The sequence below is a fragment of the Saccostrea cucullata genome, unplaced genomic scaffold, assembly GCF_032062105.1.
Source record: "Saccostrea cucullata isolate Sc308-1 unplaced genomic scaffold, CSIRO_AGI_Scuc_v1 ctg3414, whole genome shotgun sequence".
Taxonomy (NCBI): Eukaryota; Metazoa; Mollusca; class Bivalvia; order Ostreida; family Ostreidae; genus Saccostrea; species Saccostrea cuccullata.
The window spans coordinates 15,417-87,505 of record NW_026930172.1 but is presented as its reverse complement, the minus strand read 5'-3'; the positions used below and the strand labels follow the sequence as shown (position 1 = coordinate 87,505).

The window sequence follows — 72,089 nt, the reverse complement described above, 5'->3', positions numbered from 1 at the left end:
CGTGGTATGCTCGGCTCTGATTGGGTGAGTTCAGACTTCTTTACAGACTCTATAGAGGTAATAGGGTCTGTCGCAATCTTGGCTTCTTTCACGATAAATTCCATGAAATTCTTGAATGGTGGAAATTCCATTCTTTCTTCTCTATACTGTGTGGCGATCCTACCCCATCTTGTCACAAGCCAGTCTGGAAGTTTGCTCAGCAGTTTTCTGTTCTCTCTGTCATCATTGAGAATGTTCAAGCTTCCAATACTCTGCATGGCCGTATAACACTGCTTGAGAAAATCACCAAATCGCTGCAGTCCAACACCATCTCTCGAGCTTATCTTTGTCCATTTATCCAGTTTGTCGCGGAACGCATTGGCAACAATGAATGGGTTACCATATCTTTGGTCTAGCAGTCCTTTAGCTTCTTCATATGCATCATCCGTCGATAACAGAAAATAGTTCTCTATGACATCTTTTACTGATCCACCCAGATACTTCTTCAAATAATGAATCCTTTCCGAAGCTGGAATCTGACGTTGTTCAATGAGTGTCTGAAATGATGCCTTCCAACTTGGGTACTTCAGCGGATCTCCTAGGAAAATGGTTGGATCAGGAGGGGGTAAACGACTAAGACTCACTTGCTTCGCTAGTGAAGTAGCCAGATCCAATAAGCCTTGCTCTATTTGTTTGTCATCTTTACTAGGCGGTGTAGGATTGCTAAGTGACTGCAAGTCTATGTTACTTAAGGGAACTCTTGAAGCGGTACATGTACTAGTGGCGACATATTCCTGTTGTGTGTGAGGAGTGAATACTGGAGGAATGGGGTTCCTATGCAAAATCGGTGGTACTTCCGATACTGTTTCTATCTTGACCTTCTCCGCTGATGGCCTGACCTGAGTATCAATGAATCTTTTAACACGCTCCTTGGAGTCAAGCTCTGGAATCGAATGTTTAAAGTCACTGTACAGGAATGGTTCATTACCTTCCAAAGTCTCAAGTGCTTCTAACTTAGCCTGCGCTATATCAAGCTCCTTCTGTGTTCTAATTCTTTCAAGGTCTGCCTTGTGTTTCGCCTCTGCATCAATGTACTTCAGCTTTGTCTTCAGCGCCGCTGCCTCCATGACTGTATCTACTGACTTCCTGGAACTTCTGGAGGTATTGGAAACCCTCGTTGACCTTGATGTACGACTGCTGTGCGATCTACCTGAAATCCTGGAGACAGAGTCAAACTCTAATTCTCTCAAGCAATTTGTAATGTCCCTCATCAATGTGTGATTATCTCCTAGAATAATCTCGATCCTTCCCTGGTATTGATCAACTAAATTTCTGTACTTCTCGTCTTCTTCATTTGTAAGTGTTTGTTTCAGTCTTTCAATGATTTCATTCAGACTAGTCGTAATACTAATAAGAACGTCTCTTTCTTGTCTGATAGCAGAGGTATCCTTCGAATCCGAAATAAGAACTTCAATAGAAGCTGCACACTTCCGCCATCCTGAAGCTTTGAGCTTAAAGTCTGAGCATATCTGATCAACTTGCCATTCCAAACCTTTCGTGGTCATCTTCCGCTCACGCATATTTAATGTATTGCTCTGGCTTGCTTGTCCGGAGTCCTTAGACATTTCCTCAGAAGTTGTTTTAGCATTTTCCTTGTTGTTACCTGTGTTCCTGTCTTCCTTTGTTTCAGGGGGGATAGATGAAAGTGCATCTGTATAGGACATCTCTTCGTTCGACATATTTGTAACACAGTTAGGGGGTCTAAACTTAGATACAATAAAATGTTACCTATTGACTATGTGATAAAATATTGCAATAAAATATCAGAACCTTCCCCTAGCACACAAGGTAAATACATGAACATGTATACATATTAAATACAAATCAACATTTGCAACAAGAGTCAATACAGTTCCAATCTAGAGCACAGTCTTGATAATAGTTCATATGCACAGATATAATACTGTAAACCAACTTTTATTTGCGACGACTTTATTTCGCGCACTAAAGATTAATTTTCGCGATCAAGCCATTTTGCATCTGTTTTTAATAGAAAAATATACTATAATGACGGTTTGCGGCAAGAAATATTCGCGATGAAGAGCTTCTCGCGAACTTCGCGAAAATTTCTCGCACGCGAATAAAAGTTGGTTTACAGTAAATACCTCACACTTATCAATGGCATTAATCAATTAAAAGCACACTGTTTACTAACACACAGTCACAAATATGTTATGTATTGTAATATTAAAATTGTCACTTTATAACGCGAATGTGCCACCATACAATTCTCAAACAGTTAATGTCATCAATATTAATCGCAAATGTTCCGTTCACAGTTGCACATCATCACAGAAAAATCATGTGTCGCAGATACTGTAAAGTCAATACAACGGTAATGGCGTCTCTAGGCTTCCATAGGTCACACTCACCGTTTTACGATCCTGGGAAGGAGTTTCACTGTTACGGCAGAGATGTGCGGTTATGGACCGGCCCTCTTGTAGATAAAATAAGGTTTACTTAGGTTTTAACTGATGAAGTTTAATTCAAAGCAAAATACGGGTATACCCGCCGCAGTGTCACAAGATACCAAACTTCACCGTGAAACTGTAACAATAACAATTACACAGATTCAATACAAAGAAAATTGATTACAGATTGAATATGCAAAAATACACATACAACATAAACTCGTTTACCTCCTTGTGCCTTATTCTCGCAAAGATGTGAGGGTTAAGTCGCACCATGTGCTTGCCGCCATGAACATAATCAAAGTACTGAAAGTACTGCTACGAGTTGATGGTATTATTTGTACGTTGTTTAACATCCCTCTCGAGAATTTTTACTCATATGACTAGGCATCACCACTTGCCAATGTAGAGCTGCAAATTTTGCCCTATACTCGGCACTTTACGGCCATTGATCAGTGATGGATCTTTTTTGTGCCAGTACATACTGCGACAAAGGACCTCGATTTATATGTTCTCATCTGAAGGACCGGTCGCCACGTCCCATAGTGGGATTCGAACGCACGATGTAAGGATCAACAATTTACTGTTAAAATGAGTTGAGGTCACTGATACATATTTGGGTGATATGTGTTATGTGCTCTGATGAAAAAAATAAATAAAGCAGCTTTTCACACAAATATTTCAAACTAAGAGAACCAACCTTCAACAATATTAAAGTAGGGAATTATAACTTACAAAGAGTGCAAATGAATAAAATCATTTATGCACAATAATATGCACATCAAATATTTTCACTATTTTCATAAATTGACAAATAATTTGACATTTTCAGTGCACATCAATATGTTTTATTTCTCGTGATTAAGCCACTCTTAAATTTCAAATCCTCTATTTTCATTGATATGCATATTACAAAATTCAAAATTTTGATTTGTTTAATATGGTTATTGAAATTCGGCTCCTCGTCTTTCAAAATTTGCATGTATATTTGATATTTTCTTGATTTAGCCACTCGTGAAATTCAACTCCTTGTCTTGTATGGTCTTTGATATGTAAAATGAATTCTCCAATTGACTCCCGATTTAGCTGCTCTTAAAATTCAACGCTTTTTGACTTTTAGTTGAAATGAACATTTTAATTTTATGTTGGTTTTTTTTTGTTTAGTTTAGAATTCTTGAAATATATCTACCTGACTTCAATTCATTGATTTGCACATGTAATATTTCATTTCTTTCAATTTAGCTCTTTTGTAATTCAACTACATGACTTTCATTGATAAATTCATTAAGGATAAATATTTCAATTCTTTTTGGCTTTTTGACTGAAAACTAAAACTTTATCACAATGGTATGGTATATTAATCGTTTACACAATCTCTTTACTATTGAATATATTTGATTTTTCAGTCTCTTGATCAACATTTATAAACAAACATTTCTCATTTTATTTATGAATAACACCCGATTTAATCTTTCTGTATTTTGTTTTTGGTTATCATTTTTTTTACCGTCTTCTGTACTTTAACTGTACTTTAAATTCACTGTATCACATTGCCAGCATCTGATAGTAAGACACAGCTGGATATAGTAAAGGAACTCTCTGTCCAGAGTAGCGCAGACAATAAGATAAAAATCACAGGCATGTTAAGTGACCTTTACTGTATTTAAAACTTGCTGTGGTGCAGATCTAAATTGTGGAAGACAGTTGTTCTTTTATTGTTTGCACAAGAAGTAATGGCATTTATATAAAAAATATTCTATCAACTGGTACAGCTCATTTCTTCCCTTTCAGATTAATATTTGATTTAACTAGGTGTTTCTCGCTTTGTTTACAAACATAAGTAGTGTTCTATATATAAACACTTCATCACTAGTTATCGCGGGAAAATTGCACTGGTCATTAGCATACTGGGTCAGCGCAAGGATTAGTTTATTTATATACCACTAACACGTCAGTCTTGTAAAAATAACCTGGTTTGTACTATATTTAATTGAGTAAATTTTCTTTCAAAATCTATTTTCAAATTACTTAAAATATGTTGAAATAGTTGAAAATACCAGTATTTATTGACTAAAAATTCAAAACTTTGTTTGCACGACATGTCACAATTTTTGACTGCATGCCCCTTGCACTATTTTCTCTCAAGAATTGACACAAATTCCAGAAAAATAAAATAATAAGTATTTAAGTTTATAAACACTTCAAATCATATCAGGAAACATATTCTTATTATGTAGATCATGAATGTTGTAAATAAGCCAATATTATACAATAATCTGTATGCAAAATACTCAAACGAAAATGTGATTAGTTTCGATACATGGGGAATCCCTTACCAGTAACATAACTTGAGTTGATGCCATCAACTCGTAAAAATAACGCAAATGATACAAGATTACCTCATTGTACAAAAGAGTTCCAACTATGGTAGCATGTGCGGGCGTAACAAGAAGCTCTGACCGAGTTTCCTTGTTGTTGTTCACCTGCATAGGAAACTATTCTAGTTTTAGATTTGTCGGATTTCAGAATGAAACAAAAAGAAAACTATTAATGTTGATAAACAACATTAGATCATTATAAAACAATACAAAGGTATAAATACACATTTTTGATATAACCGGATGCGCGTCGTGTGCCTCGTAAAATGTTTGAATCTAATCTCATCCGTCATAATTGATGAACATCAACAGTAATAAACAGTAATAAAAGCGTTAAAATGGTTGAGAACAATGCATAAATGGAAAATTATTTTTTTTTTTAAAAATTACAAAGCAACATTTCATGTACTTTTTGGAAGCAATTGTTATTCGTCTTTACCGTGCCTATGGTCTTTACCTTTGAAAGATTCAAGAGAAGGGAAGGTGTAGAACAAACCCAACCTTTTATATACAACACTTGATGTGTCAACCAAACCCGACTCTTAAAAGCCAATGTTCAAATAACAAATACTTGGGACCTATATACTAGTGAGTTTTCATATTTCTACAGATATTCTTATGGATGATCACAAACTAAGGTTAAACTTTTTTGGAAAACAAGAGAGGAAATTCTATCATTTAAGAAGAACTTGTGTGTTTCACAATATAAATCAATGGGGAAAGGAAAAGGCTTTTTGGTATTAATAATAATTAATTTTTTCTTCCTTAAAAATTCAATACGATACTTTTTGTTTGGCCAAAAGCGGGGGTAATTTACAGAAAAAAACCCAAAATTTATTCATTTTATCAACGCTTTATAATAACAAACTTTTAGGTGTTTACAAAGAAAAAACACTTTACCAGTTTTTTTTAATGTTTGATCTAACGTGACGTAAGCATATGCAAAGATTTCTTTCATATGCCACTATCGAAAGAGGTGTAATTAAGAGTACATGTATTCAACTTTTAATAAGGTACTTAAATAATAATAAAAAATGAACTCTTTTAGCTATCTTTCAGAAGAGTTTTATTTACAATGAACTAAATGAACTAAATGGGTGTAAAATATAGGAGAAAATTAAATTTCATTTTTTAGAAAAAAAAAAGCATTTTTACTTTGAACCTTGCAAAAATGACTTCTAGAAAGGAGGTATTTTCTTATAGCTAATCAAAGAATATTTTTTAAAAATGCTGTTTATTACTTCTATGGTCTATTTTAGATAAATTGTGAAGTAATTTTATGCAATGAAAAATCAGTGGAGTTCAAAGTGTAACAAATTATATCATTGTTAGTCAATTGAAACATAACGTTCAAATCAGATAGTATCAGGCTTTCTGAAAAGATTGTATTGGTATAATTATAATAAAAAAAATAAAAAGTCATTCCACTTTGTCGTTGATGGCATAACTAATGTAGTAATTTTGAAAAGGATTTCAATAAGCAAGATGTAAGATAAGTTTGGTTGGTATTTAAATCACATGTCCACATAGCAGGTCGAAATAAAGAAAAGAGGAAGATTGTTAATATCCTAAGCTTAATATTTATAACTAGATAGACACGTATTGCATTAACAGGTAAGACCACATTTCTAATTTAAAAGTTAATAATATCATTCTAAATTTTATTTTATTGCTTTCCGGACGAGAACAAATTCAGAAAAAAATTTACACATCAATACGTTTCTCAAACAGAAGGACTTTCTGATTCTAATTATTTATTGTAAAAAAAAAAATGAAAAAAAAAATTAAATAAGTCATAACTTCTAGTCTGTTTCAGATAAACAATTAGATAAACTTGAAATTAAATAAAGGCAAACTTTCTAAAACGACTACAAAGAGATTGCCATGTGGTCGATTATTAGGATCCAGCTTCAGCTATTTCATGAAAATTTATAAAGAATTGATTGATTCTTTTACGTTCCGTTCGAGAATGTTTCACTCAGAAATACAAGTCACGGAGTAGTGGCGTCTATATATGATGACCGTCAAGCAAAAACCATCCTTAAGGTCATACGCAACGTAGTTTTAACTTTTTTGGATTCTGCCTTGGAGTTGAAGAGTTCCACTAAATGAAGGACCTGTGTGCAATATTTTTAATGTCTATATATGGATTTGTACACCTCTTCTTAAACAGTTTTTGATGGAAAAAAATCTGGAATTCATGTTTTATAATTTTTGTACATTTTTATTTGAATAATGCAAAAATTTTCAAAATTCCATAACTTTTCAAAACCCCTGGTTACGCATGCTGATTTTTTGTCCAAGAACATTTAATGATATTATAAGTTTAAATTAAGAATATGTTGGAAAATTATCAGTAGGTAAGGTACGTTGTGTATGTCCTTAAGTCAAAAATTTAACATTTTGAGTTGTTAAGTGATCCTAATAGACAATTTTCTCCTCTTTCAAATGATATATAAGATGTCATTGTTCATGGAACAGAAATAGGTGAAAATTTTCAAATAAAAATAAAAAATTCTATGTGATGACGCTGTGAATTATCGGAAAACGTCATTTATTTTGTTCACATATTTCCATAGCTGTGTTGTAAAAACTGCACAAAAAATCGCCTCAGCTTACAAAACTGACATTACTTATATGATTTTTATTTAATTGTTTGTTATGGTCCCTTTTTAGGATTGATAATTTTAGCATATTGAAGAAAAAACAGGATTTTCTACCCCCCATTAAAAAAGAGACACGAGATGTTATTTTTGGGGAGGAGGGTTTATTGTGCCCTAAATGCCATTCATATAGACTTACTTCGTAAATTTTCAGCGGGAATTTATCTCAGATTTTTTTTAATACTAGAGTCTGTCATTCCCCTACCCCCCCCCCCCCCCCCCCTTCCAAAAAAAGTTCAGGTCAGATTGATGGCTTGTAAGCTTTTTATTTGTATCAGAAGATTAATTCACCATTTCATGATAGAAAATTAAACAATTTCATTATCTGAATATGTCAGGTCAACAAAATAAAAGTGACTAAACGTATCTGTTGGAGGTTTATTGATAATACATGTCGTCGACAAATCTAAATGTGCAAGGCCACAAAAGTGTTTTCTTTTTCTCAGGTTTACGATTTTGAATATACTTTCGTATGAATACGACACTAAAGTCTGCTAATAAGGGACATTCTGTAAACGGTCTCAGAGAGATCGAGAGAAGTTTATTATATTATTTCACATTTCATTTAAGCAAGCTTTTAAACCGTTCACCGAAAACACTTTCTGTCCTGGTGTGTGTTTGTTTGTTTGTTTTTTGTTGTTGCTTTTCTATGATATTGGTCCTGAATTTATTATTTTTGGAGCAGTTTGAGGAGCAGATTTGATTGCAATTTTCCATTAATCTCGTACATATGACCCGAATAGCTTCATAAAGAAATCCACCTCTTTAGCCGCCACTACACTGTGTAATCGGAAACAGATTCACAAGATACTTGTAAAACCTAAAAATAAATTTTTTACCCAGTGAAATTTTTGGCACTGAACTTTCCAGTAAACGGAAGGACCCCTCTCCTTACCTTCTGAAAATTTGCACTTTTCGCGAATAGCAAGCTTATAGCTTACTGAGTACCTATAAAAGGAAGTACAACATCCACAACCTTTTATCACGGTACAGAAATTAACCGACATTTTCAGTAAAAAAAAATTATAGGTATTAGGTTTTTTTAATTTACTGAAAATTTTGGTTCTGCCAAAGACTGAATGCAAGTCTCCACAATTAAGAAATGTATGTTTTAGTACAAGAGTTCGCGTACCTATCAATTTTACCAAAATTTTCAGTAAATTAAAAAAAACGTAATATCTATAAAATTTTTGTTATAATTACTGAAAAGTCGGTAAATTTCATATAGGTACGCGAACTCCTGTGGTTTTAGGAAAAGAATTAATTATTTGATAATAATTGACAATGTTTTCTTGCTTGCTTATTTCAGGAAGCATTTTTTTTTTGGGGGGGGGGGGGGGGGTATTCTTGACAAGCAATAGCAAAGCAAAACAAAACGAACATATCATTTGTTATATAGTATAAACTGCCAAAAATTGTACCGAGGATCCACAACTGTAAATTTGTTTTCCAAAATGAATTATATACTGACAAATTATATTTCTGTGACCCCCACCCCCATTTCCCTCTAGCTTGTTTTTAATTTTTGGTATTAATGCGGTTTAATACGCAAATAAAATACAACACATTTGTATAAAATCCAGCACCTTGGCTTTACACTTTGATTAGGTTATCTTTAAAATGATGATGCGTCTTCACACTCCATTTATTTCCAAAATACGGAAAATATTTATGATGTCAACTTTAGCGCTCGTTATCTGAGTTTTTAAAATCACCTTTTAAAAAGATGTAACCAAAATCCCATTTGATTTTGTTTAATAATAAATGAGTTATTGAAGCCCTTATGCCGATAACCCAAACTTGAAAATCGAAAACTCTCAATATCTTCAATGTCTCTCCCACGCATCTGTCACGAGCCTTATTTCTCCTTTGCATGGAATTTATCAGAGTGTTTATCTTTCAATCCCTGGCTATATTGGGCATGGGTAACCAAACCAAAAGATTAGTCATATGACGCGTGCATGCGCCAGTGAAAGGAACACAACAGTAAGTTGACCGGCTCAAAAAACCAAATTGCGGAATTATTTCCTTTCAATTTTCGTGTGAATGTAATGATTAGGATAGTCTACTGTATGAAAGGCGGTTTTGGGGGTAGTAAGGTGGCGATTTTAGGATGGCAGGACGAATAACCCGCTCATCACATGACTCTGTTTTGCGTTAACGTCATCGTCACGGTTGATTGAAAACCATTACAGGCCGTCTCTGACAACGGGTAACAAGTTTTATTGGAAAAAATTCACAAGAAACTGCTTAGCTACCCGTTGTTGCCTTTTTCATTAACTCGGCAATTCGAAAACAAGACCCCATGGAACTTCTCTAAACTGTACCAAGATTGCAATAAATTCATATTGTCTCTAAATATTGAAAAACAATGTGTATACCCCAGGTGCATTAAATGATGCAACAAAATTTGTTTACAAACTCGACGTCATCAAATTGCAAGTGTTGTGATCTTTTTAACGTTTTCCCTATGTGACGTCATAAATTTTACAGTGGAGTAATTCTAAACACTAATTTTGGTGCATAGTAACAAAATTTCTCATCTGACCAATTTTTGTAATTTTTGGTCATGTAGTCAATTTTTTCCGAATATTATTCTAAACTGCGTGTCTTTTTCCTCTCAGTATACTGAAACAATTCGAACCATTATACATGATCTTGTTTTCATTTTTGTACGAAATTATTTGACAAGACGGAGGCAAAATCAGATACATAAAATCAACTGTTTTATTATACATTAATAATTTTTATAACAATTCTTTTAATTATTAAACTAACCTTTAGTGATACAATAAAGAATAGTATGAAGTATACAAATTGAAAATAAAAAAAGTTATAATTATGGCCACGTAGTTTTATTCACTGTGAAGCTTTCATCAAATGATCAAGATACCAATTATGGACCCCCGTTACAGTGCCCAAGACATCCTCCTCTGTGACCTGTGTCAAATAGCTGCATTACAGAGTCATTGTGAACTTTGTCAGATTAACCTGTGTAAGGCCTGTGTAGGGGAGCATCTCTCCGATTCATCCAAAAGACACAAAGTTATTCCATACAAACACAGAACTTCTGCTCCTATGTACCCAAAATGTCCAAAACACAGCGAGAAAAATTGTGAGCTTTATTGTGAGAAATGTGACATTCCTGTCTGTTCTACATGCGCCTCCTCCGTTAAATACAAAGGACATATTTTATCAGACTCTATGCAAAAAATATGTTTTAAAAGAAAAATTCTAGAAGAGGATTTAAACGAATTAGAGAAAACAATCTATCCTGTTTATGAAGAATTCGAAATAGATTTAAAATCTAAAAAGGAAAGCTTTGAAGAAAATTATGAGAAACTGGCAACAGCTGTCACCAAACAAGAAGAAAATGTGCAGCAAAAAATCCACATCATTGTCAAAGAACACATATCTAATATTTATGAGATGAAAAATAAACACCGAGATGCTTTAAACAAACAAGAAAAAGAAATTAAACATATAACTTCTGATTTAAAACATAACATTCTTGAACTCAAAACAATACTGGACTCTGATGACGTGTCTCTAATTTCTGGATACAAATCAAGGAACCCTTAATTCAGATTTCTACCTCCAAAAATCAACCTTTTACCACCAAGTTTCTCTACTCATTGGATAAGCATGGGAAATCTCCGTCAAATGTTTGGTTCCCTGTCAGCATTATCGATTACAACAGAAGAGCATGGTTACACAATTGACACTCCAAAAACTATATTCTCTCCTCCAGTCAAACAATTGCTTGATGAACCAAAGCGCATCGCCACCATACATACTCGATTTGAAAGACTTAGTAGTATTATATGTCTCAATGATGAAGAATTTTGGACTTGCGGAGATGATAAATTCATAAAACTTTACAACCGTAAAGGTAAACTACTCAAATCAATTAAAGCCAAGTCAGGGAATCATCCAATAGATATTGCAGTAACTAGAAGAAGAAATCTGATCTATATTGATTATGAATCTGTATACGAAGTGAGGGATGAAAAGATTCATGAAATTATTAAAATAAATTGGAAATGGGAATTGTTTGATTCCTGGGACCTTAACTCTGTCTGCAGTACCTCCTCTGATGACCTTCTGGTTATCTTGCACAATGGTTATCGTAAACAAACAAAAGTTGTTCTTTTCTCAGACTATAAGGAAAAACAAACAATTCAGTTTGATAGTGAGGGCCAACCTCTCTATTCATCGGATTACAGCAGTAGAAACGTTTGCGAGAACAGGAACCTGGATATCTGTGTGGCTGACGGTGGAGCCAATGCAGTAATTGTGGTTAATCAGGCAGGGAAACTCAGATTTAGATACACTGGTACTACTTCCGCCACAAACAGATCATTTTATGTTTACGGCATCACATCAGACAGCCATAGTCATATTCTGATAGCAGACTATAACAACCACTGTATTCACATTCTAGATCAAGACGGACAGCTCCTCTGTTGCATTTATAACCATGACCTATATCGTCCCTGGGCTTTATGCCTTGACGCCAGAGACAACCTTTATATAAATGAGCGTTACAGCGGTATAATAAGGAAAATCAGATACATGTAGCGCTGTAAATATACTCTCTTAAGAACGTCTTTTTTATTTGAACATTTTATCTATGTATATTCATTTGTATATTCATATCATAATCATAATTAAGTTTTTAATAATCATCTGAACAGTAAATGATTGATTGATTGTATGTTGCTTAACATCGTTTTTGAGAATCTTTCACTCATATGGAGACGCCACCACTTGCCGGTTAAGAGCTACAAATTTCGTCCTATACTTGGCGCCCAGGGCCATTGAGTAATGAGGGATCTTTTTCGTGCCAGCATCTACTGCGACACTGGAATTTGGTCCATAGGTCTCATCCGAAGATCCAATCTCCACATCCCACAGTAGGATTCGAACCTGTGACGTTAGGAACGACTCTATACTTCGCAATTCTAAAGCAGACGTTCTTTCCACTGTGCTACGCAGGTCACTCTGTAGGTAAAATGGGCATTTAACTAAAATAAAATTTCATAAAAAGCAAATTGGACATAAATGGTGTGCAAATGAAGAAACTTAATGATTGGAATCGGGAAAAATATTTACTTTTAAAAACTGTGATTATGTCGGTAGAACAAATGGTAGAATAGTGTATATTATTTTGTAATTTTGTAATGGAATTAATAAGAATAGACAAATCAAACCATCGATACAAAGTCATGAAAAATACAGAGTTACATGTACTATCAAAAATCTTGAGTAAAAACAATAAAAATGCAAAGTTCGAAGATAAATAAAATCTAGAGATAGAATTCCTGTGGTGCACAGAGGGGGACTAAGCCCATAAATGATGCAATCAGTACTTTGCTTGGAGGGTTGTGCCATGTTGGGATTTATTGGGTAGAACTACTTTCAATCCAAGGTGGCAAGGCGATGACATTATGGCAGCGAATTAGTTGACATTTTTTACCGGGATCATGAATACCCTTAGTCAGCATGAAATAACGTTTTTGATGAAAAACTTACTTTTAGAACCTTTTAGAATTTTTACTGCTAAGATTGATTGATTGATTGTATACTGTTAAACGTCCCTCTCCAGAATATTTCACTGATATATAGACGTCACCATTGCCGGTGAAGGGCTGCAAAATTAAGCCTATGCTCGGCACTTACGGCCTTTGAGCAGGGAGGGATCTTTATCGTGTCACACCTGCTGTGACAGGGGGCCTCGGTTTATACGGTTTCATACGAAGGACCGCCCCATTTAGTCGCCCTTTACGACAAGCAAGGGGGTACTGAGGTTTACTGCTTAGAAATTCTGGACTATTTCTAGGCTTCTTGATTGACTCTTGTTTTTACCCTCCTTAGTTGCAGTTCTCAGCTCTTGAATATTTTGGAATTTTCGATTTCTCTCAAAACTGTGTGTACATACAAAAAGATGTAAGTATATTCTGGTGTTTGTGTTGTTCATAGTAAAAACTCTATATGATCACGGTACATTAATGATTTTTTTTAGAAAGATACAAGATCTTATTATTGGCTAACAAGTGCATAAAAAATGTGACAAATTCGTAGTACATTACATTTTAAAAATTTTCTAAATGTATTTTAAATGGCATTTTACCCAAAACACATGATGTATTATTTTTAGGGAAAAACGTTAAGAGACATACAAATTAATAAACAGAAGAACACTTGATACAGTGTTCCAGAACTTCCCAAACGTGATAGAATACTCTTACTTTTTACAAATTTGTACTCTGTTTCCCAAAGAGCTCAGCAGAAGATTATTTTCGGTAAAGATTGAATTCACCTCCAATGACACCATATTAAATGAACAACTTTTTAAAAGCAGACTTTTTTATCTGCCATTTACCAAGGAGCACTAAAGAAGATTTGTATCGAATTCTTACATTTTAACTACATAATCAATAGATCCCCAAGCTCAAAACTCCACATGGAGCCAAAAAAAAAAAAAACATTTTTTTTTAAAAGTACCAGTGACTCTTATCATTTTTCAACTGTACTTCATGGGGGGATTAATAAAGAATTTTTGTATTTCTCTATAAGATCGGTAACACACCACCCTAATCCTAGAAGCATTGACCCCAGGACTATGAATTTTATAATTTGTTGGGGACCTCATTGTCATTAAAACTATGCCAATAGTTAAACTGCTTTTGCACTGATGTAAAGGAGTAAAGATGATTTTTTTTCAAAGATTTCATCAAGTTTGATGACTCATCCTGGAAACCACAAAGGAAATTTTATCATTTCATAAATAATCAATATTTCCATTTACTCATGCAGATCAGTTTCACAGGATACTTGCATAAAGGGCGGAGCTCCTAATACATAAATTACCCAATGTTGATGCCCCCGAAAAACTCAATTAACCGTTTTTTTTATATTTACATTGATATGTTAAATAAGATTGCAAATATAAACTAGAAAATCTCCTTGCAAGTATATGTCACACCAAACTGAAACATAAAAATTTAGATTATTCCAGTCCTTAAGAAAGTAAGTGTTTCTAGAAGAAGTCCCCCTCCCCTTTTTACACAAGTTATCTAAAGTATTAACTAGAACATTCTTTTAAGAGATCTAATTTGTTGAAAAAAAAAACATTAGTTTATTTTTTTTCCAGAAATGGTGATTTGAAAATATTAGATGTAATTCGCACAACTACAACGATCGTTATCATTTCTATGAAGATTTATGACAATTGTCTAAGGGATCAGCTAGAACACTTCAAGATAAAATTTTAAACTTCTCGTACGTTTCCATGGTAAAAGTAGTCATGCATGTTGAAACTGAAAAAAAAATCCGCACAAATACAGCTGGTTTTCATCTTTGATGGAAAGTTTCAGCAGCAATGCCCAAGCCATGATTTTATGCCTACAGAAGAAATGTTTCGCTCGACCACGTTCGGGTGACAATATTTTTTAAATGCTGTCTAATGGAGTATAAAAACACGAGGCCTCACATGTTAATTTCATTAGTATCCACCTACTAACGTCAAACAAAAGCACAGCCGCACGAGTTCAACATATATAGGACTTCTGACCTTTCACCAGGCAAAATTACGTTCCTGTAGAATGATCAATTAATCAACTCAATTTTATGATTTGTAGCAGGAATGAATTTTGCCCTATATATTTATTAATTTAAAAAGAAATTGTTTGCCACTAATAAACATGTTAAAGTTTTCATGCATGTGTTTGAATACTGCTGCATTCCCCATTTGATCATTAGTTTATATTTACAAACCTTTTCAGATAATATAACTTGTTGCTTCCATCAAATCTTTTAGCTAATGTTTACGTTATTTCACGTTCATGATAAGGAGGGCACGGCAGGTAATGCTCACTCCTTCATGGCATCTGATCCCACCTCTGATGTTTTGGAGGTCTGTGTTTAATCTGCTTCTATTTTGCATTGTTTTATGAATTTTTGATTTTTGAGTACTGTTCGTTATCTCCAAATGTTACACATATTATGGACCCCGTAAGATTTCCCTTGACAAGCATCCTTCTCTTTGGCAGTGTCATACAGCAGCATAAGAAAGTCATAGCGAATTTTGTCAAAATACATGTGTGAGGCCTGTATAAGAAAACATCTCTCTGATTAATCTAAAGTGCACAATTCTTTGTTCGATACAAACACATAACTGTCCGATCTAAAGTACACAATTCTTTGTTCGATACAAACACATAACTTCTAACTATTCGATATACCCAAATCACACACATAAACATCGTGAACTTTATTGTGAGAAATACAGCATTATCGTCTGTTCTACATGCATCTGATATAGTAAACATAAAAGACATTATTAATTTGATTCTTCGCAAAATATTAGATCTTAACTATTTTTTTTTTAAAATATTTGAAAAAAAGACAAGAGAAACAATTCTTCCATTGATATGAAGACATTATATCAGACCTTAATTTTGAAAAAAAAATTAATACATGTAAAAAAAAAAACTACAACGTACAAAAACTTAAAACAGTTGCCATCATAAAAGATGAAATCTGGCAAAGTGAATTAATATCAGTGTCAACAAACAGAAATTTAAGATTGATGACAACTGAATACTCTAAATGACCAGGAAAATACAGTATAACATATAACTTTTCATTTGATTTCAATCAATTTATTTGTGATCTGTAGAAAATACTGGTTCTCCAATGATGCCTCTTTAAACTCTTTGTACAATCAAAGCTTGCTGAATACAGAAGTTTACCTCCAGAAGTCAAAATTACATAACCAAAGTTCTCATCAGATCAACACAGAACCTTTTTTGTTCTCTGTAAGCATTACCCACTATAATCAAGGAAAATACTTATACAGTGAAAATATCAGAAACTGTATTTCTGTAAGCAATTTTGTAGGGAATTTAATCTGAGGGTCTCAACATGGACCACTTCATCTACCACCTTTCTATTCACCACTTAAAACTACCGTATAAGTAGAATATTTAGCGAGGATTTAATTTTGGCATTATTAGCGGGGAAGTCGAGATCGCTATAATCAATTGCGTTTTATTTGTAATAGTTTCTTAAATGTGCATTTTAAAATTGCTAAAATAACATCTCGCTAAAAATAAATTACCAGTTTCTAAGGACAAATCGCTTAATTTACGTCTCGCTATAATGTCCACTTAAACGGTACTGCAGAGAGAAAAGGGTTTTTTACAGATTTTCTGATTGATTGATTACTCGACAGTTCAACTCAAGATCCAGAACAATCTTCTGTCAAGGAATTTCTGTTACAAGACGAGTGATATGCTTCCAAAGTATAAAAAAAATAAATGTGTATGTTTATAATTAAAAATGATATATGAATAATTTAGCAACACCTTTGAATGATGAGAAAAAAATCCTTCCATTGTGAAGATGAAATCCATAAAGTTGTCATGCAACCATTTACCATCTCAGCTCTGTTCATTTCAATACAGTCTGAATTCCTATCTACTAGTCTCTTTTGTCTTTTGTCTTTCAACTACTGTAGATGTACTTTTTATCCGCGTGGGATTCATTTCCGCTATGTAGGCAAACACAATGTTTTCGCGGAAATTCGTCACAGCGTAATAACAGTATTTGTCATTGATATCTTTCTAAAGTCAGGGATATGAAAAGAAAAAAGAACTGCTTAAAAAATATAGAGGTAAAACAAAAAAATGAAATTTTCAAACATTTCCATTTCATTGTTCTCTTCAAATTGAAAATACGAGGGCTCTTCGGAAATTATTGAGACATTTACTGTAACTCTTTAAAGAGCAGAGATAAAATAAAGAAAATTCGGCAACATTTTATAAAGAAAGAATAACACAAATATGCAAAATTTCTAATTTATAGGATAATTAGAAAAGTTCTGGTGAAAATATAAAGTCTCTCGCTGCTCCGCCTTGACGTAAAATTCCATTTTTTAGTCGTTATAAGAATTCTTTATTACACTAATTTTTTTTAATGATCTCCGTATTTCAGATCAGAATTCTTACAAAGTGCTTACAATATGCTGTCAAAATAGAATTACATACATATATTGAAATATTTTCGCCCGTATTATGGGTCTACCGGGGGTTTGAACGTGATTGTTACATATTTTAAATATCTATTTCGTGATTGCGCCGGGTACCCCTACTAATGATACATTTATCGACCTCTGAAGCTAAGAAATATAATATTTGTAAAATACTTTTTGCTTTTACGAAAACTTAGTGTTTGTTAAACGCATATGGGAATTTTCACCGAAAGACGTTCATTAGAAAGAAAAATATACACAAAGTCTCAATAATTTCCGAACAGCCCTCATATAGGACAGAAAGTGATTTTCCGATTTGATTTTTTATCCTCATTTCAGAGGTGATCGGTAATTTTTATGTATTTGTAGTACTGCCAAAATATAAATGAAAGAATTCAAAGCACAGATAGTAAAAAAAAGTATAATTACGATTGTTATCCTTTATTTTCTTATAAAGAGGCGTATGTAATTATGTTGACATCAATTTCTTTTCATCTAATCTCTAAAGAATGTTCAGTATGCCAACAAACAACAAGGAATCGTCCTCTGTGCGTTATTTCTGTAAACTGATATTCTTTCTTATTCATGTCTTATAATAGCGACCAACAGACCTTCGCATTGCTAATTTTGTCTGGCGTTAGGCTTTTGACAAATAATACAAAAATCTCAAAACTTTTTGCTTATGGAACAATGACATTGTTCTAAATACTGATTGTTATTTCTGATATATTTGCTGTATATACAATCTTAAGATCGATTATTAAAGCTGTGAAACGATAAAATATTTTACGGGGTCACTTTTCGTTGTTACACCGGCGCAAAGAGCTCAAATAACATGAATTAATTATACAAGGATGTAAAATGTAGAAGGGAATCAAAGGTTTAATTGCCTTGTAACAACCGATAGTGATACAAGGCTGCTTAATGATAGAAATACCATTAAGCCTTACAACGCTTAATGCCATAAATTATTGCATTAATAGTTGACTTTCTTAATTATTTAATATTATAATTATTTCATTTAGTGGCGATTAAGCATCAGCATTAAGAATGTCAACCATTAATGCAATAATTTATCACATTAAGCGTTGTATTGCAACTTTTAATAATAATTTTATCATTGAGCGGTGTTGTATCATTACCAGTTGCACATTGCATACATACACTATTAAGAAATATTTTGAAATTTAACTTTGTCAAAATTATAACTAATTCTCAAAAAAAGGACGTTTTTTCTATTTGCTAAAGATAGTACTGCCATGACTATTTTGCCTCGGATTTAATCTTCGAGGTTGCCATCTTGTAGGCAAAAATAGTGAATTTTCCTCTTTAAACAGCCAGTTTTAGACATGCATGTCAGAACTATATGGGGAAAATTTACATTATTGTCTTTGAAAAAAGGCCGTAAAGATCGTATATTCATAAGAAAACTGTGTTTTCTTCACCCCAGTACCCAGTATAATTATTTGAACTTGTTGGATAATGAAAATATAAGGAAATGTTGATCCAACTGTGGCAGTAAGCCGGGTTCGATCGCCGGGGGCCAGATAGCTCAGCCGGAAAATTACCTGACTGAATATTCAGAAATCCGGGTTCGAATCCCGGTTGGTCTTCCGCATTTTCCTCTCTTCTGTTACATGTTGTGCCGTGCCATGCCCTGTAACTGACAGGTGAGAGGCATGCAAGGATAAGCTTGAAATGGGGTCTCATATTTTTTATTCTTTATATTGTTTTAACATGCATATAGAAATTTTGTGTTTCTTTCATATAATGTACAATAGAGCATTACCCATCAAACATTGTACTTTGAACAAAAAGTCTTTTGTATTATTTGTATAATTTGCTTTAAAATCGGTATTTTCCTATATCATCCTATAGTAAATGTACCTTTATTTTCAGACGGTCCCTTAAAATACCTGGACGGTAGATTTCCCCCAAACTTGGCATGTACACTGAATGTTCAGCAGCATTAATAATACAAAAGACACCTGCATTGTTCCTTTTTTTCTTTGTGTTTTTTACATATCTGTAATAGCACCTGTGTAACACCAGTTTATCAATGTATATATATATATAAAGTAATGTTATATATGGCAATATATGCAATGTATACGCCAAAAATGATACTACTACTGAAATTTATGTAAGTTATATATTGTATAAAAATGAAAACTTTCGCTATTGTAGTTTTCACAAAATGAAAACCCAGTCGGCGCAATAACACAACCGTAGTAACAAAACTGATTGGAAGCGAGGGGAGGTAATAACTGATACATTATCTAGCAGCCATGATGTTTGTTTACATGAAGTAAAATTGAGTAACTTTTTGAAGTTAAAGATAAATTTATTAAATCTGGAATTCTCCAGGGATTCCGAAGACTGGAAATGAGGAAATTGCCTGGCTAAGGTGATTAAGCTGGTCGACAAGGGGTGGGCGTGTCCCCATACCAGATTATACAAAATAATTTGTATTCCGTTTTGGAAATCAACCGATGAGAGTCGGGAATACAAACAAAATCGAATTATTTGTAAATCAAAAAAGATGTAACTTTTAAACAAGGGAGATAAAAACAAAGCAAAAGGTAGTTTTACGTATTCTTCTGAGAACCCTTGGGCAGATTATTACCAAACTTACACTGGATGAGAAGGTGATGATTATAATTTGTCCAATACTTCTCACCGGGGGAAAGGGAGTAAGGTGAAGCCTTAGATGATATATGGTTAAAACTGTACAGATATTGACGCCTATATAATGACTTTATCAGATAAACTTTTATTTATCTGTCAAACAAAAAAAATTCCGATCCTCTTAAGCAATTAATGATGCATTAAGGACTATCTTGAGTATCTAAAAAAATTGTCACCAATTGTTTTTCCCTAAATCTCATATCCTCCTTTGATAACCAAAGTTCATTTTCTTTTAATAACCACTGTGCTAGATAATATAAAAAAATATTTGGAATCATTTCCGGATGTAGATTCAACTTTGTTCAAATCATGACCCCCGGGGGTAAGCTGGGTCATATTTTTATACTTTTCAATACTGAATAGATTCCTGCTTTTGCCCAGATAAAGTGCTCAAGTGCGCAATGTGGTCCATGGGCCTATTGTTTGATTAGTTTTAGTACATATTCATTCCAAAGTTTTGACCTTTCCTTAATAAATTGTCAAATATTTGCAAAACGTACCTCATAAAATACTTATTTAATGAAGATCTTATTTCGTGTCTGAAGGGAGTTGATGGATCGAGAAATATGTATATCATTATATGAAAAATAAATGAGTTTGATGCTCTAATTCTTCTCAATAAAAATAAAGAGAAGGCTTTTCTTATTCCATTTTTTTTCTATCTCACTTATAGTACCATAACCATCATTCACATTTTATTTCTTCATTTTTATGAAATGCAAACATACAAGCATCATAAGAGGTAAATACAAGATAGTTATTCAGTAAAACAGTGTGAATTTTGAATCCTCTGACAGATTTAGAAATATTTAGACCCTATTATACTGGAATTAGATTAATTATAAACATGATTATAGTCACTGTGATTCAGCACAGTTAATTATTTTACACAATGTATTTCCAATGTATTTCTAGTATTTGTATACAATGTTTTACAAAATGTCTATGCCATGATCAATTCACTTAGGGAGGTTAAAAACAAACATTGTACAGTGTATATAAATTCGCTGCATGGTCACATATGTTGGATCCTTTACATGTATTTGATTTTTTTTACTTTACCACTTCGACACTCAGCCACAAAGAGGTTGTCTCTGGTGTCTACACATAAACCCCATGGAAGCTGTATATCACAGTTATCAATGTAACGGAGGAACTGTCCGTCCTGAATTAGGATGTGGATACAGTTGTTTTGAGAATCTGCTGTGAGGATCTGACTCTGGCTGTCTGTTGTGATGCCACGTAGATTAAATGGTCCCTTGTTCGAAGTGAAATGACCAGTGTATCTAAATCGGAGTTTTCCTGCCTGATTAACCAGCACTACTGCATTGCCTCCATAGTCAGCTACACAGATATCTAGGTTCCTGTTCTCATTGATGTATGTACACATAGATTAACATGACAAAGTTCACAATGCCTCTGTAATGCAGCTGTTTGACACAGGTCACAGAGGAGGATGTCTTGGGCACAATAACGCGGGTCCATATTAGGTACGTCAGTCACATGATGAAGGGGATGCTGTAATATCGTGTATTTACTATTTTAATTAATAAGCTGATTAGAAAGGAGAGAGATTACAAATTAAGCTCAAATTTGACTTGGGATGAATTTGTAAGTACTGAAATGAAGAGATACATGACGCAGCATTGTTAAGGCTGAAATAAGGAGGCGGGGCCTTATTTATACGGGAAAAGTTAACTGTGACGTCACACTAGAATATGACTTTTATGTATTCCTCATAATACCAGAAAATGAAATTATTTGCAACTTTAAACTGCATTAGCATAATAAACAACGATAAAACTTATCAATGCATTTAAAAAAGTTGCTAGTTAAATCCCACACAGCTGGTTATAAACAGATCACTATCTCGATGAACTTGTTAATCATGACGTCATTCTGGTAAAAATGACGTAATTCATGTGCTGTGAGAGGCAGATTGAGGAATTTTGTAACAATGAAAAATGCGTTTTATTATGAAACAGAATGTAATTTACAAGTGTTAAATAGGCTATTCATACCAATATATCTCCTTTGTTCAGTGTGATTATTTATTAACTATCGGGAGAATGTATTCAGATAATTTTGTCGTGTTTTTATGTTCAGTTTAGGTATATTCTACATCGAGATGTCTCGTTATATCGTTCTTTCGCAAGGGCATACACTTAATAAATCTTACCATTTTTTGAATATAGATAAAGGATTTGTTTCTTAACTAGAAAAGTGCTGCTGCTTTCTTTAAATCTAGAGGGTGACTTTATAAGTACACAAAATATATGGTAAAAGTCAAACATATTTCGACATGGGCCTATTTACTTGAAATTTTTTACTGTTAAAACGCGATTTTTATTCAAAGCAGCAGCACTTTCCAGAAAGTACAAAGTATACAGACACATTTAATAGCTTGAATTTTTAATTTCAAATAGGGTATGCCCTTGCGATATTGAAATTTGTTAATGACCTACATTCAGTACACGTACTATGCATTCATCACGTGACTGTCCATCGATGGGACCAAACTTCATACAGTACAGAGTAGGTTATACTATGCTATTTCCATAAGTATTTTAGTTCTGTGATAATAAAACAGCTGAATAAAAATAAATTCAGTTTTAAAAACAATACCCGTTTTTGCATTTCTATTTTCCGTTGATTTCTCATAGTAGGCCTTAACAGTGCTGCGGACTATACAAAGGGATACATGATCATGCAGACAACTCCTTAATGCTTCACACAATAAGCACTTGAAGACATAAATTATATCAATTCTTAGAATGAATATTCTAGTAATATTATAAATCTTTTAACTTTAAAGATATAAAAATTGAAAAACACACCGAGTCCTAGAAGCATGTTAAATAATCATAATGTGTCACCTGTTATCACAAGACGGCTGCCCTTGCTAGTAGAGAGACTTGCTATCAACTTCCTGCCAGTGGTCTTATTCTAGATTTTGACTTACTTTCAGATCACATGATTTAAATACCTGCACCTGAAAGTTATCTACGTTATAAATATTCTTTAGGTTGACTAAGAAACCTTCTAAAATGCTTAGTAACAATTATAATCTAATAATTGAATTTTGCTTGTATTCTCGCCTCTCATTGGTTGATTTCCAAAAAGGATGGCAAAATATTTGTATAATCTGGTTTGGTATGGAGACCCCCTTAACGAACAGCTTAATCATCTTATCCATGCAATCCCCTCATTTCCAGTCCTCGGAATCCATGGAAAATTCAAGATTTAATAAATGTACCTTCAACTATAAACAATTACTCGATCTTACCTCATGTAAACAAGCATCATGGCTGCTAGATCTATGTATCAGTTATTACCTCCCCTCCCTTCAAATCACTTCCGTTACTACGGTTGTATTATTGCGCGGTAAATTTGAACTTATAAAAAGCAACACTATTTTACATCAAAAGTTGTTTAATTATTTTAAAATTAAATTATAAGGAATGACTCTAATTCTTGGCCATATTATCGAGTATAATCTGGTTTGGGTCAGTTTACGCTTTTTTATAATCCGCTTCAGAAAAGCAACAAACAGAGTTTCTGAAGATGATCTTTTTATTACATATCTCCTGTACATATATGTACTCTATCTGGTGTGTTTACTCAACAACAAAATTTTAAGCTGAAACAGTTGTCTATCAAACTGAAATAGGAAATTTCTTGAATGCAAGTACTTTAATAATTATTGAAAAGTATACCAAGTGTTTACATGCAGTCTTCATAATTACATGTATACACATGACAGTTTAAACAACAAACATTCAAATTTAAAAAAAAAAATTCCAGGCTTTAAATTTCAACAATATTTCTCTGAACGAATCCAATCAATTTTTAATTTTTAAAATATTATGTTTGTGTGATTATAGTTCCAGGTACCATCATGTATTCCCAGTATTGTGTTTGTATTTAAGATAAAAAAATCTTATATTAAGTAATTTATTAATTATATTTGTGAGTGAGGTTATTCTGAACTGTAAGCCGAGTGAGAGAAGTAAAGCTGTGACCTTAATACACTCTGAACCGCCACCTGTTAGGAGTTGTCTGAAAAAACAAAGGGAAACAACTCAGTTCTAGCATGAAAAGAGCCATACTAGAAAATTTTAAGTAATCTACATGTAGCATCAACTCTAGCTTGAACACTAGCTTGAACGCTTTAAAAAGGGAAAATAAGAGAGTAGGGAAATAAATAAATTGAGGTGAAAATTATGAGGTGTAGATCCATCAAACGAATAAAAAAGGAATTACTATATTTTTATTTATAGCCACATTTAAATCACTAATAAGAGTTGTTTATTATACAGGTCTAGGCAGCCTCTGTTTTTAGAAGATAGTTTTTATCCTCTAAAAACAGAGGATAGAGGTGTCGCCACCTCCCGGACTTTTCAAAACAAAGGGCAGTCTACGCTGATTTTTCAACCAAAACAAGTAATATGTTAAATTTCATACGATGATGGTTAAATCTAAGTATTAAGTTTGCTGTTCTGAACGGGACTACAGAGGGCGGAGCTACATTCCATTTTGTATTAGCCTTGTATACTGTTGTATTAACCAACTAAAATACAAAAAATGAATCTGAAGCTAATTGAATGCTGATTTTTTTCTTCCCTATTATAAATTTTGGAGAAATATTTTCCTAGCAATGTATTACTAGTATGTCAAAATTTCTCAATCATTTTTTAAAAAATTATTCCTGACAGAATCTACACATTATATTTCTATCCAAACGATAACGAAAATTCAAAGTTACGGAAAAAATAGTATGTTGGATAAGTTCCTGCAAACATGTTTTCTTTCCCTGCTTTTATTGTGTCCCTTTAAAATAAAAGTAAAGTCCATAGGTTCACGGATGCAGCATACATTAGGTGAAATCCGCACCCCCTCCATTTTCCTCTCTTCTCGCGCAAACTCATTCAAGTCCCTTCTTACCCCCCCCCCCCACCTTTAAAAAAAAAATCATCTTAAATCTTTATCTCTGACGACTGCAGTACATCTCTTACTTCGTTTTTAATGTTGCATTTCAATAACACAATAAAAATCTGTGACATCAAAGCCCATCGCAAACTTTCATAGACAGGGGGAAGGTTTTCAACTAATTCACTGGTGGATTGATTACTCAACAGTTCAACATAAGAACCAAGAATCAAGCGTCAGTCTGGGTATTTTTGATGAAAGACGAGCTGGATGCTTGCAGAATTATGAAAAATAACATGTTAAAAAAGGAATATGAATTATTTCGCAACTTATTTGAATGATGAAAACAATCAATTTCGTTGTGAGGAAGACCCATAAAGTTGTCATGCAACTTTTTACAATTCTCACACCGGTCATTTCAGTACAATCGAATTTCGGATCAAACTGTCTCTTTTGTCTCAAAACTATTTCGGGTTGATAATTTTTTTTTAATTCAAGGATTTAAAAAGGATAAAAGCTACTTAATAAAATATTGAGGTACTCCAAAATATCAAAAATGCCCATTTTATAATTTTTCTGTTCAAGCTGTAAATGTAGGATAATAAATGATCGACTATATTTGGTATACTCATGTAGGTGCAATTCGTAACTTTCCGTGTTTGGAAGTGTGCGAAAATATAAATGAAAAAACTTCAAAGCACAGGTAGACAAACTAAAGTATATTTACGGTCGTCATCTTTTATTTTCTTATAATGAAAAAATGCAATCATGTTTACTTAAATTTATTTTTATCATCAGGAAAAAAAACCCAATAACATGTTCAGTGTGTCAGCGCAAAAAACAAAAAGGAATCTTGCTATGTGCGTTATTTTAGTAAACTGATATTCTTTCTTATTCATGTCTTATAACAGCGAGCATTAGACCTTCTCAGTGTTAATTTTGTCTGGCATTGGGCTTTTGAAAATTAATACAAAGATTTAAGACATTCCCTTTCAACAGCATTTTTACTTATGGAACATTGACATTGTTCTAAATCCTGATTGTTATTTCTGATATCTTTGGTATATATCAATCTTAAGATCAATTATTAAAGCCTTGTAACGACAAAATACTCTACGGGGTCACTTTTCGTCGTTACACCAGCTCAAGTAGCCCACATTTAAACTCGTTCTATTTTTTTTCTATAAAAGATCACCCATCCAACACTTTTTTAAAAAAGAAATGACGCATTTCTTTAGTTTCTTTTAAAATAATTTTCCCTTTTGTACATGTAGGCATTTAAAACAGACAAAGTCAAACAATGTGCAAAGAGCAAAGTATGATTATTTGATAACGAATGTATTGTCAAACGGGTTAAAACTAAAAAAAAAGATTTTCTATTTTCTCCAAGGAGAAGGTCAAAAGGTCAAATGCGTTAGTACCCTATGATAGGACATTTCACAAGAAATATTTGTGTGAAAAATGTATGATCGAGCTTCAAGGAACTAAACATTATGGACAATGTTTTAAAAGATTTTTGGACAAACAGACAGACGGATAGACAGGACAACACATACTATATTCCGTCAAAACAGCGTATTTACAGAATTTTATCAATTTTTTATGTGAAAGGTGCATGGACATAGATTTGAAATTAATATTTTCTGTATAATACTTATATATTTAAATAGCATTTCACACAAAGATATATTAACGATTTTATTTCATCTAAAAGTTATTGAGACTTCAAATTTTAATATTTTTCATTAATACACAACATGATTGCCACTTTTCTGAAGTATTAAGAATAAAAGTAAAATTAAAGAGACTGGAATGATGTGTCAATCAAACCCATCCAAACATTTGAAGTTTCAGTTACTTTAAGATGAACTAAAAATTCTCATATTTTTTGTGTGAAATGCTATTTGAATATCTAAGTCATAATATTATGCAGAAAATATTAACTTCAAATATTTGTCCATGTACCTTTAAATCTAACATGCGGTAAAAAAAAGGCAAAACATATTTTTATTATAATAAAGAGTAATTGACTTTACATGTATGACAATAATATTAGAATCATTCATAAAATATCATTTTTAACCATGCATGCCAGAAATATATGGGGTAAAATCTTCAATCGAAGACCCATAAGAAAAGCAGTCACTGTGGTATATTCATCTCAGTGCCCAGTATAATTAATTGAGTTGGTTGGCTAATGAAAAACATCTGGTAGTGTTTAAACGACTGTGGCGGTCATCAGTCAGGTTCTATCGCCGGTGGCAAGATAGCTCAGGCTACCTGAGTGAAGATTTTGGGGGGGGTCCAATTCCGGTCTGGTCTGCCGCATTTTTGCCTTTTCTGTCACATTTAGTGCCTAGGCATGCCTTGGAAGTGCCTCGTGAGAGGACTGCAATTATGAGCTTGGACAGGGGTATTTTGAGGGCCAAAGACCTTTAAGGATGGAAGAATGTGGCGGTCAGTTTGGTTTGATTGCTTGTGACCAGATAGCTCAGTCGGTAGAGGACTTGACTGGAAAATCAGGTGGACAGGGTTCGAATCTCGTTTTGCTCTCCTGCATTTTCCTCTCCCGTTTCACTACAACATGGCGGCCATTAAAGATAACCTTAAATTAAATCCGCCTGATAAAAAACCTTTTATCCAAATAATACAGTAAATTAATATATTTAAAACGTATGCTTTTAATGATTTCTGTAAATGAATACTGCTAACTTAAAGGAACTTTTTAAAATCTATTTATTCCTTTTTATAACAAATACACAAAACATTATGTAACTGCGTAATAAACTTTTGCAGTCAAAAATCTATGGAGTGCCAAGGTATAACAAACTGACATTTGTTTGTCAAAACATAACGTTTAAACTGAGTGGTACACGTATAAGGTTTCTCGAAACTATTGTTTAAAGAAATAATGTGAAACAACAGCTAATATGCGTTGTCGTGGCAGACATAACTAAAATAATAATTTTGTTAATTATTTCTACATGGAAGATAGCTTTGGTATACAGGTATTTAAATTTGAATAACATGACCTGAGAGATAGTCGAAACAAAAATCAAAAGGGGGCTAGATATGTTCTTACTAGTATCTTGATAGAGAAAATTGAATAAACAGGTAAGAATATATTTCGAATTTTATTTTTTAAATACATATTTCTTGATTTAATTAAGACTCCAAGTTTGCAAAATTCCTAGCCTCATTTCATCCGCCTTTTTTTTTTTTTTTAAATTGCATTATAAATATTCTATAAGAAAATTTAATGCTGAAAATAGCCATGCACCTTAATGAATATTTGTGGAATAAAACTGTAAATGTTTCTTATTCAGGACTATCTTTCTGTTATTAACATTTTTTCTATAACTTGAAGCATTCTTGAATGTTTATATTCAAAGTTGAGTAAACGTTGTTCATAATATTGTGAGTTTTCTTCTTCTCTCATAAAGTTATATTATTATGATTGTATGAAAAATAAATTAAACGGATTTATACTGTCCATTGAATGTCAAAAATTGCTTGGCTTATGCAAAATTTAAAAATACTTTAGGAAAACATTTGTATATTCAATATTAATTTCGTTTAGACGTTTGAAGCGTAATATAATATTGGTCTGATGTAAATAATTTTTCCCTCAAAAGTTTGAATGTTTTAAAGCTATGAAAGACAAAAAAAATGATTAAATTTAGGACATAACATTTTTGAAATCAATAATTTATTGAAATGTTAGTATTTGGAGTCAATAGCGACAGGTATACCAGAGTTTTTTTAAGCCAATTAATCATTCCGTTATATAGGAAAATACTCTATAAGAGGGCCTTTCAAAAATTACGCGGACTGTGCTTTTATTTACTCTTACAGACTTCATATAGTTATAAAAGAACTACGAACTCTAACTCTTGATTCCCGGCTACATTTTGCACCCATTAAATTCAATATCAATGGCAATGTGGCCATTAAATCTTTGTTTAATACAAAGAACAGTTCTATGGTAATTGATTAAGCATTTTAATTCCAGAGCTAGATAGTAAATTATCGTTAATTCCGGCTCTTGAAAAAGGGGGGTAGACGATATTTTCTAGTGAAATCGAACTTTCAAGAATCACCATATTTTGAAATAGTCTTAAATATGATAAAATGTATATAACATCTTTTCTTATGTTATTCGCAAATAAATAAAACATATATTAATTAATGAAATACAATTATTTAGCTGTATATCGCTTTAAATTTGGTGAAAAATCAGCATTTTTTTGTTTATTGTCTTTAAAAATATGCCCCCCGTGAAACACAAAAGCTTTGGCATAAATTTGTAAAATGACAGTCCATATTACCTGTTAAAAGGAAATTTTAAGGTTTATTCCCCAACGTCTAAAACCTATATAAACAGTATAATTATCACAATCAATTAAGAGGCCATCTGAGGGACACAGGTAGCGTTTACCTGTGTTATCTTGATTTAATATTCTGAATGAAATATATTTATTTTTCAGATAAAATTTGATGTATATAATATGTACCAAACCAAAATTTATTTGATTAAAAACTATATTTCAAGACACCAATCAAGTGTTTTTTTTCATATGAATATTTTTATTTTTATTTCAGTACATTTCATTACAAGCACTATGACACAATGTATGTAAAGTGATGACAAGTTTATTATTTACAAATATTTAATTTTTAGATTTAAACACTTTGAGCACTCTTCATAAAAATCACAATTTACGTACTATTTGATATGCTTTTCATATCATTTATAATATATTAATATGGTAAGCAGAGTTTATATCACTTCCGTTCTATACATTTATTAGCACTTTTTTCAGTTGACAGACCATTCATTTGTATTTTAGATTTGATACCACTATACATATTTTTAATAAAAGTAAAACATTTACCATTGACCCCACTTTTAAGAAGTTTGCACGAAAGTCCCTCACGCCAGACTGTATCAAACGCTTGTTTAAAGTCTATAAATGCACAAAACAATTTCTTTTGCTGTTAATTAATGTCTGAGATAAAAATTGTAATAATATGATATCGTCCAAAGGGGCGCATGCGTTAGCTGAATGAGAGTCATGATTTTTCGAGCTCTGAATATAAGATATTTTCTGTTAAAAAAACAAACAGTATTATCTAACTTTCAATGTAAACTAGCTGATCTAACCAGCCTCATTACCAATTATTCATAATCTATGTTGTTAGTTGAAATTATATTCAAAATTCACAGTAAAGTGATTTGTTTTCAAATTATTGAATGCTACATGTATGCTTCTTTGTACATTTTCACAAATACATAAAAAAAGAATAATCTTAAGATTTAAGTTTTATTATGGAGACTTAAAACAATTTTAAAAATGATAAAATGCTATTACTTTAAATGTATTCAGAGTAAATGCTTAAAACTTTAGCTAAAAACGGACATTAAAAATTATTTAAGTACCATAAAAAAATAAAAGAATTCAACGGATGTATTAAAAAAAAAGATTAAATAGAATATATCTACAATGTCAAGACGAATTAGCACAATAAAATAAACTTTTTTCTAATTTAAATGAAGATAGTTTTATACTACAAAATTAAAATAAATACTTTAAAAATTTGAGTAGAAAAATATTTTTAACATTTGATAAACATTTAATTCAATTTATAAGTATTATTGGTAAGATTTTTGAAACATTGATTAATATAGATTGACTAAAATACCCAGTAAATACTTTGAACATTTGAGTAAAAATATATAAAAAATTGAACAACATTTAATTTATTTTAGAGGACTTATCGCTAAGTTTTTTCCTATATAACTTACAAGTCTTTGACACAGTCATATAAATGCAGGTAGTTTATTCATACAGTTTAAGATACAGGTAACACACGTCAGGTAAACGCTACCTGTGCCCCTCAGAGGGCCTCTTAATTGAGTGTGATAATTATACTGTTTATATAGGTTTTAGACGTTCGGGGAACACACCGGAAAATGTTTTAAAAATATTTTCCGTTTTCCGTTGATTTCTATAGTGAAAAACACAAGTTTTACCAAAATTATAGAGTTATCTCTCTTTGGTATCCCAAATAAGTAACATTTTATGAAAATTCATATAAATATCTTTAAAATTTTTGAAAATCATTCGAATATGTAAACTTTTGAGAATGACTTAGAGGTAGGCGGGAGAACAATACTATCGTTCGTAGTTCTTTCACAGAAATATGTATCTTAAAGATTCCAATAAATTTTTTGCAAAGTTTCTGTATATTTAAAAAATTCTACTAAAATTATCGGTATGTTGATATTGCTGATGGAAAGGTCCCTAACAAAAAAATACTATAGTAAACTATAGTTAACTATAGTAAACTATAGTTAACTATAGTAAATCAAAGTTCCAAAGTTTTCACTATAGTAAATCAAAGTTCCAAAGTTTTCCAAAGTAAATCAAAGTTCCAAAGTTTTTACTATAGTAAATCAAAGTTCCAAAGTTTTCACTAAAGTAAATCAAAGTTCCAAAGTTTTCACCATAGTAAATCAAAGTTCCAAAGTTATTACTATAGTAAATCAAAGTTCCGAAGTTTTGACCATAGTAAATCAAAGTTCCAAACTTTATACTATAGTAAATCAAAGTTCCAAAGTTTATACCTTAGTTATTCAAAGTTCCAAAGTTCTTCCCATTATAAATCAAAGTTCCAAAGTTTATATCAAAGTATTAAAGTTTTTGTATGTTTTTAATAAGTTTTCAAAATTATTAATCTGTTTTAAGGGTGATGATTTTGGTTTGTTTGGGTTGATTTTCGTTGTTCATCTCAATTTAAATATGCAAAGTAATTTATTTAAATGCATTATTTAAGTTGAACGGTAGAAAAACATGTTGACTGGTGTTTAAAAAGCAAATATTTTGATTCTAAATGACGGTTTTTTTAATCTAATAGTATTTTTTTCTCTATAAATAATGATAAATATTGCTTTTTTATCGATGCAAGGACAATTTATTCATTAAAATTCATTTCTTGTACTTTGTTCTTTTTGGGGACGATTCGGGTTTTTTAATCGTTCATCGAGGCTATAATAAATCTTATTCTTGACATTTCATAAAATGTACAAAATGAGAATCAAAACCATAATTCCACGGGTTTTATAGTTCTTAATCAAAGTTAATCAAAGTTCCAAAGTTTTTACCATAGTAAATTAAAGTTCCAAAGTTTTCACTATAGTAAATCAAAGTTCCAAAGTTTTTACTATAGTAAATCAAAGTTCCAAAGTTTTCACTATAGTAAATCAAAGTTCCAAAGTTTTAACAATTTGCTTAACTTTGGTACTATAGTTAAGTATAGTAAACTATAGTTAACTATAGTTTACTATAGTATTTTTTCGTTAGGGGTACTGAACACGACAAAAAATTTGAAGCAAAAGCATGCGGAATCCAAAATTTAACTCATCAATTTTTTATAATTCGCGATATTTTTCTACAATTTTTTCGACAATTTTCTCAAATGTATCTTTAAATTGTTCCATTATTATGTATTAAGATTCACAAGTTATATTTGAAGAACTTACAGAAATATAATGATTTTTCTCTGATGTGATTCCTGTGAAAACGACTGTAAAAATGGCGTCTCCTGAATTGACGGCGCACCACACTTTTGTTAAATTATTTGTAATGCTTGAGACATCGCCAACATAGATCCAAAATATGCATGATAAAACTTGTAGTAAACTAGGGTTTTCGTGACATTTACCTACAAATAGCAAATTGAAATTTTAGACGGTTAGACTTCTGTAAAAAGGCTATACGGGAGGACAGGAAGAAGATTATCGACGAAAACTTTATCCGGACTGAAAAGAACGTGATTAAGAGATATCAATATTACACTATATCTCATAAATACCTGCAGTTTTTGGTTTTAAAACAAAAAAAGAATATCGATCACTTGTTTAATAGATTTAAAGCTTCACAAGAAATGGTGTTTGGATGTTGAGTAGATAAGGTAGCTCAAACTGTACAGGTGCTCTTGGGAAAATGTTCAGAAAATGAAGCTCAATGAAATATTTTTTATAATGCCTGTGACGTCAAAGATTTTGCTGCTCCATGACTTAATGATATGTCCTGAAAAATTACTCAAAATTGATACCAATTTACAACATTTTGATATGAAATTTGGAAGACCATATAAGTAAAGATTCTTTTATTTTATGTGTGACATTTTGCCCGATTATGTCGTCAAATATTTTTTCTGTGCAACAAGTCCGCGTAATTTTTGAACGGCCCTCGTGTGAATCGATCTTAAATGAACCTTTACAAAATAAGACAAGTGTATCTCTATTATTAAATGTATTGATAAGATCGTCAACGTTTTATGCAATATTTCAAATACACTGTTACTTACAATAATAACAAACAATTTTATTTTATTTGCAAATATATTATTGAAAATAAAATTTGAGCTAAGTTAATTTCAACAATTGAAAAGGAAACCATTTCTACAAAATGTTTAGATGGATTAGGATATTGGATTTTTAACTCTAAAGTACAAGTATTGTATATCAAGCTTAAATACATCAAAACCCTCAATTATATGCCGGTATACAGTGTATTTAAATTATGATTGTGACCTGAAAGTACGTCAAAATCTAACAATTATACACCAGAAGATGGTAAAACACTATAACTTTGTAAAACTTCGTGTTATTTGTTATAGTTTTATGTTCATTCTTTTAATATTTCTCATGATTTATAAATGTGTAATTAGTGACGCCTTAAGGAGAAGTCGCTATGCATGTATCTAATCTAACTACATATCAAAGACACAGTTTCACCTTATTTAATTCAATTTAATTAACTTTATTATTTAACTCTTTGTATCAAGAATTATAATTGATATACAATATTGTAGGACCACCTGCATTAAGTTACTGAGACACATATGATGGACCCCCGTTACAATAGCCAGAATATCCCCCTCTGTGACCTGTGTCAAACAGCTGCATTACAGAGTCATTGTGAACTTTGTCATGTAAATCTTTGTCTACTGTGTGTTGGAAAACATCTCTCTGATTCATCAAAAAGACACCATGTTGTACCATACAAACTTAAAACGTCTACACCTAAATACCCTAAATGTCCAAACCACAACCAGAAACACTGTGAACTTTACTGTGAGAAATGTGACATTCCTGTCTGTTCTACCTGCATCTCCTCTGGGAAACATAAAAGACATGATTTATCTGATATTGTGCAGCTACTTAGATTAAAAATAAATGATTTGCAAGAAAGTCTTAAAGAGCTAGAGAAAGACATCTGTCCAAAATATGAAGAAATTAAGTTACATTTAAAGTCTGAAAAAGTCAACTTGGAAAAACACTACAAACAACTTACAACAGCTGTCACCAAACAAGGAGAAGACTGGCACAGAGAAATTAACATCATTGTCAACAAACAGAAATCTGAAATTGATGAGATGAAAACTAAACACGTGGCTGCTCTACATAAACATGAAAAAGAAATCGAACGGATTGCTTTTGATGTTAAACAGAGCATACTTGATTTAAGGAAAATACTGGAAACCAATGATGTTTCCCTAACCTCCGCATACAAATCAAGGAATGCTGAATTCAGAAGGTTACCCCCTAAGGTCAATGTTACATTACCAAGTTTCTCGCCCCATCAGATTAAAACAGAACAGCTCCATCAAATGTTTGGTTCTCTGTCAGCATTATCCATTACAACAGAAGAACATGGCTACACAATGAAGACACCAGAAGCTGTATCCTGTCCTCCAGTCAAACCACTGCTTGATGAACCAGAGCTCATCACCACCATAAACACCGATTATGGCCAAATGTGCAGCGTTACCATGCTCAGTGATGAAGAAATTTGGACATGCGGGAAAGAAAATATTATGAAACTCTTTAACCTCCAGGGTGAACTACTGAAGTCAATCCAAACGAAGTCAGGGAAAATTCCATGTGACATAGCAGTGACAAGGAGTGGAAATCTAGTTTATACCGACTCTGATAGAAGAACTGTAAACAGAGTGAAGAATGAACACATAAAAAAGGTGATCAAACTGCAAGGATGGAGACCTTACCATGTCTGTAGTACCTCCTCTGGTGACCTCCTGGTTACTATGGACAGTGATGAAGATAAACAATCAAAAGTTGTCCGTTACTCTGGCTCCACAGAGAAACAAACCATTCAGTTTGATAGTGAAGGCAAACCTCTGTATTCATCTGGGTACTTTAAATACATGTGTGAAAACAGAAACCTAGATATCTGTGTGGCCGATTGTGAAGCTCAAGCTGTAGTGGTGGTTAATCAGGCAGGAACACCCCGATTTAAATACACTGGTCATCCCTCTACTACCAAGGAGGAAGAATTCTATCCACATGGAATAACAACAGACAGCCAGAGTCAGATCCTCATCGCAGACTATTATAACAAAAGTGTCCACATCATAGATCCGGACGGACAGTTCCTCCGTTTCATTGATAACTGTGATCTAGAGCATCCGTGGTCTTTATGTGTAGACACCAGAGACAACCTCTTTGTGGCCGAGAATATGAGTTGTAAAGTGAAGAAAATCAAATACGTGTAAAAATAAAATATAACCATGCAGTAACTGTGTATTAACATGATTGTTTTAACCACCAATAAGTGTAGTGATGATCACATGAACATTTCAATAAACATTGTGTGAATGCAACATGAAGATAACAAATATAATCTGGAAAGTCAAATAAAAACTTTATTAATCAGAGGCAGAGCAAACTCGGACCTCAAAATGTAGTGGTGGGGTTGGGTGCAGTTGAGGAGTGATCATCATCTGCCGACCAGTCACACCCGCCGCATTCTCATTGTCTTCATCGAAAAAAAATACTCGAAAAAATCGTAGACTATTTAGTATATGAATAATGGCCTAACAGCGAGTACTAAAAACGTTAGTCAACGTTTTACTCAGTGATAGGTTAGTTGTGCTGACAAGGTCATAAGTATTTAAAGTTGACGATTGAATGTCATCATGTTTATCATCATTTGTTTGTATGATAACCATTAACTTCTTTTTCTAGTTAAATATTAACGTATGAAATATATTTGTCAGAATGTGTGGAATCTATTTCGAGACGAAATATGAACGAAAGTAACTACTTGTAATTGATAATATGTCGATTATATATAAATATATGTTATATATATTCGAAATATTCATATGCTGAGTTGAAGGCCATAACAAGTGTTTTTATCTCATGTAGTATAGTTTATATATATATATATATATATATATATATATATATATATATATATATATATATATATATATATATATATATATATATATATATATATATATATATATATATATTTCCTTCATATAAATACAAACATAGGTGTGCTATTAAAGGTGTGCAATTGGTACTCATGGGATCTTCAATATATTGTTGGATGCCCTGATCTCCTAAAAAACTAAATAAATATTGTCAATCTGAAACTCAGGCATAGTTTATTAACAACTTCAGATTACTTGTTTGTACAGTCAGAATGCTTTTTAACAAAATAGTTTTTGAATGTACTGTTGTACAGTTCTCCTGAAGTTTCTCCTTCACTGCTCTTAATATTTGAGTGAGGGTTAAAGAAAGAGACAGGAAACTCGCTATGTATCTTTGTTGGTAAGGATCTTTATGAAGTTTAGGAATCCAGCAATGGTACGGTAATACAAATCTAATACAAACTTTTCCAGTGGAATTACATTGCGTGATGGTATTATCATTGTTGTTTCACTATCATTATATTTTTATATAATTTAATTTTGCTTGTATTCTTGCCTCTCATTGGTTGATTTCCAAAAAGGAACGCATTACATTTTGTATAATCTGGTTTGGTATGGGGACACACCCCCTTGACAACCAGCTGAATCATCTGTATCCATCAATCCCCTCATTTCCAGTCCTTGGAATTCATGGAAAATTCCAGATTTAATGAATGTACCTTCATTTTCAAACAGTAGCTCGATCTTACCTCGTGTAAACAAGCATCATGGCTGCTGCTAGATCTGTGTATCAGTAATTACCTCCCCTCGCTTCCCATCACTTCAGTTACTACGGTTGTATTATTGCGCGGTAAATTTGAACTCATAAAAACAACACAATTTTACACCCCCAGTTGTTTAATTATTTTAAAATTAAATTATAAGGAATGACTCTAATTCTTGGCCAAATTATCGAGTATAATCCGCTTTTTTATAATCCGCTTCGCGGATTATAAAGCGTAAACTGACCCAAACCATATTATACTCGATAATTTGGCCAAGAATTAGAGTCATTCCTTAAATAGATTTATACCCTTTATCATTCGTGTGTATTGATCAGTCTGAGGATTGATATATTAAGAATTTGTAACATACCTGTGGTGATCACTTGCAGTTTTAGTTACCATTAAGCAATTACATGTTTAAAATCAAATCAGTTACAACACTCTGTCAAAGAAGATTACTGTAAGCCAAGTGTTATTCGCGTGCGAGAAATATCCGCATGTTCCGCAACCTACTTCATATGGCGAATTTAAATCGACGGAAACCAATTATTTTGCTTAATATTTGTAGAAGAATGTTTTATCACTCGTTGAAATTAATCGTCGCGCATTGATTTGAAACTGACGCTTTGCAAATAAAAGATGACGCGAATAATAGTTGGTTTACAGAATACGAGGTTGATGCTTAGATAATGAGTTGAATTTTAACCGTAAATTATAGTGAGTAGGATGTTTAAGTATGGAGGTTTTAACATATGTAGACATTTTTTCTTTCTATATCGGTATGGGTATTTGCACCTTCTGTTGTCGATTGATGGAAGGATATGGAGAGATATGATTATTCATCAAAATTACTCCTATGTATATTGTATGTTTGATATTCATCATAATAAAGTAAAAATAAAATAAAAATGATGGTGATGGTTTTGTTATTGTAATAAAGTTTTTGACATGTTGAAAGAAATTTGGCATGTTAAAAAGGTTCAACATAGTATATATGTATATGGTTGGTCAGTTTTCGTCATTTCTAGCCTTGTGGTTCTAGAGAATTATAATACATCACACTCTATTTTTGCTCTTTTCCCTCAGTTCCATGAAATCAAAAATAATTTACAGGAAAATTTTGTAAGAGTGTAGACAAACACAAATTTATTTTATTCAGATTGATTGATTTTTATAACATTAATTTTCACAAGAAATTAATCATTAGACATTTTTCTTCCACAAATAAAAAATCAACCCTTTGAATAGTATTAGTGGAACTAATTAATATGGTTAACTCTACTTAGAATTATTTAATTACATATTGTATATAAATATTGCTTAAGATATTTGTATTTTATTGACCATGAACTTTTAAATATATACCGGTATTTGAAGGCTTCACATCTGGAGATATTTTTATTCTTTGGGAACTACAATCATGGGGACTCCCATACATATACTTGCTCTACATATTAAAACAATTTTAATCTGGGTAGAGAGTTTTAAGGATGTAGACCTACATAAGTCTTCGTGTACAATATAAAATGTTCTGTATTATGAAGTATATCTCTATATTGACCATAGGGTGGAGATAATTTAAAAGGGATGATTTTTTTTTTATAAAAAGAAGTTCTCTGTAAAAATAATTTTAAAGGAATTTAAAATACTACGCTTCACTTATATCACTTTACCGCAGTAAAAACTGGGGGTGGGGGCACCCAGACTATCAATGAACATTTTCAACAGTGCAAGTTATGTTGGGAAAAAAAAGTTAAGGTGCAGCCTCCCCCCTTGGACCCCTGTTGCTACGTGCCTGCATATGGATTCGAAGCTATGAAGATGAAAATAAATAAATGGAATTTATGAATTACAATGCAAGTGTTAAAAAAATGTCATTTGATTTTGACGAATTATTTTGTCAAAGAGTGTTTTAAATGTTAATTTGTCAACATACATGTATTTTAACAATTGAAGTGTTTTCACGGGTATTAATTTTCTACAAAGCCAGACGATTAGTTAAATCCCATGACATGAAGTCAGTCATTTTCAATAAAAAGTGCAAAAAAAAAAGTAATATGCACATAAATACATAATTCACAATTGGAAATAGTCAGGGAAGCCATCTTGATTTTAAAGATGAGAATGTCAACATTTGAAAGTTTCAATATATTCATATTCATTGATCCATATTGGAACTCTTTTTCTATCAAATAAAATGACTTTATTTTTCATTAATTATTAATTATACTGTTTTAGGCAGCATCTTCGATGTTTGGAACAGTAGGGGGAAATATAAATGTAAACACCGCATGGATTTATAGTGAATCAGTGAATTAAATCGCCGATTCAAACGTAGCAATTTAGGATTTATCAGAATTACAGAATACTATCGTCCTTGTGTGACTTTCTCAAATATTCATTAACAAACATAAAAACAGTTTTTTTGTTAATATGCATATGACTTTCCTGTCTTTTTTTTTACCTGCATATACTGTTTTATTACAGAAAAGACAAAATGCATGTGCGACTGATTCGATGCAGCAATTACTTTATTAAAGGAAAGAAAGATATATTTCAAAAAAACCAAGAGAGCAGATATAACAAATTAATCTCATGTCTGGCTCTTTAACAGTCAAACCTTTGCTTGCCAGACCAGAACTCATCACCACTAAAGACACTGGGTATGGAATGAATAGAGTAACATGTCTCGGCGATAAAAACATTTGGACATGTGGAGAAGACAAAATCATGAAACTTTTCAACTTAGGTGGGAGATATTACAGTCATTTAAAACTGAGCTAGGGGACTTTCCTGGTGACATTGCTGCAACAAGAAGTGGCAATCTACTCTATGCTGACCCTGAATCAAAAACTAAACGTAGTGGAAAATCAACGGAGAAAGGAATCGAAAGAATTTCAAATGTGGAAACTCTACTGGTAACCTCCTCGTTTACATGATTAGTGATTACCATAAACAATCAAAAGTTGTCCATTACTCTGATATCTTCATAGAAAAACAATTAATTCAATTTGATGGAAAAGGAAAACTCTTTTTCACTAGGTTTCATTATATACATCAGTTAGAACAGGGATCTGGATATCAGTGTGGCTGACAATGGAGCAAGTACCGTAGTTGTGATCAATAGGGCTGTGAATCTCAAAGAATGAATCTTCATAACTCTACTTTCTCGCCCCTTTTCAAATGCAGAATTTACCTTTTCAAATCATAACATTGTCATATTATAGCTGAAATCCTCAACCAGAGTCTGTATGGATACTCATAAAAGATTTTTTGGGAAAGAGACCTTCAAAATATATATGACATTGATTAAATAAAATCGTATACTTCACTGTAAAAACCCGGCTTAGACATTACAGCTATGTAGGTCATTGTATTATTTGAATGAGAAGGCGGAGCGTCTATCAAGTTTGCGATTTGTGGGAATACATTAGTATGTGTTCGAGATGGACAGAGTTTTATGAATTTAACTGACACGTAAAATTCCTCTTATTTCTTGCTAGGGACGGACAAAATATAAGCATAGATTCTTTGTTAAATTATATGGCAGGTTTTTTTTCTACTAAACTTAAAAATTCGTTTATCACAATGGAATCTGTAAACAGAGCGTATAACACAGGATACACTATTTTTCATGTGTAAAAGAAATCATTTTTTAAAAAAAATAATTCATCTGTTTAAGGAATTTATTTTAAAGCATAAATATAATTCTAAAATTCGAGTACTACAACAAAAACATGTAGGCAGTTGAAATATGATAAAAAACACCTACACTTTGTTTACTAAAATAAATCGTTAAGAAAGTGAAAATTAAAAATGTCAGTATCATTTCTGGTGGATAATAAAACGTCGAGTATTTTTTACAGTCGAGATTACATTAATATTGCTTTGAACTAAATTCTGTTTATTCTTGCCAGACAAGTTAATATGATCTTCTTCATATATGAATTCAATAATTGTTGAAATTCACTCGTGTACTTTTTGATTTTAACAAACTCTCTCCCTAATAAGATAAACGATAATTCACTTCAAAATACTTTAATGCCCTTTTCCTTTTTATTTTTTCACTAAATACGTTGATCGGACGTGTGAAAGGGCGATGCATACAAGAGCATTTTCTTGCTTTTAAGCATCATGCTTTAAAATACCTGCAAACATGGAATTTTTTACATGATCTGAAAAAACTGAGTTTTTGTGCAGATGTAAAAAGTTTATTTAGGGCTTTTTAGAGCTCCGTATTTCAATTTCTCCACATTCATGTTTCTCATATGGAAATATGTATGTGTGCACATGTAACAAACAGTTTATTTTCTAAAGATATGATGAATCATTTTTTTTTCAAATGACATTATGATATTAATGAAAATTTTAACTGAAATAAAAACTTTTTCTATCTTTCAAGAGTCAATAAACATATAGCGCCGATGTATATTTAGGAACAAATGCATTTAGTGATAGATAAATAAATCAAACAAAATCGACTGAAATAGCATTTAATAACAATTCAAAAATCTTAACATGTATTTAATTAAGAATTTCACCCAGAATTTTCAATTAGCCATCCGAAAATGATTCGACCATCGATAGCTCACTGACACCTGTACACGATGTCGCATAGGTGTGATGAAAGCGCGAAAGTGAATAGATTTGAGTCACGTGTTCAGTGCTTTGTTATTCATGAGGTCAAAGGCAGGTTGAAATTTGTAAACAAGGTGCCTTTACTATAGAGACAAGTATCCGTGATTTTGCACCTTTTTGGAAAAAAAGGTATGAGCGCAAGACTGTTTCAATTTCTTTCACGGATGTAAATGACTAGTTAATCTCTTTACAGTGACCGTATTTACGGCAATTTGAAACATCGATGCGCTCATATAAAAAAGTGGCTTGCAAAATGGGGGTGTGGCCTAAAGTCTATGAGAAATTGATGTAAACAACGTACCCCTGCTATATCAATCAGATAAATACCTAATTACAGTGCATGGAATTAAAAATTGAAATTTAAATCAATAAACTACAATGTTTGATGGAAAAGTTGAGGCCAAGATATGGAGAAAATCTTTAATTATATTTTTTTTAAATTATCGAGGGGCCAAATTTGGACATTTAAACGATTCATTCTTTAGATATTCTGGTTGTTACTCTGCATCCAAAAAATCCTTCGATCCATACAGGATCACAACAGACAGCCAGAGTCAGATCCTAATAGCAGACTGTTACAACAACTGTATCCACATACTAGATCAGGGCGGTCAATTTCTCCTTTACGTACGACTTAAACTAGACCTTCCTTGGGGTTTGTGTGTAGACTCAAGAGACAACGTCTTTGTGGCCTAATGGGCAGTGGTAAAGTAAAGAAAATCAAAAACATGAAATAGCTCTTACATGTATTACTATGTAAGGACTTATTTTATGTTTCAACCAATATTATGTTAACCAAAATTCATAATATTATTTACAAGAATAGAAATTCTGGATCTCTTCAAAATTATCATGAAGCAGTTTCTGAAGAAGTACTTTGTGTCGTTTGAAGAATTATGTATTACTAATAAACAAATTGGTAGACTTCTTGACTTTGTTTAACTTAAGTTGTATCATCAAATAAATTGAAAGGACAGTTTCCATTCCTTGACCTGTGATTCCTTGTTCTGTAATTCATCGTGCTGATGTCTGAATCGTGTTTGGAATCAATAGAAAATGATATTTGTAGATATATCAATGAGCAAGAAAACAAAAGCACTTGAAGAAAAACATCTATTGACATGAATTTGCTGATATCGTTTCTTGAAACTCAAAATAAAAAAAAAAAACAGACCCACGTACAGAAGCAATCCGTTTTTCTAAAAAGAATAAACATTATGAGTAAATTTGTTTTGAGTGTCTTACGTCTTTAAGGCGAGAGTAAAAGAAACCTGTCAAGAAGGGTAGGCCCATGACCTGAAAACAAAATAAATAGACTGTGGGGATCGTGTTATGTTAAGGGTACAAAGTTCTGGGGATAGTATTGTTCTCCAGCCTAACACCAAATCCATTTTCAAAAGTTAACATATTCTAATGATATTTTCTGATTTTTTTAAATACATGTATTTGTATGGATTTTCATGAAATATTACTTTTTTGAAAACAAATTGGGGAAATTCTATAATTTTGGTAAACTAGAGTTTTTCTCTTTATGAAACAACGGAAAGCGAAAAATATTTTTAAAGCATCCCCCCTCGTGAAACAAAAATTCCTCTTTTAAAGTAATATGGACTGTCATTTCATAAATCCATACTGTGATTTCATCAAAATGAATAAAATGTGTGTTGGAAGTATATTAATGAGAAACCACAGAGTATGTTTTATAGTTACTAATAGCATAATTACCAGGTCACTTATGAATATGAACAGGATCTTTAAAACTTTTTTTATGGTATATAACCCTTGGCGTAAATCTGAGTAGCAGGAAATGAAAGAAACTGTTCAGCACTTGCAAATTTAATTTTACTCAGTCAATACATCTTTCATATTTTACTGGGAACAACAGCAAAAGTTTGGACCGCAATGGGTAGCAGCACAACTAAAACTTCCGTATCTCCAGGTGTTGACCCATTTGGTATTGGGGGTATTCTTGGGGCCTCGTTTGGCGTAAATATGCAACGCATCAATGCATTGAGGTTTTCTGTACAAATTATTATTGAACATTTACAATTTATACATACTTAAAACATATGAAATATGATGTAGTTATGTCTAAGAATTACAATCTACGTTTTCAAATATTCTGAAGTAAAGATGATGTTAATTTAAAAAAAAAAATGCTGATTCAAAAACATATCATGAATACAACTGTCATATGAATGTTACCAAAACGTTTGGAAAATAATATGATTCTTCTTTTCTCTATTTTCGCTTGACTTTTTATCTGACAGACATCATGCATTTACTATGAGATACTACTTAAAACTCTGTCGGTTGTAAATAATTAATTTATATCACTATCACCTATTTTAAACACAGTAGAACTTCAACTGAAATATATATATTTATCTCAAATAATTGCCAATTTCCCTTACTCACTTGTTGAAGGCATCATTATAGTCATCTAAGCTAGCGAGTGATTGGCAGATTGCGTTGCAGGACTCTCCACCGCCACACTTGCGAGGAATCGCTGCAGTGTAAGCCCTCTGTGGACTCAAACCAATACAAGCCGCTGTTGCAATATCATGATCATCTCCACTTATTAGCAATATATTTGTTCCAAACGCTGAAATGCAATTTTTTTATTAATTAAATGCACATTACAATAAAAATCACCGAATTTTGTAGCTTTTATGCATTTTTAAACCACTTAACACTTTTTTTCCTCAAAGTGTGAAAAAGATTGGTTACATGTCAAAATGTCTGACTTCCTTCAAGATTAAAAGAAAAAAAAATGCAAAATGACCAGGAAAAAAATACAACTAAACTCTTTTAAAAATATGCAATGTGTCTTGTATTTATCAGAGAGAGAGAGAGAGAGAGAGAGAGAGAGAGAGAGAGAGAGAGAGAGAGAGAGAGAGAGAGAGAGAGAGAGAGAGAGAGATTACTTACTTACTTACCCAATGTCAAAATCAGACAACTCAGAGACATTGTCATTGCTTATCAATTTTCTCAGTTGATTTCGCTAGCAGATGAGATTTCCAAAGAGGAATGTACATTTCCAACCTATTTTGATCTTATTTATACATTTGTTACATTGATTAGTACAGCCTATATGAATTATATGGGAGGAGTAATGATCTGGACGAATTATATAGGAGGAACTGAAGCAAAATCTAAAGCAATTTTCCCACCCTTTTTTCATGTTTAAAACTTCAATAAAATAATTAATTATGTTGATGACTCAGGTTCATTTTCTGAATGTTATCCATAGCATTTTGTGTACGTAGTACGCACATACTAGTTAATAAACACTTATGTCCTTTATTAATTAGAGTAGGTGTATATTCGGGTTTATTACCTTATTTATTAATTAGCCCAATCTGACGACTTTTTTCTTACAATGTTTGTATGTAACTTTAATTCTTTATTTTAAGGTAGGTCACGGGTTTGCTTTTTTCATCAATTTTGGTACACAATTTCGACGATTCGAGGGCTTGTTGTGTGCACATTTTCATTATGACGTCAGTTACGTCACAAAGGCAAACTTGCGTTGTTTCACGTTTTATTCTATGCAAATGACTTCAAGTCTGTATGAATCAAATAGTAATAATACAGAGTGCATGATATTGTACGTAACCTCGTACATGTTTTATTGTTAAATTTCGGTCTGAATCTTGATGTGATTATGTGTAATGTCTTAGGACTAATTAAATACTATACCAAATGAAAGGAATAATTTATATAAACATTTTAAGTTTTATTAAACTACTAAACTGCTAAAAGTCAGTCAGAATAAGTCAGCGTAAAAGTTATGGTATGCAGAAAGAAAGTTATTAGTGTAGCAAGTATGCGAGCAGATCTAACATCTAATTTTAATTAGATTGTCATTTATAAAATTGCTTAGCGGAAAACTTGTGGGGTTGTTTGTGCGCACTTTATTTGCAACTCGGGGGAACATGGGTATTGCATCATGACTGCCATGCTATCAAAGCCGGGGCGAAAATATGCGTATACAGCAAAACTCGGTTATAACGAAGTCACTGGGACCTATGATATTACTTCGCTTGATCTGTTATTCGTTATAACGGTATAAGAAATTCATTGAATTCATATAGCTGGGGATCCAAGACGACTTCGCTATTTCTGTAAATTCGCTATATTCGTGTTCGTACTGAACGAGTATTGCTGTAGTTTTCAGGATGGAATCAATTTTCAACACTAAAAACGTGATGAATTAATTACATTATTTTCCTGGCATTATTATTATTATTATTATTATTATTATAGTAATAATAATAATAATAATAATAATAATAATAATAATAATAATAATAATAATAATAATAATTATAATAATTATCATTATTATTTGGTTATTATGTATTAAAATCTCGTGTAGTCACCTTGTTCTGCTGGCTAACAATTTTTGAAATGCAGTTAAAACCGAATTTATACAAATACCCCGCAGTGAGACCTATATGACACTGTAAACAATTTACAAGTATTTTTTTTCTATATATTATTACAAACGTTCTTAGTGTAAAAGGTATTTGCAAGTGTTTTAGATTTTGTGTATGGAAATTTGATCAAGAGAAATCAAAATCAACAAATTTTTGAGAGTTGGCGCCAAATACTAGCTTGTGACGAACATAGAAAATAAACTGCAGGTAACCATCATCCCCCACCCCAAGCCGCTAATTTTCTCGGTATCGGAAAGTTTTTTCTTTACCGTTTTCTAATAAAGTGATCAAAATTGTGTTTTATGCCTGAAATCCTACTGATCATTAATTTCCTAAATAAATACAGGAACTAAAATAATATTTTATCACTAGCGTTGTTGACGCCCGATGTTAATTCTCATCCATGAGGATTGTTTATATCGTTCATTCTGACTGTGATCAGAATGTGAATTTCACAACAATAGTTAAAATAACTTGCTGGTCAACCTCAGTAAAATAAATGATGAATAAAATTACATTTTGCATCTATGTCACCTTCAAAATCTTGCATATTCCAAATGTTAAGATATTTATACTTTACGTACTGTAAACGTGACTACATTCAACAAATGACGTTGTATATAATAAATAATAATAAATAACGCCATAAACGCAATATCTTAGCAATATTAAACCACACTTTGAAATTATTTAGCAAAAAATCTACCGTGAAGAAATATTGATTTTTCTTATATCAATAGTTTTGATTTTACCTCATCTTGACATTTTGTAATTCCTGAATATTTCGTCTACGTCTTTAAAAAGTTATCCAACTTTTTAAAAAAGAAGCTATTTTCACAAAAACATCATTTTTCCATATATTTCGATCGTAAAGCGTAAAAAAAGTACAAAAAACTAAAACTTTTTACAGTACTTTAGCATTAAAACAACGTAGGCAAATTTAATGAAAATTACACATAATACGCTGTAAATTCTAAGGAACATTGTATAAAATTTTTAGGATATGTTTTCTCGTAAGAATTTTTATGAAGTAAACGTGCGACCTTCCTCAAGGGCTTAATTTTTTCAGTCAGTAGTCGGAATAATACCAAGTTTTATAAAGAGAAAACCCAAATAAATAAATGAATAAATAAATTAATTAATTAATAAACAATGTATAATAGAAAGGTAAAGAAAATCTGAAAAATCATGTATATTCGTGGGGTCAACATTTATGTTTTAAGAGCTAGTCCGCGAGAAAACCATGCAGAACTGTCCAAATCGAAGGTTGTCATATCTTAATGAAATCTGGTGGGTAGTTAGACTTTATAATATGTTATTAAAAATTGACAAAAAAAATTCCATCATTCAACATTGCACCCGTAGGCAGCGACACCTCCTTTTTGCACCTTTAAGTGCAAATGCACTTAAAAAATTCAAGAAAAATGGTAAAATTCACATTTGATTTATTTTACTCAAAATTAAAGTTACATTTCCATTAAGGTATTTTGAATAACATAAGAATATGTACTTTCAAAATTACATTTATCATAATCAAATATGCAATATATCAAAGGACAGACAACTCTTGAAAATTGGCATGATGCCAAATTTCAAGAATTGCCAAAAGTATTACAATTTTAATGCCCAAAATCTTCCAAGACCAATCTTTGAAATTAATTTTTTTGATTTTATTGTACAAATATAGCTCTAAACATAATCTTTGCCAAATATTGAGCTTGGGAATTAATAAATAATTGAGATATGGGGATTTACAAATTACCAATTTTTCGAAAAAACTGCTCAAACTCAAGTGGGTTACAAAGTCAAATATAGTACTTTAAATTATAAATAATTGTTGTTAAATATTGAAACATGTAAAAATTTTCTTTGAATGAATTAAGAGTGCAAAATATCAAAATTAAATAAAAGTTAATTGTCAGAAATTACCCCTAATATGAGGATTAGCATTTTGCCAATTGTTTAGAATGAAAAAAAACATAATAAATTGTATTGGTTTACTTGCAATTTTTCAACAATCATATGAATATATCATTATGGTCCTTACGTCGCCCGCGTGGCGCAGTGGTTACCTGCTCTAATAAGTAAGGAGTCAATCCTTACGTCGCAGGTTCGAATCCCACTGTGGGATGTGGAGACCGGTCTTTCGGATGAGACCGTATAAACCGAGGCCCCGTGTCGCGTAGGTGCTGGCACGAAAAAGATCCCTCACTGCAAAGGCCCTGAGTGCCGAGCATAGGACAAAATTTGTAGCCCTCCACCGGCAAGTGGTGGCGTCTCCATATGAGTGAAAAATTCTCGAGAGGGACGTTAAACAATATAAAATCAATCATTATGGTCCTTACATTTTGTATGTTAGTTTCTTTATAAATCAATAAAAGGGAAATTACAAGTATTTAAATTCAAATGGACCCAGTATCATTTATATTAATTTTGAGACTTGAACATATAAAATTTGAGCCTGCAGTAAGTTGTTTGCTAGCTGCAAAACTGTAGCTCTCCGAAAAAATATATATAGACCGGAAGGCTACAGTGCCACCTGTATTTTTATTGCGCATAAAAAATGCGCTTGGTTCTAGATTAATTCTTCCAAATTTTTACCTCAATTGCAAAATCGGCTAAATTTCAATAAAGTCTTTACTCCTTTATCAATTAACGGCATGGTTTACATCACAGGTGCTGGAGGACAGGACCCCCCCCCCCCCCCCCCCCCCCATTTACAAAACAATGTGATATAATCTATCCTAATCAATTTAGAAAATTTGTTTAAAATTACATTTCATAAAAATATCTACCATCTCTATATGATTTTTATATAGAGAATGTAGGGTAGATTTAATATAACGTTTGTTTTAGGTAATTTTTCGATTTGCTGGTATAGATATTATCACAAATATGGCAATGAAAGATATTTTATGAGAAAGAATTCGAAAAAGCCTAGGGGTCTATATCGAAGGGGGATGGGGTCCTGTCCTCAAGCACTCGTGGTTTACATCTGTACGAAGCGCGTTAGACCAAAATATCTTCTCAATTCCAGGCCCAGGAGGGCTATTAGAAACAATTATAAGGATTTTTTGTTGTGGAAACGGTGAAAGAATATGTTAGGAACACACAGTTGGTAAAATTTTGAGATGACAGTTTTAAGAACACGGAGAAATAAATCGAGAAACAGTGCATTTTTTTGTGCGCAATAAATATACAGTTTTTTCAATGGCTGGCACTGTTGCTCTCTGATCTATCAATATATGTTTTTTTTGGAGAGCTACAGTTCTGCAGTTAGTTGTGTGCTTTCTGTCAATTTTAAATTGGTACAATCTTATAAAAATACTGACAGGGGATATTATACAAAAAGCACCATAAAGGAGGTTAAGAAAATGAAAGATGCTGGAGTTTACTCTTATCCCACCTCCCGAATCAAACAATTGTCTTTTTTTTCGCTTGGCAAATTCTTTTCAGGTAAGTTTAATTTACCCCCCCCCCCATCCCCACCCCCCGACCCTTTCAAAATCGTTTCTACATCACTGCTATGGCTGCAATTGTTGTGAATAAGAGATTTTATGAACATGAATAAATCAACTTTATTTAAATAATGGGAGATCGAATTTCTAAAATATGTATTGTTTATAAATTTGTTTATTTAAGGTGATTTAATCTAAAATAAAATAATATAATACGTTTTCCGTTCCGTTTTCCTTTCCTCGTTTTAGCAATTAGAACCCTTATCATTTTTCATTATTTTATCCATTTCAATATTAGTATGTAAATAGTGGAGAGGTGGATGGGGTTAAAGGATTGGGTATACTAGATACACTCGCATATTTAATATTCTGACCTTGATTGACTGACACGCCCCCTCCCCCAATTGTTTTCAGTGGATACATATAGCATTAAAAAAAAAATTATCTCTGTCTGCAATGGTGCATGTATTAATAACACCATTTTGATTATTCAGAAAAAGTATCAAATATTAATTTACATAGCCTTAAACAATTTTATTAATAATGTTTTAAAAATAATTTTGGCAAAATTTGATAGCCCCCCTCCCCTCAATTTGAATAAATATGAATGCAGTTGTAACGTGAAGCGGCCACCCATCCAAGGGTTAAACAGGCTCGTCGTTGCTTAACTTGCCTGAAATAGAGGGAGACTCTACCGTGTCACCAGTAAAGCTAGCTGACTGGCGAGACAGTATCAGTTCCCTATGTACTGTCTGGAAAACTTCACCCGCTCAGGGAAGCTTCGACCCAAAGCTTAGCATAAGTTCTCTCTGAGCCTAGTCTTAGAGCTTCCTGAAGCAGATTGGAACCTAACTTCAGATACGGCAACCCCTGCCGTCCACAGACACAATGTTTGTGTATCGACACTAAGTCCTAGCTCTTAGACTTCCTGAAGCAGGACACCAGTCACTACGCTGCCACCAATTTTGTAACGTGAAGCGGTCACCCATCCAAGGGTTCAACAGGCTCGCTGTTGCTCAACTTGCCTGGAGAGAGACTCTATCATATCACCAGAAAAGCTAGCTCACTTGCGAGGCGGTACAAGTTCCCTATATACTGTCCGCTATACAGTCTTTTATCATGTTTATAGCCAGTTTTATATTTTTACCACTTTGTACTGCAAACTAGCAAAGTTTTGGCTGCAGTAACGACTCATACTTTCTTGGGAAGGGGGGGGGGGTACTACCCTCCCCCGAATAATTTTGCCAATATTTATCGTAGAGGGTCCTATATCTGTGGGGTACCTAAATTGGTGGCATCTCCTTTTGTAATCCCTGTTGAGATTCTGCTAGGCTAGATATTTGGACTGACGCCGTCGCAGACTATCTAGCCTAGCAGAATCTCAACAGGGATTACTCCTTTTGAGCTGATGATTTTTAATGTGAGGTGGCTTTATCAATATATAAATGTTACGTAACACAGTAGTTTAAAGTATGTAATGTAAAAATAAAAATATTCCTAGGAATTACGGTGTTTAGTTAACTCAAAAACACACCAAATTTATGAATATTAAACAATTTACAAGTAGTATAGATTGAAATAACAAATTATTTTTGAATTTGTTGAGAGAATGCAATCGAATACCTGTTTGTATTCTTATTTTCTCAAATGATGACAACCAGTTGCTAAGACACTAAGAAAACAATGTGCGTTTATGTTGAAAATATATGATTTTAGTTAGTCATTCCTCCATGATTTTTCAATCCCTCACTTATTTCATTATTACATGTTTCAATCATATGTGTTTTTCTTTTCCTTTTCATATTCTGATTATGTATATCATATACTTGTCCTCTGACCTGAATGTAGATCTATATGTTGTAAATATTCTTCATTGTCCTCATGTACCTGAAATGGTTTGAGTAAATAAAATGATCTTGAACTTGAACGGGGCCAGGTGCCTTAAACAAAAATCAAATGTATATTTTGATTAAAAATATGTTATTACTTGATTTGATTCCTATTCAATTTTACAATGAAATACATGTAGATTCCCCGAGGTCAGAACCCTATAGAAAATATACCTACTACATGTATATGCCCCCCCCCCCCACCCCACCCCCCCCCCCCCCAAAAAAAAAATAAAAACATCTGATGAAATTTTAATTTTTTTTTTAATTGCTTTCTATGGAATTCTTCGTATTTTTTTTATAGTTGATAATGTAGGTTGTCCCCCCTCCCCCGCACTGAAATATGCTTCCTATGGGCCTGTTACATATATTTGTTTATTCAAGCTAAATTGTTATTTTTTACATTCAAGTATCTTAAAATAAGTTTTCCCTCTTTCATAGTACAATAATATTCCACAACAACTCTCTAGGTGAAGAAAAAATTTATCATACATAACTTTCTTCTTTCCATATTGACATACCTGTCACTTTTTACCCAATAATACAAAAGAGCTCCAACAAGGGGAGATAACAATTTAACTCCAGCAAATTGGTAACAAGGGGCTAAAATTAGCAAAAGAAAGTTTTATGAAGTATTCAAATCAGTTATTCCTCTTTTAAAAATATATTAGATTAAGAATCTTCTTTTTTTATTTAAATATCATAGAAATAATCCAAAAATATGATAAAAGTCTGTTATTTAAAAATATGTGAAATTGTAGCAAAATATGGTATTTCAAAGTTAATTTACATCATGTAGATATTATTTCCCAAGCTCAATATTTTAATACAGAGTAGACCTTAGATCATTCTTAAAGTAACAATTAATTTAATTTATTTTCAGCCTTGGTCTTGAGAGAAATGGGCATCTAAAAATGTCTAAAAAATCATACTCATTTATTCAGGATCTATAAATAGATGTGCCAAAAATAAAATATTTATTTGAATTAAGTTTTTCCTCATTAATTGTGTTAATTGGACCATGAATTTGAAAATAAAACAAAATTTGAAAGTAAACTGATGACAAATGGTAACTTTTTGACTTGATCAATTTGTATACATTTTCCATTAAATTTTGTGTGATTTTCGACAAATATGCAAATGAGCTGTTACTAAAAATAGATGCTGGGTTCGACATTTTTGTGTAGATAGTCTGACTTCTACCTTTATGTAGAAAATTTTAAGCCACTTAAAATTCCCAAGTTGCAACCTTCCATTTGGACGGTTTTTTTAATTTTGCATGGTTTTCTCGCGGACTGGCTCTTAAAAAACTATAGATTTTGTTGAAGTTTGTTTCATGGATGACGAATCGCATTATTTTGATATGTATATGGCATTTTACATATTGTGATGGGTAGAATTCAGTGTGTCTCTTTAGATCCAAAATTAAAAACGTAAGAAAATTACTTATTTCACGGTATTTAACTTAACTGCGATTAAAGAAGATTTAAGCAAGTATATTTTAACTAAGAACAAAGCTTAAGGACAGATGATACAACAACCTTTTGTAAAAAATTTGAAAATAACGGCTTGAGTCATGCTTTGTTCCAACCACTATTGAAATAACGACCACTATTGAAATAATTATGTCAAAAGTGGTTGAGAGTTCATTTCAATGACAAACAAAGGGCAATAACCATTATATTGAAATACGACCACAATTGAAATAATTATTTTAAAAGTGGTTGAGAGTGCATTTAAAAAACAAACATAGGTAATATGTTTTACGGTGTGACCGTTGGGGCGAGCGCAGTTGTGCCATCAAAAACACTTCAAAAATAGATCAGCCACTTCGAACGTCAAGCCGCAAGAGACATCTCGACTAGCTGTGACGTCATACGACGTCACAAAGCTCGTCGAAGCTTACGGAGAGCGTCTGTTTGAAACTATAGAACTAGTGCAATTTTTGTCGAAAAACTTTGCAGAGTTATTTCTTGTTTATTTGAAAGATTTTTACAAACTGAAAGCCTGATTTATATGCTTTACATTATTTATTTATTTATTCGCGCAAAGGACATTGGGTAGTGCAGGAATTCTGCGAATGTTTCACAACAAAATTTGCTTGACGTACTTAAGTATGTACAATACCGAATTTCCTCTGTTCTTACACGTTAGTCTATTGAGCTCGCTTCGCGACGCTCGCGTAGCGAGCTCAATAGACTAACGTGTACGAATGGAGGAAATTCGGGTTGAAATCTGCACATTGTTCCAAGAAATTTTTATCTCACCGCGTGAAAAAAATTCCAAAATCTCAATAATCCTTTGCGGTGCATAGCAACATGGGGGCTAAAACATAGCAACAACTTACTTGAAAAAAATTACAAACACCAATTTAATGGAATCTCCATGCCGCAAAACTATCGTTTGAGTTTTCTAAGGGCGAATTTGTTGCACAGAAACTGGTTCAGGTTTTGTTTTAAGGTTTAAAACTAGTTTTTCAAACTGGTTTAAATTTCAACCCGGTTTACGTTGGTAAAACAAATGAACAGTTTATACAAGATGGCGTCAAAAAGATGGAGAACAGCATACATGTATTAACCAAATTACACATGCAAATATTAAATTTGCTAAAATCTTTTTCTTAATAAAAGAATCCAAGAAATTATAAGGTATTTATATTCTTGATTATCTTACTTATAGCTAAAGTGCAGTGTTTATATTTTAAATGCCTCAAAGATTAATCAAATGAACAATTTCCACATTTTTAACACATGGAAAGATAAACACCCGGGTATTTATAATTGCTCTTTAGATTTCCAATATTTAATATATGCTGTCTATACAGTATGTTCTGCAATTTACCATACGCAGTACTGTTAAGGCTACCTGGAGCTTAAAATGCATTTAAAACGTAACATTGCATTGCCAAGTTGATTTTTAGTTTTATTTTTAAGTTATGTACTTTAGTGCGCCAAATTCATATAAAGGATCCCCTATGCTATATATAAACATATTTGTTACGATGTCACATGACCTTGTTGATCACGTGACGATCATTTCTTCTCTTTTGAAATGTTTCACATAAATCGCTTCGGCGCAGGTTGTTAACACAATTTTTATAAATTTTTGTCACATAAATAAACTCCTTGCATCTTTGTGAAACCGAAATGTGCTTGGGAAATGTTATACTATTTCTTTGGAACAATTTATTTCAGATTCACTTCAACTTACCGACAAATCTGAAGGTAATTTCTGCCCAATATCGTCAACTGTTTTAAAACAAAGCCATCATTCATTTTTCCCAAGCAAGATTCAGTTAGAGGGGAACTCTTCTTACATAATTCCACAAAAGATATTAAATAAATCCTCATTCACAACCTGCGCCTGGCTCTTTTACACACATATTTTGAATTCTGCCTCTGTCCACGGGTATAAAAAAGGGTAAATGTCAAACGTATATTTTTGTACGAAGTTTGAACACGCTGACTCTTAAACAAGCTAGGTTATCTATATTAATTGGATATATTACACTTAGAAAAATTGATAAAATCACGTTCATTTTAAACTAGAATTCCGCAACTTAATATGAAGATTGAAATAAGTTGTACAGTTAATGACATTCTCCCCATCTTTACAGCTCAAGTATGCAGTGACTTGACGTCATTTTCAATTATGACGTCATACATTTGTAGTTCAGAGAAGTTCATGCAGAGAGTACACTACAATATTCTCTGGGAAGCCTTATCGTACCTGCGTACATGTTGAAGTTTGTCCAAATGATTCAAAACTTATTTTTGAAAAGGAAAATTTGACATATTCTGTTCATTATTATTGAACAAACGCCATTATTTTCAATATGCAGCATTTATCTATTTTATGAAGCCTTATATATAGAACATCAAATATCAGAATGTGGCATTTTAGTCAAAAGAGTTGTTTGTCCCCGAAAAAAACAATTATTTATAACTTTTTCTCTTTATTAGAATAGTCACCATCTTTCATCTCGCTCTTTCGTAAACCGAATAAACCACCATCAGAGGTGGTTTGGTTGGTTTAGCGAACTGGTTTCAGTTACAGCCAAAACAAATGGAAATCCAGTTCTGGGTTTAAACTAGTTTAAAACCAGATTGTTCAACAAATGAACAGTTTACAAAAATGGTTCAAAACTAAACCCAGTTTTTGAGAAACAAATTCGCCCTAAGTCAACGGGACTTTTTACCTTCGTCACTAAAACGGCTCGGGTATTTCCGATTTTGTCGGAAACTTCCGAAAAGTTCGGAATGTCGATCCCGATGCCTAAAGTTATTTCTTTTTATTCTTTTCTTCTTTTTTAATGAATTAATTCAGGATATAAGCAGTGAAGGTAAAATTCGTTTAAAGGTTTTTGATAGTAAATAACTGCGCTCGCCACAACAGTCGCACCGTAGAACATATTATGTTTTACGGTGAGACCGTTGGGGCGAGCGCAGTTTATTTACTTTCATAAGCCTACACATGTACTGTCTATCATTCAAGAAAAAGAAACAAGAAAACGAAACAATAAAAATATATCACTTTACATACATCGGGATCGAGATTCCAAACTTCTCGGAAGTTTCCGACAAAATCGGAAATTCCCGAACCGTTGAAGTGACGAAAGTATGACGTCAGATAAAATGTCCTGTTGACTTAGGACGCAAACGATAGTTTTATGGAATGGAGATTGCATTAAATCGTTGTTTGTTTTTTTTTTCAAGTAAGTTGTTGCTATGTTTTAACCTCCTAGTTGCTATGCACTGCAAAGCATTATTGGGAGTTTGGAATTTTTTCACGCGGTGAGATAAAAATTTCTTGGAAGAATGTGCAGATTTCAACCCGAATTTCCTCCATTCGTACACGTTAGTCTATTGAGCTCGCTACGCGAGCGGCGCTTCGCGCCGCCACACTGCGCTTGCTAATAACCACTATTGAAATACGACCACGATTGAAATAATTATATCAATAATAGGTGAGAGTGCATTTCAATAACAAACATAGATAGTGACCACTATTGAAATAATGTTCACTTTTGAACTAAAAATTTCAATATGGATTAAATTATTGATTTCAATAGTGCATTTAACAACAAATCCAATATATATTGAAATAATTATTTCAAAAGTTGCTGAGGCAAGTTTCAAGTTTCTTTCAATACTGGTAGCATTTCAATAGTGGTTGAAACCTATGGTTACCATTTTAAAATGCACTCTCACCCACTATTGAATAACTATTTCAGTAGTACTCGTATTTACCTATCTAAATAGTGGTTGAAACCTATGGTTATTATATTGAAATGCATTCTCACCCACTATTGAAATAAAATATTTCAATAGTGGTCATATTTCAATAGTGGTTATTACCTATGTTTGTTATTGAAATGCAGTCTCAACCACTATTGATATGATTATTTCAATAGTGGTAGTATTTCAATAGTGATTACTAACTATTTTTGCTATTGAAATCACTCTCAACCACTATCGATATAATTATTTTAATAGAGGTCGTTATTTCAATAGTGGTTGCAACAATGCTTTTATGAATAAAGTGAACAAGTTTCACAGCGTAGTTTTTAATTTTTTGTTAAATTTTTACAAAAATGAAATTTGAAGTGAAAAATATTTGTATAGATAAATAAGATTGCTTTCAGAGAGGCAGACTTTTGAACACCATAAAGGGTTTAAATTTCTTTATATTCTAGAAATATATTACTTGCATCATTTTCAATGAAATTAGGCCAAAAAATATAAACCAATACAGGGATACATTTTTTTTTGTTTGTATCAGCTGTCCTTTAATTTGACATAATACATATGGAGATAAAAAACAACATTCAAGATCAAAAGTCAAGTTTCAAGTTTCTTCAAATCATGACTCTCTGTGATAGGGTGGGACCACAAATTTTACGCAACATAAAAATATAGAGAAAAACCTTCTCCTCAAGACCAACAACAATGGCGCTGCATGAATTAGCATACAAGACACAATAGTTTGATTTACACGGCAAATACATTCCCAAAACAACAAAAAATGTCCTTCAGCAACAATATCTGCGTAGCTAAATATGATTGATTGCTTGTTTGTTGTTTAACATTACTCTCGAGAATTTGTTTACTCATATGAAGACGCTGCGACAATTTGTGCAGTAAGGGAAGGTTTCATAATATCAGGAGCGCAACATGCAATTATGTAACTATAAGTCGGCGAAAATATGTAACGATGAACGACAATATATGCAGTTCAGTACATATTGTTCCCGACAACAATATATAAAAACGATAATATGTACCGTACTGTCACAGCCATCCCCTTACTCTGAAACACTCTAGATTGTCACAATATGGGACAGATTAGTCTACCTTTCTGTGTATATTTTAAGAACTTTATTTAATATAAAAAAGATTTATTGCTTCTTAATTTGTATTTGTTTATGTAAATATTTATCTTTTTTAATTATTTTTATCACGTTGAAACTTTGAAATGTCTTCATATACCCTTATAAGAGAAATTAAATTTAAATCAATACTTTTAATGGTTATGGATAATATTTTACGAATTCAGACAATGCCCAACAATACATTTTATTTTCAAATTATAAATCATATGTGAAGTTTAAGCATGAATGGCAGAAAGTATAGTGTAATAAAAAGGATGAGCTGACGCAGCTGAGCTTTTTGTACTTTGAATTTCATTGGTTTACAGTAAATTGGGGACGTAAACAGAATTGCTGAATGTTCTTTATTTTTTGAATACAAGCTGACTTAATTTGTGCATACATTTCCCTGTTTTAACAAAGGTTGAATTGAAGCAGGTTGTTTGGGAATATTGAATTATTTACCAAATAAACAGACTGACAATCATTTGTCTTATTTTTTCCGTTTGAAACAGAATCTACCTAGAAATTGTGAACACACTTCCCTGTATTTTGCATATGTCTCCTGGAACAGCTGCTATCAGAGCCTATTAGGAGTATATTTTGAATATTCAATGATGCACCAAACAAATAAAACAAAATCAATTATTTTTGTAAAGTGTCTAAACTGTTATCAAATAAGAAAAAAGTATTGCAGAAAACCTAAATGAAAATGAAACCAAAAAAAACAGCACATATTTAGGTACAATAACAAGATTACACAATGAACATGAAACCACATAAAAGTTTTAAACCGTCCTCTGCAGTCACTACAGTAAAACAAAGTTTTCAAAGTGATCACTAAAGTGTCACAGTTATTACTATATCAAATCAAAGCTTTCAAAGCTATCAATTTAGTAAATCAAAAATTTCATAGTTATCACTTTGGTAAAACGCAATTTTCATAGTTATCAATTTAGTAAATCAAATTGTCAAAGTTATCATTATAGTACATAAATCAAAGTTGTCATAGTGTAAAAAATTTAATGATTTTCAACTATTGTTAACAATAGTATTTTTGTAGGATTTCATATCAAATAAATATTGTATTTTTATTATTTGTAAAGGGGTGCACAGAAATTGACAGTTTAAATCAATAGATTTACGCCAAAAGAACTTGTATTCAAGCAAAGAAAAGAGTTTAATTAATATACTACCGATTTATTTTTCGGTATTCTAATTTCTTGTTCGTTCAAATTTCTATTCTGTAATCTTTTATAATCTTTTTGGGGCACATACATAAAGAGAAAACAGAAAAATAGGACATGTACAAGATTTGATATGAAAGAGAATGTAAAATGTATATATTTTAGTTTAATTCATCAAACTAGCATCTTCAACAAAAAACCGTTCACGGTAGCTCAGTCGGTAGAGCGCCTGCTTGGTGATCAGGAGGTCGTGAGTTCGAAACTCGAAACTCGAAACACCGACCTAAGTAGATCAAAAATATATCAAAAAAGTAGATCAAAAATGGGTAGCAAATATTCCTTCGCCATGCGCTCGACACTTTGAAGTGAAAGTTGCGGGTCCTTCGGATGACATCTTAAAAAACGAGACCCCGTATCAGCGGGATAAAGATTCCGCACTGCTCAATGACCCTGATTGCCGAGTAAAGGTCAAAATTTGAAGCCCTTCACCGGCTTACGGTGACTTCTCCATATGAGTGAAAAATTCTCGAGAGGGACGTTAAACAATATACAAATCAATAGGCAAATTTCGAGATTATCTCCCTTGGTGCGCTCTCTCGTTGAGGAGGGGAGTTTTGTTGCCGCATAAACAAACAGGTGGGGCAGTTATTTATTATTGGATATATCGCATCATCGATATACTGGTTTATCGTAACTATATAATTGTAAGGATGCACTGTTCAACTGGAGAATTACCTAATTAAAGTAAAGGTGTCATTTTTTAAAGAAAAGAAATCGGAACAAAAAAAGAAAATATCAGTGGAAGTGAGACTTTTCAGACGAGGGAAGAGATATATGGACCTCTATAAAATATGGTAAACATGAATCTGATCATTACATGTCGGTAATCTAAATGACACATTGATTTTTTACCTTATTTTAACTTCAAAAAACCCATAACGTTTTAGAGAATGTTTGTACAATCAAGAAAATCTTTTACTTTTTATAAAGACCACGACGTTTATTTCGTTTTCAAGTACCCTATAATTGAAAGTAGATTTAAAAATATACACAGTTGAACTTGATAAAATCATTAAATGCATTACTGCTTAACATTTTTATCTTTCTATAACATTAAATAATTTTTAAAAGCCATAAAATTATTCATTTATTTATGCACGTTTGTATACATAAACAAACTGTCCCACCTCATGCTGAAATGGATACTTTTTGTGCCTCTATCGCAGGAGAGTTACAATCTAGAAACTCGCGTATTGTATAAATCAATCTACAACTAAAAACCCAAGAACAAATGAAGTAGAAAGTTTAACATACAAAACGAGCACACGCGCCCACAATAGAGAGAGAGAGAGAGAGAGAGAGAGAGAGAGAGAGAGAGAGAGAGAGAGAGAGAGAGAGAGAGAGAGAATATAAAAAATAAATAGAGTACTTACAATTTAAACCTTTTTACAATGCTTAAATAATTTCCGAAGTATATTGATAACAAGATGTTGTATGTTTTCTTTTTATTGTTTGAGAAACGTCTCAACGAAACGTCGCATAAGAACATATTTTTAAAAGTGTAATTATGATAAGAATTCTCTTTCCATTGGAAATGTCATTTGTTGGCTGAGATCTATTGATGAAAAAAATGTTTAGTTAAAGAAATCTAGAATATAATATTTTAAGATCATGCATTTATTGATTTTGAAAATAACGATAATATTAGTGTACTAAAGTTCACTCAAACAAAACAAGAACAAAGCAGAGACGGCCTCTAAAATACCAGAGGTTGGATTATGTGCCATTTTAACTATTTAAACTTGATGTACTTACATAAAATATTAGCTTAATTTATTTTCCTTGACTAAATATAATTATCATTTCTGGTCACAAATTGTGTTTACTGTATAGAGAGAAATGTTAGACGCCGTTTTATTTTCGGTCCTTTCACCCTAAACACTTGCACAACTGGGCTCATTTAACACGGGGAAAATTTCTAGCATCTGTTAAAGGGCCAAAATATCAGAGGGCGATAAAACCTTGTATACAGTACATTGTATTGGAATATCTTGGAACAAATATTGGAATAGCTTGGCATTGATTTTAACATTTGATATCTTTAAAACAAAATATAAAAAATATCAAAAGATTTAACAACATCATTGATTAATTGGCTTCTGCACAGATACAAATAGCAGTTTATTTGTTCCCAAATTTATTGTATTGTATATTGTTTAATGTCCCACTCGAGAGTCTTTCACTCATATGGAGACATGCCGGTGGAGAGCTGCAAATTCTCTTTCCATTGGAAATGTCATTTGTTGGCTGAGATCTATTGATGAAAAAAATGTTTAGTTAAAGAAATCTAGAATATAATATTTTAAGATCATGCATTTATTGATTTTGAAAATAACGATAATATTAGTGTACTAAAGTTCACTCAAACAAAACAAGAACAAAGCAGAGACGGCCTCTAAAATACCAGAGGTTGGATTATGTGCCATTTTAACTATTTAAGCTTGATGTACTTACATAAAATATTAGCTTAATTTATTTTCCTTGACTAAATATAATTATCATTTCTGGTCACAAATTGTGTTTACTGTATAGAGAGAAATGTTAGACGCCGTTTTATTTTCGGTCCTTTCACCCTAAACACTTGCACAACTGGGCTCATTTAACACGGGGAAAATTTCTAGCATCTGTTAAAGGGCCAAAATATCAGAGGGCGATAAAACCTTGTATACAGTACATTGTATTGGAATATCTTGGAACAAATATTGGAATAGCTTGGCATTGATTTTAACATTTGATATCTTTAAAACAAAATATAAAAAATATCAAAAGATTTAACAACATCATTGATTAATTGGCTTCTGCACAGATACAAATAGCAGTTTATTTGTTCCCAAATTTATTGTATTGTATATTGTTTAATGTCCCACTCGAGAGTCTTTCACTCATATGGAGACATGCCGGTGGAGAGCTGCAAATTTTGTCCTATACTCGGCACTTAGGGCCTTTGAACAGGGGGGGGGGGATCTTTTTCGTGCCAGCACCTACTGCAACACGGGACCTCGGTTTATACGGTCTCATCCGAAGGACCGGTCTCCATGTCCCACAGTGGGATTCGAACCCGCGATGTGAGGATTGACTCCTTACTTAGCGACGTCAGAGCAGACACTCTAACCACTGCTCCATGCGGGTGACGTTGTCCAATGTGAAAACAAACTATTTATATATCAACACTTAATAAAGTAGTTAAGAGGAAACTGATATCCCAAAGACAGATACGCATCTTATCAAACGTTTCAACAAAATTTGAACTAAACTTAACAGAATTCACCGGAAGGAATAAAATTAATTAAATTCCGGTAATAATATCGTAAGCCTGTGAAGGGCTTCACATTTTGACCTTTACTCGGCACTCAGGGTCATTGAGCGTTGAGAATCGTTATCGTGCAAACACCTAACGCTGACACGGGGCCTCGATTTTTAAGGTGTCAACCGAAGGACCCGCAACTTTCACTTCAAAGTGCCGAGCGCATGGCGAAGGAACATTTGCTACCTATTTTTGATCTACTTAGGTCAGTGGTGGCCGAGATTCGAACTTACGACCTCCCGATCACCAAGTAAGCGCTCTACCGACTGAGCTACCGTGAACGGTTTTTTGTTGAAGATGCTAGTTTGATGAATTAAACTAAAATATATACATTTTACATTCTCTTTCATATCAAATCTTGTACATGTCCTATTTTTCTGTTTTTTATTTATGTATGTGCACATGTATTCCGTGTAATTCAAATTGTACCACGAAAAAGATTATAAAAGATTTTTTTACAGAATAGAAATTTGAACGAACAAGAAATTAAAATACCGTAAAACATATCTATAGTATATTTTTTAAATTCTTTTCTTTGCTTGAATACAAGTTCTTTTGGCGTAAATCTATTGATTTAAACTGTCAATTTACAAATAATAAAAATACAATATTTATTTGATATGAAATCCTACAAAAATACTATAGTTAACAATAGTTGACTATCATTATATTTCTTACACTATGAAAACGTTGATTTATGTACTATAATGATAACTTTGACAATTTGATTTACTTAAATAATTACTATGAAAATTGTGTTTTACCAAAGTGATAACTAGGAAATTTTTGATTTACTCAAGTGATAGCTTTGAAAGCTTTGATTTGATATAGTGATAACTATGACACTATAGTGATCACTTTGAAAACTTTGTTTCACTGTAGTGACTGAAGAGGACGGTTTAAAACTTTTTTTGTGGTTTGATGTTCATTGTGTAATCTTATTCTTGTACCTAAACATGTGCTGTTTTTGGTTTCATTTTCATTTAGGTTTTCTGCAATACTTTTTTCTTATTTGATAACAATTTAGACACTTTACAAAAATAATTGATATTGTTTTATTTGTTTGGTGCATCATTGAATATTCAAAATATACTCCTAATAGGCTCTGATAGCAGCTGTTCCAGGAGACATATGCAAAATACAGGGAAGTGTGTTCACAATTTCTAGGTAGATTCTGTTTCAAACGGAAAAAATAAGACAAATGATTGTCAGTCTGTTTATTTGGTAAATAATTCAATATTCCCAAACAACCTGCTTTAATTCAACCTTTGTTAAAACAGGGAAATGTATGCACAAATTAAGTCAAGTTGTATTCCAAAAATAAAGAACATTCAGCAATTCTGCTCACATCCCCAATTTACTGTAAACCAATGAAATTTAAAGTACAAAAAGCTCAGCTGTGTCAGCTCATCCTTTTTATTACACTATACTTTCTGCCATTCACTCTTAACTTCACATATAATTTATAATTTGAAAAAAAAATGTATTGTTGGGCATTGTCTGAATTCGTACAATGTTATCCATAACGATTAAAAGTACTGACTTAAATTTAATTTCTCACTGCATATATTGTCCTTCATCGTTACGTATTGTCGCCGACTTATAGTTACATCATTGCATGTTTTCTTTCGTGCTACTATGCAACCACCCCTGACTACACAAGTTGTCGCTGCGTCTACATATGAGTAAAAATATCCTCGAGAGGAACGTTAAACAACAAATAAGCTAACAATAATACTTTCGCTAAGCAGAAAAATACCGAAGGACATTTTTGTTGTTTTGTAAATGTATTTGACGTGTAAATCAAACCATTGTGTCGGTATCTTCCCACTTAGCCAAAATTCTGAAAAAAGTATAGGTGACTGGATTTGGTTAGGTGGGAATAATTTACAGGTAAGGGAAGGGAGAGAACAAAAGAGATTAATTACAGGTGACATATTGTCTGTTTAAGATGAACCCTAGAAAAATCTGACAATTTAATGAATGGTATTGAAATCAATATTTATTGATAATTTCATATTTAAATAATTCAAATTAATTTTTATAATCTCTTTAGCTTATTTGAAATGTTTAAGTGCTAGTTCTATTACACTCTGTATAACTGGTATGTTTGATAAAATTTCTAATTCATTTAATTAAAACAAAATCAAATAATGGAAAAAATAACAATTGAATTTAATAAGATTATTGCACAATAAAATCAATGCTAATGCATTAGGGTTCATTTTCTAATAAGCTTATTACAAATTAATGATGCTCATACTTGTACCAGATCAGAGTTATCAAAGTTTTTATCCCCCCTTTTTTTTTAAAAAATTTTTATGCAAACGTGTACATTTAAATGTGCATCTGATACTAAGGAAGAAATAAATGTTTTTTTTTCTTTCATGCATAAAATGCTGTGATTTTTAATCATTATAATAAATTAACTGTAAATGAATATGCACATTTTTTTTCTTAAGAATTTTATTTTTGGAACATTATGAATTCAAAATCAGTTTTGGATATTTTTATCAAATTTCTAGTGTTGTAGATAAATCAAATTATATTATGATCATTTAAACAAATTTAATGTTAGAATAAAAAGGATTATCTGAGATGTGCTTATAATGTTTTGATTTTGTTTGGTCAAGAAATTGTTTGTACTTATGTTTATCGGATAACAAATATATCATATAAAACTTGTATGGCATTGTACCACAGGCACTTGTTTAAAAAAACTTTTACCCATACTATAAAAATAACTTACTATGGGTTAAAATTTTATTCCGAACCAAGTGCATATGCATTGTAGAAATTAATTGTAAACACTTATGCATGAAAGCACTTTCCTCAATTTTGATCATGTTCGTACATAAGTTCTAATAATAAGTACTAATATTCCTACACTTTTTTTATTGTCCAATTATTTTAATAAAAAAAAGTAATAATCCAAATATGTGGATTTTCTTTTTTTTTGGGGGGGGGGGGTCAATTTTTTTATCTCTATGTTGATAAATGAATATGTTAAATTATTTTTGACTTTTATTATCTAAATAAATTATACCTAACATTCTGCATTCTATTTTCACAACTATTGCTATAACTTATGCGTTAAAAATATGTATTTTTTGTCTTTAAAAAAATATCGATATTATGTATGCATTTTTAAATAATTGATGTGTAGTACTTCATTAATTAGTCTTTTTTCTATAACTAATATTCATGATATTTGTATTGATATGATGAATGAGCCAGTACACAACAGGTAAATATCACAGGTAATAAGGCTAAAACAGACTATACACAGTCGACCACTCTGGTGTGAAAATCCCAATTTTGGCTAGATGGGAATAAGACATTCAGAATTTACTCTCGGTGGAGAATCGTATGCTAATTCATGGAGTGCCATTGTGCCCAAACATAATGTTCACATTGTGTCCGGCGACGATGACTTTTTTCTTTCTGCTTTGTTGATCATGATAAGGTTTTTCTGTATATTTTTATGCCTAGGTCACATTTAAGACAATGGTCGGGCGACTAAATTTTTCTGGTCCTGTCGGCTGAAAGAACATGATCGGGCGACACGGAACAGTCACATTATTTCCGAGGGACACCGATGACCTGGGTAAATAACACAAACGATCTTTTCTCTTTAGAAAATAAGCAATACTTTTCATAGATCTATATTCAGATAGGTGACGCAAGTAATGTTTGCAAGGCAAAGTGGCAGAATACTATAAATTTGTGACTCAATGTTGAAAATGTGAGAACAATTTTGTATGGAATTGCATAAAAGCAGCAGAGAATATTGAAGATTTCTTTAAATCTTATGGAATAATTATATAAGTTGTTTCCGTTCAAAAAATATACTGTTAAATCACAAATTTTCGTGGGGGGTTAATTTTCGTTGTTTTTGTGGTGTGAAGAGACCCACGAATTCATGTCCACCAAGAAATGTAAAATGTGACATACATAACTACTCAATAATTCTACACCCACGAAATTAAATCCCCACGAACAAAGTTTTTCCTCAAACCACGAAAATTTGACCCCTTGAAAATATGTGATTTTACAGTATATCAATCCATGCATCAAAATTTTGTTTGTGTTATGTATCCTTAATAGGTTAAATATTCACAAGTCGGCTCTGAGCTACAGTTTGATTTTAAACGTCGGCCGAAATAATGAACAGGGTTATTGTCGAACGACGGACGACCGTCTTTATAAACTAACTCCAGACGGTCGGACGATGATCGAAGGCTGGTCGACAGATAACTTCAATTGAAGAATCGGCCACCGACGCAGAATAATTATAACTTTGACCGATGGACACAAAAATGGTCGGCCGACAAAAAAGATGTCAAAATCGGGCAAGACAACAGCCGATGAACTGCCGACTGTCACCCGAAGAAGCCCATTTTTGCTCCAAAACCCGTCGGCAGTTGGTCGTTTTTGGAAATGTGACTGGGGTTTTATGTTGCGTAAAACTGATCGCCAATTGTGGTCCCATCCTATCCCAGAGAGTCATGATTTGAAGAAATTTGAAGCTTGATTTTCTATCTTGAATACTGTTTCTTATCTTTGTATGTATTATACATGTCAAATTTAAGCTTTGTTCGTAGAGTTGATTATGCCCTGTTTAAAATATACTTTCTAAAACTCCTTTAATCGCAGTCAATTAGGATAGTGTGAAATAAGTAATTTTCTTTAATTTTAATTTTCGATCAAAATAATGATTTTCTTTATCCATGAAATCAAATTTCAACAAATCTATAGTTTTTTTCTTAAAACATAAATGTTGACCCAACGAATATAAATGATTTTTCAGTGTTTCTTTACATTTGCCATGATATCTTTAATGCATTCGGAAAGAGTCAACACTGTAAGACCTTCTCAATATAGATTTTCATGTTGAGTATCTTTCATGTGTGCATCAAAAAGACTTGTGTTTTCTCTTGATAAAACTTGGTATTAATCCGAAACGCTATGGATAAAATTCAGAGTATGAAACTGAGTCATAAACACAATGAATTATTTTATTGAAGTTTTAAGCATGAAAAAAGGGTGGGAAGATTGCTATAGATTTGGCTTCAGTTCCTCCTGTATCATTCATCTGGTTTATAACTCCTCCCACGTGATTCAGATAGGCCGTACTTCTCAGTGTAATAATTGTACAAATAAGATCGAAATAGATTGGAAATGCACATTCCTCTTTTGGAAATCTCATCTGTTGGCAAAATCAACTGAGAACATTGATAAGCAATGGCAATATATTTGAGTTTTCTGATTTTGACATTGGGTAAGTAAGCAGGTAATCTCTCTCTCTCTCTCTCTCTCTCTCTCTCTCTCTCTCTCTCTCTCTCTCTCTCTCTCTCTCTCTCTCTCTATCTGATAAATACAATTAACACACATTAGATATTTCTTAAAAGAGTTAAGCTGGTATTTTTCCTTGTTACTTTTCATTTTTTCTATTTCATCTTAAAGGAAGTCTGACAATTTGACATGTAACCATTCTATTTCAAACTAAGAAAAAAGAAAACAGTATTAAGTCCCTAAAATATGCATTATTATATGGCCAATTAATGTACAAATTTGGTGATTTTAATTGTAATGTGCTTTTAATAAATAAATTAATTTGCATTTCAGCATTTGGAACAAATATATTGCTTATAAGTGGAGATGATCATGATATTGCAACAGCGGCTTGTATTGGTTTGAGTCCACAGAGGGCTTACACTGCGGCAATTCCTCGCAAGTGTAGCGGTGGAGAGTCCTGCAACGCAATCTGCCAATCACTCGCTAGCTTAGATGACTATAATGATGCCTTCAACAAGTGAGTAAGGGGAATTGTCAATTATTTAAGATAAATATATATTTTTAAGTTAAAGTTCTACAGTGTGTAAAAAAGGTGATAATGTTATAAAACAGTAACTTACAATTGAAAAATTTTTACATAGTATCTGGAAGAAAATGCATGATGTCTGTTAGATAAAAGATCAAGGACAATAGAGAAAAACAGATTCTTATTATTTTTCAAACGTTTTAGGTCACATTCATATGACTTGATGATCCGTTCTTTGAATAAGAATTGTTTTTAAAAATAACCGTCAATTTTAATTTATATTTTTTGGAAACGTAGATTTTCATTTATAGACATAACTACATCATATTTCATATAATTTAATTGTATATAAATTATAAATGTTCAATAATAATTTGCACAGAAAACCTCAATGCATTGATGCCTTGCATATTTACGCCAAACGAGGCCCCAAGAATACCCCTAATACCAAATGGATCAACACCTGGAGATACGGAAGTTTTAGTTGTTCTGCTACTCACTGCGGTCCAAACTTTTGCTGTTGTTCCCAGTGAAATATGAAAGATGTATTGACTGAATAAAATTAAATTTGCAAGTGCTGAACAGTTTCTTTCATTTCTTGCTACTTAGATTTACGCAAAGCGTTATAGACCATAACAAATTTTAAAATCCTGTTCCTATTTACAAGTGATCTGGCAGCTAGGATAAGGCTGCCCGTAAAATCTCAAACCATTCAAACTGTAGTTACTTCTCTGAACTACCCAGATATGATGTCATAATAGAATATGACGTCAAGTCTCTGCATACTTGAGCTGACATGACGGGGAAAGTGTCATAAATTCTACATGGCATGAAGATTTATTTTGGGTACTTGTTGTTTAATTCAAGTGTTAGGATTGTTTTAAGCTCGAGTGTGCTGTTATGATGTTGAACATTTGAAATTTATATATCCTTATTCCTTTTGCTCGTCCGATATGCACATATTCAAACAAAAGCAAAATATTATGTGTGAAACGCTCCCCTTACACGTCCGTAGACAGAGTTAAAATTTATGAATCGTGTTTATACTGGACTGGCACAAGTGATAAACAAGGGCAAATTGACGATATCTGTGTGAATCTGCAAGAGAAGTACCGGGGTATGTCCTATAACTGAATCTTGCTGGGGGATTGTGTGTAGTTTATCCACTTTTGTATAAATCGCGGTATCGAGTGGGAAATACCCTTTCTCATGTTAGTAAGTTTAATTTCTCATTAAATATTTTCTAAAAGAGTAATAATTAATCCTGCCCCCAGAACTTTCCATGTACTAGAGATCATGATGAATTGATCTATGTAACAAAGAAGAAGGTACAGTTTCAATACAAATCTTGCCCTGTGATTTTCTTAAAAATAAATCTGATGTAAAAAATTAAAACTTATGAATTCTGATTTATTGAAATTCCATGCATAAAAATTATACAGATCATTTTTCTCACATGCATTTCTAAATGCTAATTGTGACGTCATAAACATGACTGTGCATTTTCCCGTATTTTCTTAAAATGTTGCAGAAGACAATTTTCAATGGAATTTTCTTTCAGAAAACATTGTCCACAGGCATCGCCCATAAAGATTTTTCATTGTATTTTACACAACATATCCAAAAATTAAAGTGAGCAACGGCTGTGGACACTAAGGAAAAATCCCCTTGAAATGGGTCATTTTGAAGCTTTTTCTGTTTGAAATATACAAATACATCAAATAAATGACGTCATATTTCCAGAATATTACTCCTTCATGCCAAATTCTTTTCTGGTCTTTCACAGTCATAAACAAAACTTATATTTAAGCCAGTTTCAGAACTTTTTGAAAACATTTAATTTTAGGGCACAATAAAGCTAAAACCATACCATCTTCCCTACACAATTTTTTGGTTTGATTTTTCTGCAACAATTAAAACTATCGTAAATATCCGTCACGTGACAACACAGTCATGTGACATGACATAAATGCTTTAAAATAAAACTTGATTAAACCTTTATCTCAAGTTGTTTGCAATTTCAAACAAGGATAACATATTTAAATTAAAATTTAGCTCAGAATAAATGTATATTTTCAAGGCATTTTAGGCCTCCGGACAGCCTTATCATAACTACGCTGGTAATTATGCTATTGAGTAACTATAAAACGTACTCTATGTTTTCTCATTTTCATGCTTCCAAACTTTATCTATGAAAAACTAGATAGCTAAATGTATTTTTCCAAAACGTTTATAGACAGATACTTCATCACTGTAAATACATTTTATACACTTTGATGAAATTACAGTATGACTTTATGAAATGACAGTCCATATTCCTTGAAAAAAAATTTTTGTTTCAGAAGATGGGAAGATGCTTTAAAAATATTTTTCACGTTCCGTTGTTTCATAAAGAGAAAAACACAAGTTAACCAAAATTATAGCATTTTCTCTCTTTATTTTTCTAAGAAAAAAATAATGTTTCATAAAAATCCATACGAATACATGTTAATGTATTTTAAAAAACATAAAATATCATTAGAATATTTTAAATTTTGAAAATGGATGTGGAGGTAGGCATTAAAACAATACTATCCTCAGGACTTCGAACCCCTAACAGACCGCAATCCGTCTCCATATCAGTGAAATATTCTGGAGAGGGACGTTAAACAGTATATAATCAATCAATCACACCACAATCCCCACAGTATACAGCAAAACTCGGTTATAACGAAATAACTGGGATCTATGAAATTTAAACGCTATATCCGTAATTTGTTATAGTCGTATAAGAAATTCAATAAATTTATATAGCTGGGGATCCAAGATGACTTCGTTCTTTCTGTAAATTCGCAATAATCGTGTTCGTACTAAACGAGTTTTGCTGTATTTATTTCGATGTCAGTTAATGGGTAATAAGAGATATTGCATGTATTTGATTTTCTTAACTTTACCACTGCCACAAAGCGGTTGTCCCGTGTGTCTACACATAAACCCCAAGGTAGGTTTAGTTTACGTTGTATGTAACGGAGAACTGTCCGACCTGATGATTAATATGGATCCAATTTTTGTAACAGTCTGCTATCAAGACTCTGGGTGTCTTTGTGATTCCGTTTGGATCAAAGGATTTCTTAGGTGCCCAGTCACGAGCAGTGTATCTAAAATTTAGTTTAAAAGTAGTATAAATTGAGAAAAAGATAGGTGTTGTTGCGAATAATGAGTGTTCCGTAAATTAATCTTCACAATGGTTAAAAAGACAAAAAGCTTCCATGGCAATATTGTTTACACATGGTCTTTCAAAGATTATCGAACGAAAGAAATTGTATAGAACATATATAATTATTGATTTCTTTCCGCTTCATGAATTTAAGCAAACCACGTCAGATACGTTTATTACAAATAATAAATCCATTGTCGATTGTATTCTCGCTGGGCTGTCCTTCACTGCATAGTCATTGAGATTAGAAGTGAAATATAGTAATTTGGACTTTAGTTTTTATTATTTTTTTTTATGTATAACACACATTTTACAACAGGTACTATTCATTGAATTCATTCAATAGTTATGATCAAGGTTAAAATTGTGAAAATTAACTCAAGCCTCAAGGTCACGTTGTCAAAAGTAAGTGTATTTAGAAAAGTGTTGTCTTAGGTAAGTGTATTAAGTAAATGCATTATATGTACGTTGGGGATTCAAGACGCTGAGACCGGTCCTTTCGATGAGAGCATATGCACAACTGTCTCGTTACGGGGTAGGTGGTGTCATAAAAGGATTATATTCGC

The 72,089-nt window shown here is 32.3% G+C and overlaps 5 protein-coding genes across 5 annotated transcripts; 4 read left to right on the top strand and 1 right to left on the bottom strand.

Annotated features, from left to right (window-relative positions):
- The first annotated feature begins 10,389 nt into the window (after window positions 1-10,389).
- Window positions 10,390-11,073, top strand: LOC134283168 (E3 ubiquitin-protein ligase TRIM45-like). Its single transcript, XM_062765626.1, has one exon. The coding sequence runs from the start codon at window positions 10,390-10,392 to the stop codon at window positions 11,071-11,073; it is 684 nt and encodes a 227-aa protein (XP_062621610.1).
- A 26-nt stretch (window positions 11,074-11,099) lies between these two features.
- Window positions 11,100-12,544, top strand: LOC134283171 (uncharacterized). The gene has a single exon (XM_062765630.1). The coding sequence runs from the start codon at window positions 11,137-11,139 to the stop codon at window positions 12,070-12,072; it is 936 nt and encodes a 311-aa protein (XP_062621614.1). The 5' UTR covers window positions 11,100-11,136; the 3' UTR covers window positions 12,073-12,544.
- Window positions 12,545-28,186: 15,642 nt separating this feature from the next.
- On the top strand, window positions 28,187-35,774 carry LOC134283167 (tripartite motif-containing protein 3-like). Its single transcript, XM_062765625.1, has 2 exons — window positions 28,187-28,258; window positions 34,025-35,774. The coding sequence occupies exon 2, from the start codon at window positions 34,055-34,057 to the stop codon at window positions 35,723-35,725; it is 1,671 nt and encodes a 556-aa protein (XP_062621609.1). The 5' UTR covers window positions 28,187-28,258; window positions 34,025-34,054; the 3' UTR covers window positions 35,726-35,774.
- A 7,842-nt stretch (window positions 35,775-43,616) lies between these two features.
- LOC134283166 (uncharacterized) lies at window positions 43,617-44,818 on the bottom strand. The gene is made up of 3 exons (XM_062765624.1): window positions 44,736-44,818; window positions 44,215-44,401; window positions 43,617-43,816 (listed from the first exon to the last, which is right to left on the bottom strand). The coding sequence occupies exons 1-3, from the start codon at window positions 44,770-44,772 to the stop codon at window positions 43,666-43,668; spliced, it is 375 nt and encodes a 124-aa protein (XP_062621608.1). The 5' UTR covers window positions 44,773-44,818; the 3' UTR covers window positions 43,617-43,665.
- Window positions 44,819-67,701: 22,883 nt separating this feature from the next.
- Window positions 67,702-68,905, top strand: LOC134283165 (uncharacterized). Its single transcript, XM_062765623.1, has 3 exons — window positions 67,702-67,784; window positions 68,132-68,318; window positions 68,710-68,905. Exons 1-3 carry the CDS (start codon window positions 67,748-67,750, stop codon window positions 68,858-68,860), a joined length of 375 nt encoding a protein of 124 aa, XP_062621607.1. The 5' UTR covers window positions 67,702-67,747; the 3' UTR covers window positions 68,861-68,905.
- The last annotated feature ends 3,184 nt before the right edge of the window (window positions 68,906-72,089 follow it).

What these genes read in the sequence shown, in the direction of transcription:
- LOC134283167 (XM_062765625.1), top strand. Translation starts at nt 34,055, where the DNA reads ATGATGGACCCCCGTTACAATAGCCAGAATATCCCCCTCTGTGACCTG.
- LOC134283166 (XM_062765624.1), bottom strand. Translation starts at nt 44,772, where the DNA reads ATGACAATGTCTCTGAGTTGTCTGATTTTGACATTGG. An exon ending in TTGTCTGATTTTGACATTGG is followed by an intron (nt 44,402 to 44,735) that starts GTAAGTAAGTAA and finishes ATTGCATTTCAG; the next exon opens with CGTTTGGAACAAATATATTG. An exon ending in TATAATGATGCCTTCAACAA is followed by an intron (nt 43,817 to 44,214) that starts GTGAGTAAGGGA and finishes TAATTTGTACAG; the next exon opens with AAAACCTCAATGCATTGATG.
- LOC134283171 (XM_062765630.1), top strand. Translation starts at nt 11,137, where the DNA reads ATGGGAAATCTCCGTCAAATGTTTGGTTCCCTGTCAGCATTATCGATT.
- LOC134283165 (XM_062765623.1), top strand. Translation starts at nt 67,748, where the DNA reads ATGGCAATATATTTGAGTTTTCTGATTTTGACATTGG. An exon ending in TTTTCTGATTTTGACATTGG is followed by an intron (nt 67,785 to 68,131) that starts GTAAGTAAGCAG and finishes TTTGCATTTCAG; the next exon opens with CATTTGGAACAAATATATTG. An exon ending in TATAATGATGCCTTCAACAA is followed by an intron (nt 68,319 to 68,709) that starts GTGAGTAAGGGG and finishes TAATTTGCACAG; the next exon opens with AAAACCTCAATGCATTGATG.
- LOC134283168 (XM_062765626.1), top strand. Translation starts at nt 10,390, where the DNA reads ATGGACCCCCGTTACAGTGCCCAAGACATCCTCCTCTGTGACCTGTGT.